This window comes from Acromyrmex echinatior, chromosome 3 (assembly GCF_024713525.1).
Source record: "Acromyrmex echinatior isolate Ae372 chromosome 3, ASM2471352v2, whole genome shotgun sequence".
NCBI classification, from domain to species: Eukaryota; Metazoa; Arthropoda; class Insecta; order Hymenoptera; family Formicidae; genus Acromyrmex; species Acromyrmex echinatior.
In genome coordinates, this window is record NC_141854.1 from 24007818 (window position 1) to 24065950 (window position 58133).

General features: G+C 29.8%; 3 protein-coding genes across 3 annotated transcripts; 1 reads left to right on the forward strand and 2 right to left on the reverse strand.

Moving 5' to 3' along the window:
* Window positions 1-569: 569 nt before the first annotated feature.
* Window positions 570-17685, forward strand: LOC105147126 (nose resistant to fluoxetine protein 6). The gene is given in 15 exon segments (XM_087404116.1): window positions 570-1418; window positions 3352-4061; window positions 6820-7064; window positions 10269-10462; window positions 10611-10708; window positions 11026-11250; window positions 11347-11554; window positions 11722-11887; window positions 12085-12164; window positions 12250-12345; window positions 12413-12542; window positions 15152-15326; window positions 16635-16777; window positions 16845-16971; window positions 16974-17685. Coding segments are annotated over 14 exon segments (2130 nt in total). The 5' UTR covers window positions 570-1418; window positions 3352-3844; the 3' UTR covers window positions 17000-17685.
* A 3802-nt stretch (window positions 17686-21487) lies between these two features.
* Window positions 21488-35419, reverse strand: LOC105148579 (nose resistant to fluoxetine protein 6). The gene is made up of 12 exons (XM_087404435.1): window positions 33746-35419; window positions 30851-31101; window positions 29266-29490; window positions 27005-27236; window positions 26701-26914; window positions 26375-26540; window positions 26099-26178; window positions 25918-26013; window positions 25719-25848; window positions 24689-24863; window positions 23863-24005; window positions 21488-21914 (listed from the first exon to the last, which is right to left on the reverse strand). The coding sequence occupies exons 2-12, from the start codon at window positions 31013-31015 to the stop codon at window positions 21879-21881; spliced, it is 1662 nt and encodes a 553-aa protein (XP_087260561.1). The 5' UTR covers window positions 31016-31101; window positions 33746-35419; the 3' UTR covers window positions 21488-21878.
* Window positions 35420-50502: 15083 nt separating this feature from the next.
* Window positions 50503-56616, reverse strand: LOC105153746 (nose resistant to fluoxetine protein 6; the record flags this gene model as incomplete). The annotated part of the gene is given in 13 exon segments (XM_087404606.1): window positions 50503-50585; window positions 50588-50714; window positions 50782-50924; window positions 52498-52672; window positions 54391-54520; window positions 54588-54683; window positions 54751-54830; window positions 55028-55097; window positions 55099-55188; window positions 55339-55546; window positions 55643-55867; window positions 56181-56278; window positions 56423-56616. Coding segments are annotated over 13 exon segments (1662 nt in total), but the record flags the coding sequence as incomplete, so codon positions are not given.
* Between the last annotated feature and the right edge of the window lie 1517 nt (window positions 56617-58133).

The following is a 58133-nucleotide window of genomic DNA, read 5'->3' on the forward strand; positions in this document are numbered from 1 at the left end:
AAATGCGAGAAAATTGTAAATGCTTAATACTTTTGCACATGGTTGTATATACAATGACATATATTCTAAGGTAAAATCATGCCGTGAGTTATAATTACGGCTTATATTTACTATATCGAGTGATTACAAAAAAATAGATAGCACCATAATCACGACAGATTTAGATTTCTTATCGAATTAATCATCAATTTCTTATAATCTATGTGGTCTATGAATCGAAAGATAAAATTAATTCTTATAAATCATGTGTGTATCAGGTTTGTTCTTACCGTTATTTGAATCCAAACTATTCAATCTTTTATAGTCTTCTGATCATCTCTTTCATCGATTTGAGTATTGGTACTTTATTTATGCTTTTTATGCCCAATGTTCGATTTAATACATTAGAACGTGTCACAATACGTGATAAAAATGAATATAATTTATATATTATTATTCGCAAAAATCTTTCCGGCAGTTCAGGTCTCAGCAAAACTGAATCTCCGGATCGTGCTAAGATTGCGCTAGAAAAACGCGTGCTAAGATTGCGCGAAAAGAGCGTAGAAAAACGCGGAAACTAATACTGCATAGCATAATTTTATCCTCTGTGACGTCACCAGACCGAATCCTGATTCTCTTATCGACGAACTGCTTAAGGTATTTCTCCGGCTTCAATCGCGCTAGAAAGTTAATCGCGTAAAATCTACAAATATGCCTCTTCGCGCGTATTCTCTGAAGAGAGAAACTTTTGAAACGAGCATACACATACGCATAAATGTGTCGTACCTGGGTGCACGAACACTACACGGACTTCAGTCCTCACTGAAGCAATTGAAATGTGACAACAGCGTGTCTCTTGCCGTTCGGCGTTCGAAAAGGAAAATTTTATTAAATTATAAATTTAAACTACTCTCTCTCTCTCTCTCTCTCTCTCTCTCTCTCTCTCTCTCTCTCTCTCTCTCTCTCTCTCTCTCTCTCTCTCTCTCTCTCTCTCTCTCTCTCTCTCTCTCTCTCTCTCTCTCTCTCTCTCTCTCTCTCTCTCTCTCTCTCTCTCTCTCTCTCTCTCTCTCATTCAGAAACTGCACCGCTAATCATCCCTATTTTTTTTTTAAGATTTTTTTAAGATTTTTTCTAAGATATTCTTATAATATTTCTACATTATATTTATTTAAAAAAAAAAATCTGTAGATTTTCGCCACAAAGTATTAAAACGTTACTTTGGCTAGTTTTTTAAATAATTTTTTACGCTGGAAAGTAAGAAAAATTGAAAAAAAATTTGGAATTTTTAGTAAGTAAATAAATATTTTCATTTTACAGCATTTAGTCTTCAACTCTTTATTGTAAGAAAAAGATGGCACAACTGCGCTTGGTAATCACGAGATAAAAAGCCAGATACTTACCGGTGTTTTCAAGCAAGTGGTAATGGAAGAGAACAACAGGTAACATAACAGTAAGATCAAAGATGCAAATTCAATGCATATATTAAAAATATGGTACTGACATTTCAATCCCAGTATTGGGTCTTCCTCAGTGTATAAAATATAATGAAGTTTTTTAGTGAAATTTTTTTTTATTTTTTTTATTAATTCATCAATATTTTCAAAAAATATATGCATTGGTTTACACACGAATATCTGGTATTGACTGACAATGCCATTTCCATCTACATCTATATATTTATTCTGTAATTTATTTAGAGAGTCTTTTTCTTATTATTTTATTTTTTATACACAATCAATACTGTCATCTTGACAAAGGCTATTTTAAAACAGATTTCGAGCAATATTTATGAATCCCGCCCCTATACCAAAACAGTGCAGAGACTCTGGTTCTTTTTAAATTTTTGAATTATGAAAACTATTCTTTCCCTTCGTTCCAGATTCTGATATCAAAAGCATTTTTATTAATATAAGGGTAGTGTAATCAGTTATTACAGGAAGATAATCAATTATTGGAGAAATATCATCGATACCGACATATCTTGTTTTTAGATAACCTTGTTTTTGGACAATATTTCTTGAACAAAAAGGTAAAAACAAAAATTCAAAAACAAGTACAAACTAAAAAATGTCTTCCATCAGACAGTATAAGCAATTTTTTTATACCGTTTGTAATTTTTGCAATGATTAGTTTTTTCATAAGGTAAGCAAAAATGAGCGTTTGACAAAATGGGGTTTAAAAAAGACACAGTGCTGAGACAGTAATACTACGTATTCCTAGTCTTTTTTTTCTTTTACAGAAATAATTTGAATAAAGTACCTACAAGTGAATGTTTATAAGAAGTTCCAGAATCTTTTCACTTCATTATAAAACATTTTCATTAAATTATGAATATTTACTTCCCTACTAAAAAAAAAATCACAACGTGAAATCATGTAACCAAAACATGTAAATCACGTAACGAATTGTTCCAAATAAATTTTTTTTTTAAATGACATAATTTATAAAATCACATGATATTAGAAATAATTTTATGCATTATGTGATTTTATGTCAAATTTTAAAGAATTGAATGATTGAAATGGAAGAAAAGAGAACATATCATGCGACTTTTAAATTATATAATTTTAAAGACTCACGTACTGATTTGGAACAATCTGTTATGTACATGATTTACGTTTTAATTACATGATTTCATGATTTTATGATTTCTACTGTGTGACGTGATTTTTTTCATTGGAGTTTACGCTGTTCTGCAAAATGCAAATATATAACGCGATAATTTTTTTAATTTTTTCCATATATAATTTTCGGCTCTAATGAAGCCATTTAACAACATTAAAGCACAACAGTAAAACAACATTACAAAGTTTAAGTTAGCTCATGATTTGTTTTACAGATAGGTGTGGCGGTTTATGCTGCACAATTTTAAATTTAAAATCGCATTATGAAAAAATTAAGAGAAAAAGTAATATAAATAAAACTAATTTAGGAAATTACAAACATTTAAAATGACATAATATTATCAATAATATGATCATTATTTATACTATTATTTAAACTACGCAATTTGCAAAAGAAAATCGTAAGAATTTTATTTTTGTATTCGTAGAATTCGTTTTTAGCTGATTTGATAGAAACAAGTCACAAATATACAAATTATGAGTTTGTACCTCTTTAATTAGTCAAAAAGATCATTATTTTATTAGTATTAATAAAGTACAGTAGTTGTACTAAAATATGTATAGTTAGTTTATGAAAAATAATGGCTTCAGAAGACATGTGTTAGTATCGGTTTCTCTTCATTTTTTCCTTTACATTGTCATATTACATAATTACAAGATCATAAGAGAATCTCTATCATAATCAAAGAACTATGGTACAAAAATTTATAAACTATTTTATTGATTTTTAAAAAAATGTTTTTATTAGATTGCTCTTTATTCAAGATGTTATGTTATCGAATGATGCAGTGCACATAAAGTGGAGGGGCTCCGCCAGGACGAAGAAGTCACGGGGAGGATGTTTCGTTTTACACTATATAAATCCTCTAACTTCTTTATATAAACTAGTCTTGTCGCAGTGGTCGAATCTCGCTGATCAAATTTAATCTGCATTATACAAATCAAATGGGAAATATTCTCTAATAAAACTCTAAAACATTACACTAACGTTTGCACGGACAAAGTTAATAAACAATCCATTTTTAATATATTACTCATTGGGATAAACGTGTCTTCTTTATCTCGGCGAAGAACATAATTCTAGATCTGCGCATTAATGAAATTCTTTACATGAGCAAAAAATTCTTTACACTTCATCCTATTGTATTTCTGAAATTGATCACTTCATGGTCGATATCGATATAGACCACAGTTTGCATTAACGGGAAAGTAAAAGTGATTCTAATTTTTGGATTCATAATATGCATTATGTCACGTTTATTTCGTATATCTGCCATTTCGCCACTTTATTCTGCGTTTCTGCACAATTTCGCAGTTCTAACGACAACAATATTATTCATTTATTACCCGCCTACGCCATTGCCTCGAGAGCTAGTCTTCTTGATTCGGCAACATGTGCAACGGAATTACGAGCTTTCCTAGACGCTGTCGATCAACGGATACTGTGGGGTTTAAAAAGTAAGTACAATTCGTTCTTAATCATGATTAATTTTTGATACCTATCGGATCGATAAAGTAAATGCAAAGTCAAGAAAGTCAATCACATGAACAATCTCGCATTTACTTCATGTTGAGTTGTTTCATTGTACCATTAGAGAATTAACTAAACTCCGAAACTAAATCGATTTGTTGTATAATTTTACCTTTGTTTATAAAATAAATAAATCAAAAGATTGTCAGTAATCATATCCCCAAATAACACATGAACGTCCATTGTACATTCACTGGACTTCCGATTCTGGACATTTTCTGTCCATAGGATGTACATTTGTAACAACTTTGTACGTCTGTAGAATATCCAAAACATATTTAATTTCGAACCTATTATAGATGTGTTATGTATTGATTTTGGATATCTTTCGTTTTTGAAGAGCTTGTTGCAATAGTAATTACTGTATGATAATAAGTGTTTATTGGAATATGCTATCATCCAATATATCCTCTGACAGTATTTTATTAATTTTCTCCGCTTTCACCAAATGTGAGTTGGCCTAATATTGCAGTAAGAGTCCAGATACCCATGATATAGCATATGGTGCAAACTAATGCATTGCATTGTTGTCACATACGTGTATTTTAATAGAAAAACATTGTAAAAGTAAAATCTAAATACGGATACATCTATTAAATGTTTTGAATATCCGTATAACCCCGATAAAAAATTTATTATGCATGAATATGTATAAATACGTATAAAAAAAAATATTTATAAACACATATAATTATATCATACATGAATTATGTCCATATGTATTCATACATTCTTTTTTCTTCTATAAAATTACTATTTAATGAAATAGAAATAATAATAGTAATGTGAAAACATAAAAAATAATTAACGTAACAATTTTCGCACTGTTTGTTTAAAAAAAAACAAGTTTGAAAAAATTTAAAAAGATTGCTCATACATAATTATGCATCATTTTATACATAATTATACATGTTTATAAATATTTATAATGTACAAATAGACTTCCTACATTTCGAATAACGAATCTGTGGAGAATGAGTAAATAATATAATACATAGAAAACATAACAATATAATTAATTTCTTTGCATAACAATATCATTAATCCAACCCAGGTTGGTGCACACTGCTCGGGCCGAATACGCTATAACAGTTATCTTTTATAATTAATAGTGATCCTGCTTTTAGCAATTAATAAAAGTCTTACTGATTAAGTAGCAATGAATAAGAAACACTATATACTCGTACTCTAGTCACTTGGCTTAGTAATGAAGAGACAAATTACAGCTATTTCCAACCAGAATATAGGGAAATGCTCATCCTCAGTCTTACATAAATTTAAAATTCAACATTTTCACAAGATTATTGTCAAGACGACTACGATAGTATTTATGGATTCGCTGATGATTGTTTCAAGAAAACCGAAACGTTCGAATAAGATAGTACTGACAATTATTGTATATTTATATTTATATTTTATTTAGATATTATTGGTCAATTATATTGAAATTATCACGCTGTGTTAATACTCTTATAATCTGATATATTTGATTATTTTTTATAACATATAGCTATATGTACAAGGACCAGTACGAATCGATGTCGTACACCGGACAAACAATATCATACGCACTCTGCATGCGCAGCCGATTCCGTAAACATGCAGATATTATTTAGAAATGAGTTCCGTCAAAAAATCGATTTGAATTTTCTGTTTTTGTTCATTTTTTACAAAATAAAATAGATGTTGATATACAATCTATTCAATGTTATTTCAATGTTGCAGCAACAATAATAATTAGTGTGGAAAAATCAATGAAAATTCAACTTGTGATCCAAATTTGTTCAATATAGTTTCAATGTTGTAGCAACATCAACAATCAATGTTGAAGGATCAATATACAACACTGAATAAAACATTAATACTTTAGCGTTGCAAAGCAACATTCTTTCAATGTTCTGTGCTATGAGTATTATACATCTCATGAGATTGCATGTCGTACGCGGTACACGTATCTGTAGTTTGAAGAACATTACAGATAAGAGTACACACTCTCGTACATACTCTCTTACGTAATTTAATTAAATAAATATATTCCTATACGTCGAGTTTTGAATATTTTTTAATACTATTATATTTATATTATCACGTTTATATTAAGAAGAGATCTGAGTAAAAGTTAATAATAAGTTACGAAACAGAGCGATTAAAAATTGTTTTTCGTACTATTACTTTAGTCACAAAAATATTTCATATTTGTTATTACAAAATCTAATTTATTTTAATTATATTTCTCCAAATTTTATTTGTAAAGTGTATAATAATAATGCACAAAATAATGTTGAAATTATATAATTATGTTTTGTAATAATCATTGAAACTATATTGAATCAAATCGATACAACGTAAAATTAATAAAATTAAAAAACACCTAAATAATGCGAGATATCTAATAGCGTTTTCAATCCAAGCGAGTTTACACCGATTTGGGTTGGGTAATATTGATTGATATCCTTGATTGACATTACACGTTAGGAGAGCATACAATATCATTAATCCAACCCAGGTTGGTGCACACCCACTTAGGCCGAATACGCTATAAGACTTGTCTTTTGTAATTAATAGTGATCCTGCTTTTAGCAATTAATAAAAGTCTTACTGATTAAGTAGTAATGAATAAGAAACACTATATACTAGAATGTTGTTACATAATTATAATAACAATTGTGTATTTTTGTTTTCCAGCATTGGATTCTAGTGGCGAACTCATACCAGGTTTCCTTTATGGAAATAATTTTTGGCTGGGCAGTCGTAGTCAATGCCTCGATATAATGAACAAGGCTCCCCTCGAGTTGGCAAAACAATACATATTAAATAACACGCGATACCGCGATCCGCAGGATGAGTTTCCACCTTTCCAATTGAATTATTTCGTTGCTTACATCAGACACAACAGTACTTTTCAGTATCACATCAATACGGTTATTGAAGTAAGTTTTTTCATTTTGAATTATTTAGACTATCTAGAGTATATCACATTTTTAATCAAGGGTTTTTTATTATAGATTTTTAATTTTGATTTCAAATCCAATTTTTTTACAATATATGTCGGGCAATCCTAAATCGAACATTTCATGCATCTTTCTATATTACGATTTAAATAAATCTTATTTATGTACTAACTTAACTTTTATTTATGATAAATAAATATTTAAATAAATATACAAATAGAAAAATGATAAATCAAATTAATGATCTTGTTTTAAAAAAATATACGTTTATTATTTATTAAATAATTAGTACTGTTCAAACAGATATTTATTAAAATTTAGTACATTTTTTCTCAATGCATTTTAAAACCAATGTGAACAAATTAAAATAATTTCGTCGTTAATATTTATTGCAAACGCGGGCTTAAACACGCTAAATTTAGTCTTTAAGTCATGTGGCATATGTAATGTCATAAATCGTAAAAAGAAAAAAAAGTTATGGGTTTTCTACAATAAGCCATTAGTCATAAATCAGAAGTCAGAAGCTAAAAATTGACGACTGTGATTCAATTTACATATTAAATATGTAAATTATGTATCTGATAATGCATCTAATAGTGCAAATACACATTCAATATGTTCTATGTACGTTATGTAATCTATGTATAAAAAAATCAGATATGCATTAATTATGCAACAATTATATTCAGTTCCTGATGTTCAAATGCCGTAAAATCAAAACCTTATCCTTGACGTACTATTCAATTTAAATTATTTTTTACTATTTAATTTAAATTTGTTTCACACATAAATGTACCGATTAGCATTAAAAATCCAAGCTTCACTGAAATAGCCTTTATTTGTTGATTGTTGTGTGTTCATATCGCGATCTTAAATTTGTTTTTCTTATAGATTCAGATAATAAACAAAAAGATCCGTTAAATAAAGTCGTTAAAGAAACATTTAATAAAAAAGATTACATAAGACGGAAATTAATTTTTGAATTTGAATTTAATCTCTGGTATCTTCATCGGCCGTGACTCTCATTAGCCTTAAAATTATTTTTGGTATTAAATATAATAAATAGAAAAATGATAAATCAAATTAATAGTTTTTGACCCTAAAAAAATATACATTTATTATTAAATAAATAATTAGTACTATTAAAATAAAATCATATATGCATTAATTGTACAATAATTACATTCATTTACTGATACATAGATATTCAAATATGTTATAAAATAAAAATTTACCTTTGACGTATTATTTAATTTAAATTATTTGTTACTATTTAACTTAAATTTGTTTCATATGGAAATATTTTGATCACTAAAAATCCTAGCTTGACTGAAATAAGCCTATTATTTCTTGTCTGTTGTTCATATCTTGTTAAATCTTGTTTATTCTTATATAATAGATTCAGATAATAACCGCGCACAAACTTGCAGAAACTTGCTCAAAATTGTCCATTTATAATTTTTTAAATGTATGTGGTGCTACTACGATACGTCATCTTATAATATATTAGGTAGTAAAAAGAAATACATTATTTTTCCAATAGATGGTTTTAGTAATCTGTATCACGCGTAGACGAGGAAAAAATCTATTGGAAAAATAATGGATTTCTTTTTACTACACCTAATATTACATTCTGTTAAATTTGTGTCAACACTACGTGTTTGTTATATATTTATGCATTTAAATATGCACGCTACAATAAACCTGCTACATATTACATACGTATTACATACATATTTTGACTTGGATATTTCACATCCATTGTTTAAATTACGTATTTAACACATTATATTTAATATAAAATGAAACAAAATGCAACATAGATACGCATTTAATATATATTTTCAATAAAAGGTGCTGTGCAAATATTTAGTAAATAATTAGTATTGTTCAAATAGATATTTATTAAAATTTAATACATTTTTTCTCAGTGTACTTTAAAATCAATGAAAAAAATTAGAGAAACGTTGTCGCTAACATATATTGTAAACGGGCTTAAATATATTAAAATTAGTCTTTAGGTCACGTGGCATGTGTAATGTCATAAATCGTAAAAAGAGAAAGTTAGACTAAAATTGACTTACAGCTCACATGGCACTTACGTGATCTCTCTAATGGATGAATATTCAAATTTTTCAATGTGAAATTATAAAAAATATGTAAAAATACTAATAATCAAATATTAAGTACTGGAACGTACTAGTGATAGCACAGAAGAATTTTTGTTTTTACAGGGTGTCTCAGATCACCCATCCACCCTTTTTATTTTCGCAGGATAAAATCCAATCAAAAATAAATTCAGAATTGTGAGGTTTATAAAAATCTATTTATTGATCCTGAGTTTGACCTTGGATGGCTTTGCCAAAATCACATCAAGATCACATCGATTTTTTAAAATGAAACATCCTTCTCATTCTGGAATCTAATAACCGATTTCAAGAGCTTTCCTATAATAATAAATCCTATAATAATGTATCTTTTGATTAAGTAAATCTCGAGTTATGAAGATTAAAAGTTACAGTACCGTCGACATTAGCATTACCGAAAGTGTACCGCGTGGACATTCCTTGGTTGGATTTACACCTTTTGTGTGTGTGTGTGTGTGTGTGTGTGTGTGCGCGCGCTCGCGCGCGCGTGCGTGCGTGTATTATTATTTTAAATAATTCAATTTTGAATAACTAATGTACACTATATATTTACCACATTGTAGTCTTTCTTTAGAACTGCGCGCCGAATTGTTTTCCGGAATATAAACGCAATTAAAACTAGTCTAGTAATCGCGAATTAAATTGATAAGTAATTTAACAATTTGATGTTACTATTCAGCATCATATTATAAAAAAGTTAATATGTTGAAAATATTAATAAATTTATTGCGAAAAATATTACCACGGCCCAGACTTGAATCCTGTTGTATTCCGTACGAGCGTCCTAAACCATTAGATCACCGAGGCATCTTTTTAATGTTATTCATAATTCTTAACATTTGTCAAGGCCGTAGTCTTTGAAAATTATTACTTTTATTTTTATTTTTACTATAAATATCTTCTAAATCTTTTTAAATTTTATAACTTTTACCTGAAATATTTTTTTTTATAAAACTTATATTCTTCAGGTATTCAGGAGTTTCTTTCAGGTACTTTTTATATACATTGTATATAAAAAATTTCATATATATTTTAGGATCTGATTACGCTCGGCCTCTGTTTGCCCGCATCCTGTTCCACGAATAATATAAGTTTCATTCTAGAAGGAATATTTCGAGATAGAATTCTTTTAATCAATGATCTCTATTTCGTGGACTTCAATCTGATCCAGATAAAAAACTTAAAGGATAATCACCAATGGTTGTTAAATGGTGCAATACCTTTCATATGGTATGTCGAAAAACATAAAGACAAAAAAAATTAATTTTTCCAATAAAATAATAATATAATTTTATTTTAATTAAATTTTTATGTCTCTTCCGAGAGTTTAAGAAAGCGATGGAAGAGATATCTGCAAATATTAATTTTATCATTTCAGTGTTGGTTTAGTGCTTACCTTTGCTTTGATGATAAGCGGTACAATATATGATATATTTATATATCAAAAATATTTAAAGGCAAAGAATAAAACTGTTAGTAAGTATATTTCTATAATAATTATAAAATTTTTTAAGCTTTTTCGGAGTATTCGTAATACTGTTTTTATTATATTCCTCGTACTAAAAAAAAAATCACACTCACGTTTTACACACTAAACAGTTTTACTAAATTGGAAATTATTTTAATAAAATTCCGAAATACAAAGAAGATATTTTTTCTCTCGTACAATATTATTTATTCCTATAGTGCAATATCTTTTTTTCTAAATATTTGCTTGTTGATAGTTTTCATGTATTTGCCGGCAAACATCGTTCGCAATTTTTAATGAATACACATTCCGAATTGTGATTTAGATGTAGAAAACGCAGTCGAGATGCAAATGACAGATTTGTCGTCTTCACGTGAGAAAAGTAGAATCGGGAATGTATTAATGTGTTTCTCCGTTTATACAAGTACGAAGATGATATTTAACACAAAATTGGGCACCGAAGAAATAACCGTCGTTCACGGTATAAGATTTTTGACCATGGTTTGGGTGATAATAATGCATAGCATATTTTTCTCGCCAGAATATTTAGGTAAGTGTACTGACACAAAAATTGCAGAACTGAGATTATGTACATCTGCTAATGAGTCGTTTTCCATGTATAATAAATGTTGTTTCATTTATGTAGATAATAAAATACAGACATTGAGATTCACCGAAAGTCTCCCAATTCAAATGTTCAGCAACGGATCCGTATCGGTTGACACTTATTTCTTTTTAAGCGGATTTTTATTGGCTTACGCGTATTTAAAGAATAAAATAGACAAGGAACAAATTAATCCGATTAAAGAAAAGATAAACAAATATTTTATCATCATAATGAAGAGATATATTCGGTACATTTCTAATGTTATCTTAAATTTACGCGAACATAAACAAAGACGACGCTGTAAGCATGACAGTATCAAATAACAGAAAATATATATTTATAAATACAATTTAACAATGAGCCAAATAATAATAGCTTTCTCTATAGTTTCTAAATGTATATATTTCTTTAAAGATTGACACCGGCTCATATAATGATAATAGGATTAACGCAATTGAGCTCAGCTTGGTACGACAAGAATTCGCAATTCTACGTTGAGGAGAGACCACACGAAATTTGCGCAAAATACTGGTGGAGAAATGTCTTGTACATAAATAATCTGTTTGGTTATAAAAAGATGGTACAAACGCCAATTTAGGCCTATGTTCCAAAATTTATTGCCAGGACTGAAAATCTATAGTGCCCGTTACGTAAACTATAGATTTTTAGTACCGACAGTAAATTTTGGAATACAGCTTTAATTATAATATCATTCTGGTACACACACTCCAGAGAGACTCGTTATTCCGAGTTATATTGAGAGAAATTTTTTTGTAGTGCTTGGTTTGGAGTTGGTATCTATCCAGCGATATGCAATTCTTTATAATTGGTCTGGCGCTTTTAATTCTATCAACTGTGTAAGTTAAACGATCGTTGATTGATCGTTGAAAGTTACATATTTTCAACACATGAATCTGAATAAATAAAAGCTATAAATTTCAGATATTTTTATGTGGCTGTTGTCATACTATGTACAATTTTGATAGCCTCGGTTATCTTAAGCGGTTATATCTCATACATTTATGAATATGTTCCGACGTAAGTTGCAAAGCATCTGAATAATTACGAATTATTTAAATAATTAAACACTTTTATATTATTACAGTTTCGATGAACAGTACAGACTTCTAGATGTCCTCTACTTCCCTCCATGGATTCGAATTGGTCCATATATTATTGGAATGATTACAGGTTACATTATAAGAAGATTTAACAAAAAAATAATCTTGAAAAAAGTAAAGTATACAATATTTATTTTTACATAAGAGAATTTGATGCAACCAATTGTTAGAGTTACAGAGTATGTAAGCTACCGATTAATAAAATTCAGGTGATAATTATTTCTAATTATGCAGATCACGGATTTCAAGTATCTATGTCTATAAATGGACTAATATCATATTTTACAAAAATTTTAAACGTAACTAATTTTAAATTATATTTGCAGTTATACACATACAAACACACCCACGGGTGCGCGCGCGTGGTGTGTTGTGTATATATGTGTATATATTATATATATATATATATATGTGTACATATATATATCAGAGCATATATACATTAGGTATACAACTTTGCTTCCAGTTTTTTTTCCGAAATTCCAGGCTTTATTGTAAAAAACTGGTTGTACTGGTTACACTGGTTATGATTCAAAGTATTGTCCATCACTGGTCACTCTCCCATCTTTCGGGCAGCGTACGAATCCCACGTCGAAAAAACTGATCATCTTTTGAGGCGATCCACGAATCGATTCAAATTTTTACTTCTTCATAAGACCCGAAGTGCTGGTCAGCCAAGCCGTGTGCCATTGAACGAAACAAGTGATAGTTAGAGAGAGCAACGTCTGGAGAATACGGTGAGGTAGGACTTCTCGTTTCAACGTTTCAAAGTATGTCTTGATCACTTTCGCAACATGGGGTCGAGCATTGTCATGCAGCAAAATCACTTTATCGTGTCTCTCGTTGTATTGCGGCCATTTATCTTTCAATGTTCGGCTCAAACGCATCAATTGCGTTCAATACTGATCGCCTGTGATTGTTTCAGTCGGATTTAACAGCTCATAATACACTACGTCGAGCTGATCCTACCAAATATAGAGCATGATCTTGGAGCCGTCAATATTCGATTTGGCTGTCGACGTGAAAACATGGCCGGGAACTCCCCATGATTTTCTGCGCTTGAGGTTATCGTAATGAACCCATTTTTCGTCCCCAGTCAATGCGATACAGAAGTCCCTTCCGTCTTTGCCTTTCAAGCAGCTGTTCATAAGCAAATAAACGTTCAACATCTCTCGGCTTCAACTCGTACAGCACCCAATTTCCTTGCTTCTGAATCATTCATGACTTTGAGGCGTTTTAAAATGACTTGTTGAGTCACTCCAAATGATCGTGCTAATTCTTCTTGATTTTGACACGAGTCTTGATCAAGCAATGCCTCCAATTCTGCATCTTCGAAAACCTTCTCTCTTCCACCGCTATGCCTGTCTTCGACGTCAAAATCACCGTTCTTGAAGCGTTAAAACCACTCACGACACGTTCTTTCTAATAGCGGCCTTACCATAAGTATATGAGAACATTAGATGAGCCTCAGCCGCAGATTTCTTCATATTGAAGCAAAAAATTAAAATCTCCCGCAAATGACGAGAATTTGGCTCGTAAACTGACATTTTCCATCGAGAATAACTTTATGATGCAGACACAAATCGACTAATGTTTCTATGAGGTTATGTTGACAGACGCCTAAGTTTGTTGTATAACGGCTATGATCTATTTATTTCGACCACTACTTACGCTAGAGCCATCTATAGGAAAACAGCGGAAATAAAGTTGTACACCTAATATATATATATATACAAGAGGTGTCCCAAAATTTTCCGAACTTTTGAAATAAAACAACAATGGTTTACTTTTTTTTTCAAATTCAAATTGTTTATTCAAAGTAGTCCCCGTCGGACTCAATACAACGTTTGGCACGATCTAAAAGCATTTCAAATGAGTGTTTTATGTCGTTCAAAGGCACGTCCTTCAGAATAGTGGTACAAGCCCTTTGGATGTCTTCTACGTCCACATACCGCTTTCCTTTCATGGACAAATGCATTTTCCCGAATAGGTAGAAGTCACAAGGTGCCATATCAGGCGAATACGGGGAATGGTTGATTGTTAAAATGTGATTTTTAGTCAAAAAATCAGTGACAAGTGTCGAACGGTGAGATGGCGCATTATCGTGTAACAAGCGCCAACTTCCTCCTTCGCGATATTCTGGCCGAATACGACGAATGCGGTGCACCAAACGCTTACATAGAATACAGCATTAACTGTTTGGCCTGCTGGAACGAATTCTTTGTGCACAATACCCTTGGAATCATAAAAACTTCGATGGAATTTTCGTTAATTGTCGATTTTGGGCGACCTGTATGTGCGTCGTCATTTATGTCCTCACGACCGTTCTTGAATCGCGTATACCACTCATAAACACTGGCACGGGCTACACAATTATCACCATAAACTTGTTTCATCAAATTATGGGTTTCGGTAAATGTTTTACCAAGTTTAAAACAAAACTTAATATTGGCTCTTTGTTCGAAGTTCATTCTCGTACCGATGTATACAACATACTGACACTTGAGACGCCATAACTTCGTTTCCACTGAACCAAATGTCATGAAATTTTTACTGGAAGTCAGCTAGGGATGTACCTTTCAAACGCGCAATCGAACACACGGATGGCGCCACCCGACCTATCCCTATTGAAAAAGTTCGGAAAATTTTGGGAAACACCTTGTATATATATACAATATGTATATACAATATACAATATTTTAAACAAAATATATAAATTTCAGAATATTGTAATTTTATGTTGGATTCTTGGTGCTGCTTGCAATATTTTGGTGTTATTTGGCCTTTACAAAAAACAAATATCCGTTCTGTCTGCTGCTATCTATGTTGCATTAAGTAGAACAGTTTGGGCCATAGGCATAGCATGGATTGTAATAATGTGTTTTACTGAGCATGGAGGTTAGTTGATTTAATAATAGTATTAAATAGATAAAGAATAAGCAAAATATTCTGACTTAAGAACTTTTAAAAATAAAGATTACTAGAAAGGAAAGGCTACGAGGCAAAACATGTTAAGTGCTAATTGTTAATCTATATTTAATATTTATCAGTTGATATAAATCATTAAATCATACAAATGTGTCAACTTCTTCATCAGATCCTTGGTGTAAAACATAATGATTAAGCTAATTGAAAGCAACGAACTATATTATACTACTATACTATTATTTTTTCTGGCTTGGTTTTTGAAAATATTCTGATTACGTTATTAGTATATTTACATAATTTCAATAGTTACGCAATCAAAACTGATTATATAATCAAAACTGCTAAACTCGCCAATTATTTTTCAATTGATATCATAGCTAAATCGCATGACCACGTTTCGCGTCATTTCTCAGATAATACTTTATTATTTTCAATTTTAAAAAAGATGTCTTTGTAGTTGCCACAGACATTGAAGCAATTAATAAAACCTGTAACGCTATTGCTAAATTTGAAAAGATTTCCAGAAAGTCACTGTTAACTAATTCATTTAAAAATCTTACCTTACCAATTAAGATAGAGCTTTGTATTTACAAGAGTAGCACTGGCTGTTAAAATTTTGCTCCCCTCCAAATTTTACGCTCTACTCTGGAGCGTACCTGCTCAGTGGCTCGTCACGCCTCCGGTCGCAATATAAATCGGTTACATATATTAGATAATTTCAGAATAACTTGATCATCATAAATATTAAATGTTGGTAAATTCGTGTTCTCTTTGGAAGAATTAAGAAAATATTGAACGAGATCATTAAAATTAAAAATTGACGTTACATATGTATGTTACATAAATTGTAAATGGTAATAGATCTTATTTTCCACTGCAATCTTCATTTGGAATAACATCTAACAAAAATCCTTTAACGTATGAACTTGCTCAATAAATCGACCCTGACTTTTGCAGTAATCATTATGTACACAAGTATCTCTATCCACATAATTGCAGTCGGTTCACAATTTTCCTTGTGGTACATTCTTTTTAAATTGTTGTCTGATAAATTAGTTATTTCAAACGTAATGCGAAGCAATGACATATTACATTTGAGATAACTAATTTATAAAACGACAATTTAAATTTCGAGATCTCGTAGTGATTTTTAGCGTCGATGAATGCAAGGCTTAATAAGCATTTTTGTAATAGACAATTATATATATAATAAATCATAACCATGCAACGTTATAATTTAGAACAAAAAATTTATTCTTATCAAACGCTTTATTACAGATATTGTTAAGAAGCCGTTATCATTCAAAATCTGGATTCCTTTTAGCAGACTTACATACTGTGCTTATCTTATAAATCCTTTTATCATACATTCGATTTATTTGCATAGAGAAACGTCTATTCATTTTGAATTCCTATCCATAGTAAGTACACAAACGATCAAAACTCCAACTTCGACAAATTAAATATACTTATTGTCACAATTTTCAGGGCGCTATAATGATAGGATGCTTGGTGATTAGTTATTTCTGTGCATATGCATTGTATTTAATGGCAGAGTCACCGTATATCCTATTAATGCGAATGTTCAGCCAATCTCATAACAGAAAAAGGAAAGAGATGAGATTATAATTTCGCATACCTGATTGCAATGGAAATACTGTAATAATAATTGTAAATAAAAAACAATAAAATCAATTTTAAATGTTTGTCCCTCTATAGATTTGTGTGAAATCATATTCGACTACGATGGAACTAAGGAATAAATTAGGTTCAATTCGTATAAACTATTTCGAAGGAACAATATTTAAAATAAGCATAAATTTAATAAATTGAATGATATTTTTAAAGTCAATTATTGCGTAGAATAGATTTCAATTTTAGGGATATAGAGCTATGTGCAAAAGTATTAGGCACTCACAATTTTCTCGCATTTTATGAAAAGTTAAATGTCTCGAAGAAAAGAAATCTCAAAGAGGTTTTCGATTACGCATTTTAAAGTGTAAAGAAAGGGCTTCAAATCTGCGTTTAAATCTTTTGTCTAGGATATTTTGTTTCTAAGTTATATAAACTTTAAAAATTATATTGTTGCAATATTTTGTTTTACTTTAAAGCGCTACAGTTCGATAAAATATTAGCAAACAAAATTTAATATAAAAGTAGGCTTCTTAAGTTTTAAAATATCTTTTAAAAAAATTTGTACGATAATTTTTCGTAAAGTATCGTAATTTTTATTATGTGAGATTATTGTGTAAAAACTTATTTTTTCTAACAAGTTTTTTCAATTTTGGAATTGAATAATATACGGAAAGAAGACAAAAGGAAAAACAAATTTTTTATAATATGCATAATTCGTATAAATTATTTCCAATTTTTTTAAAAATTTTATTTCGTCAATTTTATAAACGTTTCCAGTGGTTACTTGCGTAACTTACACATCAGTAAAGTCGGGTTGCCTATCTGAGCATTCCCATGAGCATGCCTATCTGAGCATAAATATTTAAAAATATATAATTATAAATATTTATAATTATAAAGCAAATGTTTTTGTCTTGAAATGTCTATATAATAAATATTTGCTATATAATTACAAATATTTATAATTATATATTTTTTTTCAATAAATATGTATTAAATGTCATTTATGTTAGATTAAGTCAGATATTTGTATTGTTAAATACACATTTTATATGATATTACTGAATTTAACACTATACCAAAATGAAATTCAATTTCTCTTGTCTCATTCTCCGCTGGACTCTCTTGCGATCTTATTCTGCATTACCAGTAGAGCGTACTCCTACCGATAGGCAGATAGGCAACCCGACTTACTGATGTGTAGATTACGAAAACACCCTGCACACAATAAGACTTAACATTATAAAAAAAAGCCGATATTTTTGCGATAAATTATCGTATAAATTTTTTTCAAAAGGCATTTTGAAGTTTTAGAAGTCTACTTTCAGTCTACTTTCATGTTAAATTTTGCTAATGTTTTATTGAAATTGCAGCACTTTAAAGTAAGACAAAAATATTGCAAAGATATAATTCTTCAATTTTATGTAACTTAGGAACAAAATGTTGAGACAAAAGATGCGAACGCACATTTAAGGCCCCACTTATACTTTATAATGTGTGGTCGATAATCTCTCTTAGATTACATTTCGTCGAAATACTTAACATTTCATAAAATGCGAGAAAATTGTAAGTGCCTAATACTTTTGCACATGGTTGTATTATATAATGACATATATTCTAAGCAAAGTAAAATTATGCCGTGAGTTATAATTACGGCTTATATTTACTATATCATGTGATTACAAAAAAATAGATTAGCACCATTATCACGACAGATTTAGATTTCTTATCGAATTAATCATCAATTTCTTATAATCTATGTGGTCTATGAATCGAAAGATAAAATTAATTCTTATAAATCATGCGTGTATCAGGTTTGTTCTTACCGTTATTTGAATCCAAACTATTCAATCTTTTATAGTCTTCTGATCATCTCTTTCATCGATTTGAGTATTGGTACTTTATTAAGCTTTTTATGCCCAATGTTCGATTTAATACATTAGAACGTGTCACAATACGTGATAAAAATGAATATAATTTATATATTATTATTCGCAAAAATCTTTCCGGCAGTTCAGGTCTCAGCAAAACTGAATCTCCGGATCGTGCTTAGGTACGCTAGAAAAGAGCGTAGAAAAAAGCGGAGGCTAGTACTGCAGGCATAATTTTATCCTCTTTGACGTCACCAGACCGAATCCTGATTCTCTTATCGACGAACTGCTTAAAGTATTTCTCCGGCTTTAATCGCGTAAAATTTACAAATTTGCCTCTTCGCGCGTCTTCTCTGAAGAGAGAAACTTTTGAAACGAGCATACACATACCCATAAATGTGTCGTACCTGGGTGCACGAACGCTACACGGACTTCAGTCCTCACTGAAGACAATTAAAATGTGACAACAGCGTGTCTCTTGCCGTTCGGCGTTCGAAAAGGAAAATTTTATTAAATTATAAATTTAAACTACTCTCTCTCTCTCTCTCTCTCTCTCTCTCTCTCTCTCTCTCTCTCTCTCTCTCTCTCTCTCTCTTTCTCTCTCTCATTCAGAAACAGTACCGCTAGTCATCCCTACTTTTTTTTCTAAGGTTTTTTAAGATTTTTTCTAAGATATTCTTATAATATTTCTACATTATATTTATTAAAAAAAAAAATCTGTAGATTTTCGCCACAAAGTATTAAAACGTTACTTTAGCTAGTTTTTAAATAATTTTTTACGCTGGAACGTAAGAAAAATTGAAAAAAAATTTGGAATTTTTAGTAAGTAAATAAATATTTTCATTTTACAGCATTTAGTCTTCAACTCTTTATTGTGAGAGACTGCACAACTGCGCTTGATAATCACGAGATAAAAAGCCAGATACTTACCGGTGTTTTCAAGCAAGTGGTAATGGAAGAGAACAACAGGTAACATAACAGTAAGATCAAAGATGCAAATTCAATGCGTATATTAAAAATATGGTACTGACATATCAATCCCAGTAGTTGGGTCTTCCTCAGTGTATAAAATATAATGAAGTTTTTTATTGAAGTTTTTTTTGTATTTTTTTTATTAATCCATCAATATTTTCAAAAAATATATGCATTGGTTTACACACGAAGATCTGGTGTTGGCTCACAATGCCATTTCCATCTACATTTATTCTGTAATTTATTTAGAGAGTCTTTTTCTTATTATTTTATTTTTTATACACAATCAATACTGTCATCTTGACAAAGGCTATTTTAAAACAGATTTCGAGCAATATTTATGAATCCCGCCCCTATATCAAAATAGTGTAGAGACTCTGGTTGTTTTTAAATTTTTGAATTATGAAAACTATTTTTTCCCTTCGTTTCAGATTCTGATATCAAAAGCATTTTTATTAATATAAGGATAGTGTAATCAGTTATTACAGGAAGATAATCAATTATTAGAGAAATATCATCGATACCGACGTACCTTGTTTTTAGATAACCTTGTTTTTAGACAATATTTCTTGAACAAAAAGGTAAAAATAAAAATTCAAAAACAAGTACAAACTAAAAAATGTCTTCCATCAGACAGTATAAGCAATTTTTTTATACTGTTTGCAATTTTTGTAATGATTAATTTTTTCATAAGGTAAGCAAAAATGAGCGTTTGGCAAAATGGGCTTTAAAAAAGACACAGTACTGAGACAGTAATACTACGTATTCCTAGTCTTTTTTTTCTTTTACAAGAATAATTTGAATAAAGTACCTACAAGTGAATGTATATAAGAAGTTCCAGAATCTTTTCACTTCATTGTAAAACATTTTCATTAAATTATGAATATTTACTTCCCTACTAAAAAAAATCACAACGTGAAATCATGTATCATGCTTCATTCGCTCGGCAGACATTAATGTTGTGATATTTTACGATATAGCATAATGATAAATGCCATTATTATCTATATTATTATGATCGAAAGGTGTATTGTAAAAAATACGTTATCTTTATTTTGGAAGGCAGCGTCATTCAAGTCTGCGAGTTGCGTGCGAGGTCGCCTTTCTTTTGATTCGCAATTGTTGACATTTCGCGTCTACTTAATCTTTACTTTGTGAAACGAATACGAAACTTCCATGTGCTGATAATAACATTCTGAAAACTACTCTTGTATCATTTATTGACGAATCCACAATGATATGTGAATTAGTAAAGAACAATGCTCGCATTATTTGTTTCAGGCTCATAGCAAAGATTTTATTAATATTAAAATATTAATACAATTGTATGATATATTTTTAATATAACATAATCGATAAAAATTTTTTGACTGTGGAGTTACTCAATACCATACAGCACCGAAAGTTTTCAGAAATAGCTCAGAATATTTTAACTGAAAAGTGAAACATTTGATAAAAATTGTGAAATATATGTCTGCAACACTTCTGATACAGTTCTGGAATAGAAAAATGTCCACAATACTTGCATATGAAACTTTGTTGAAAGATTGATGAAATGTTACAAGAAAAATCTGCAATCTCTCTTTTTGAAATATTACGGAAAAGATTTTAGCTATTTCTAGTACTACAAATATGATATTTAAATATACTTGATTGATACATAAATTATTTTTTATTTCCATTATTCATTACAATCTGTCACAACTAGAAACATTCAGTAATTTTTATGTAAAATTTGAAATAAAGACCCTGAAGGGTAAGAGTTCTTAGTAACTCTCCCATTAAGTGTACGGGAGTTACTCTAAGTCTTGTGGGATTGTGCGCTTAAGCCTTCGTAATCCGGATTATTAATTAGAGTTGCTAGATGATTAAGATGATCCTGTAGTCTAACTTTATGTTATGCAGCTGAATTTTTAATTTTTTCCTCGACAGTAAGTATACCAAAATCCGTGTGGAAGATTTCATTAGAAACAAGCCAGGGTGCATCTGTTATAGCTTGGAGGATTTTGTCTCATTCCCCGCCGGACTCTCTTGCGATCTAATCTCATTCTGCATTAACAGTACCTCTGCCGGAAGCATCCTGTAACGTTTTTAAAATTGATGATCAAATAAAATTTTTTAAAAAATGTGAAATAATTTATACGAATTATGCACATTATAACAAACTTTTTTTTTCTTTTGTTTTTTTCTATATATTGTTCAATTCCGAAATTGAAAAAACTTTTTAAAAAAAATAAGTTTTTACATAATATTGACAATTTCACATAATAAAAAATACGATATCTTTACAAAAAATTATCGTATAAATTTTTTTCAAAAGGCATTTTAAAGCTTAGGAAGCCTACTTTTATATTAAATTTTGTTTGCTGATGTTTTATCGAACTTAGTGCTTTAAAGTAAAATAAAATATTGCAATAATATCATTTTTAAAGTTTATATAACTTAGGAACAAAATATCGTAGACAAAAAATTCAAACGCAGGCTTTGAAACCCTATCTTTACGCTTTAAAGTGCGTGGTCAAAAACTACTTTGAAATTTCTTTTCTTCGAGACATTTAACTTTTCATAAAATGTGAAAAAATTGTTAGTGCCTAATACTTTTGCACATGGCTCTATATCTCTAAAATTGAAATCAATTCTACGCAATAGTTAACTTTAAAAATATAATTCAATTTATTAAAATTTATGCTTATTTTAGATTTATGCAAATTTATGCTTATTTTAGATCTTGTTCCTTTTAAATAGTTCGCAAATTGAACCTAGTTTAGCTCCATCGCAATCGAATGTGATTTCACACAAATGTGAGAGCCAAACATCTAAAATTCGATTTTATTTTATTGAATTTTATTTACAATTATTACAATATTACCGTATTTCTATCGCAATCATGTATGCAAAATTATAATCTCATGTTCCTTCTTCTGTTATAAGATTGGCTGAACATTTGCATATACAAGGTGCGTCCCAAAATTTTCCCAACTTTTGAAATAAAACAACAATGGTTTACTTTTTTTTTCAAATTCAAATTGTTTATTCAAAGTAGTCCCCGTCGGACTCAATACAACGTTTGGCACGATCTAAAAGCATTTCAAATGAGTGTTTTATGTCGTTCAAAGGCACGTCCTTCAGAATAGTGGTACAAGCCCTTTGGATGTCTTCTACGTCCACATACCGCTTTCCTTTCATGGACAAATGCATTTTCCCGAATAGGTAGAAGTCACAAGGTGCCATATCAGGCGAATACGGGGAATGGTTGATTGTTAAAATGTGATTTTTAGTCAAAAAATCAGTGACAAGTGTCGAACGGTGAGATGGCGCATTATCGTGTAACAAGCGCCAACTTCCTCCTTCGCGATATTCTGGCCGAATACGACGAATGCGGTGCACCAAACGCTTACATAGAATACAGCATTAACTGTTTGGCCTGCTGGAACGAATTCTTTGTGCACAATACTCTTGGAATCATAAAAACTTCGATGGAATTTTCGTTAATTGTTGATTTTGGGCGACCTGTATGTGCGTCGTCATTTATGTCTTCACGACCGTTCTTGAATCGCGTATACCACTCATAAACACTGGCACGGGCTACACAATTATCACCATAAACTTGTTTCATCAAATTATGGGTTTCGGTAAATGTTTTACCAAGTTTAAAACAAAACTTAATATTGGCTCTTTGTTCGAAGTTCATTCTCGTACCGATGTATACAACATACTGACACTTGAGACGCCATAACTTCGTTTCCACTGAACCAAATGTCATGAAATTTTTACTGGAAGTCAGCTAGGGATGTACCTTTCAAACGCGCAATCGAACACACGGATGGCGCCACCCGACCTATCCCTATTGAAAAAGTTTGGAAAATTTTGGGACGCACCTTGTATATAGTAACTCTGCCATTAAAGACAATGCATATGCACAGAAATAACTAATCACCAAGTATCCTATGATCATAGCGCTCTAAAAATTGTAACAATAAGTATATTTAATTTGTCGAGGTTGGAGTTTTGATTGTTCGTGTACTTACTATGGATAGCAATTCAAAATGAGCAGATGTTTCACTATGCGAACGAATCGAATGTATGATAAAAGGATTTAAAAGATAAGCGCAGTATGTAAGTCTGCTAAGAGGAATCCAGATTTTGCATGATAAGAGCTTCTTAACAATGTCTGTAATAAAGCGTTTGATAAGAATAAATTTTTTTTTCTAAATTATAACATTGTTATGATTTTTATATATAGATATAATTGTCTATTAGAAAAATGCTTATTAAGTCTTGTATCTATTGACGCTAAAAGTTACTCAGAGATCTCGGAATTTAAATTGTCATCTAATAAATTAGTTATATCAAACGTAATGTGTCATTGCTTCGCATTTAAGATAACTAATTTATCAGACGATAATTTAAAAAGAATGTACCACTAAGGAAAATTATGAACCTACTGCAATTATGTGGACAGAGAAACTTGTAGACTGTACATAGAGGTTACAGCAAAAATCGACATCGATTTACTGAGGCAAGTTCATACGACAATGGATTTTTGTTAAACGTTATTCCAAATGATTGTAGTGGAAAATAAGTTCTATTATCATTTACAATTTATGCTACATACGTAACGTTAATTTTTATTTTTAATTTACAATCTCGTACAATATTTTCTTAATTCTTTCATCGAAAGGTAATATGAATTTACAAACTCTTTTAATATTAATAACATCATAAACATTTTATACTTAAATTATTTAATATATGTAACCTTTCCTTTCTGGCAATCTTTATTTTTAAAAGTTCTTAAGTCAGAATATTTTGATTATTTTTTATCTATTTAATACTATTATTAAATCAACTAACCTCCATGCTCAGTAAAACACATTATTACAATCCATGCTATGCCTATGGCCCAAACTGTTCTATTTAATGCAACATAGATAGCAGCAGACAGAACGGATATTTGTTTTTTGTAAAGGCCAAATAACACCAAAATATTGCAAGCAGCACCAAGAGTCCAACATAAAATTACAATATTCTGAAATTTATATATTTTGTTTAAAATATTGTATATTAAAACAAGTCAACCGATACAGATCTCAACAATTTTCAGCGATTTCAGCGATTTTTTTCCAAGATATTGAGATTAATTTAGATGTGGATTAAATAATTCTTTTATACATTTTTATATAATATTTTTATATATTTCTACATTATATACTTCCTGTTTTCAGCTATATTGAATTGTAACGTGAGAAAAGTCGATGTCTTAACTTATAAATGATTCAGTATACATATATAGGGTAGGGAAGAGTATGGAAACCCTAAAGAACCTTGAAAGATATCAATTGTACAGAAAAATAGTTCGGGTAAAAGTTCTAAAGTTTCGAAAGATCTATTTATTGGTCTTATTAGTTTGTTCTTTGAAGGTTGCTCCTCCCTTTTCATTTTTAGTGTAAAAATTAATATGAAAGGAACAATCTTCGAAAGACCTGATCTTGACAAATGTTATCATGCTGAACAACATTTAGAAGATTTTAACCATCAGTTAGTTACCCATTACTTAGATAATGTTAATGATGGCGATATTGTAATTTTCAAGCTTTATAATAAAAAAAGTACTTAATAAAAAAATTTTATTACACTCTGTATATACATATATGTATGTATAACAGATATAATTTAAAAATTAGCTACTTTTAAAATTTTTGTAAAAATTATTCTAATATTAGTCCATGTATAATTATGGATACTTCCGTGTTCTGCATAATTAGAAATAATTATTTCTAATTATCTTCTGAATTTTATTAATCGGTAACTTACATACTCAGTAACTCTAACAATTGGTTACATTAAATTTTCTTATTTAAAATAGGTTTTAGGTATACTTTACCCTTTTCAAAGCTATTTTTTTGTTAAATCTTCTTGTAACGTAACCTGTAATCATTCCAATAATATATGGACCAATTCGAATCCATGGTGGGTAGTATAAGACATCTAGAAGTCTGTACAGTTCGTCCAAACTGTAATAATAAAAAAAGTATTTATTTACTAAATTAGTTTCACAATTAATAAGATGCTCTGTAACTTACGTCGGAACATATTCATAAATGTATGAGATGTAACCGCTTAAGATAACTGAGGCTATCAAAATTGTACTTAGTATGACAACAGCCACGTAAAAATATCTGAAATTTATAGTTTTTATTTATTCAGATGCACGTGTTAAAAATATGTAACTTTCCACGATCAGTCAACGATTGTTTAACTTACACAGTTGACAGAATTAAAAGTGCTAGACCGATTATATAGAATTGCATATCGTTGGATAGATACCAACTCCAGGACAAGCACTACAAGGAAATTCCATATAACTTTGAATAGAAAATTTCTCTTACATGAGTGTGTGATACCAAAATGATATTATAATTAAAGCTGTATTCCAAAATTTACTGTCAGTACTAAAAATCTATAATTTACGTAACATGCACTATAGATTTTCAGTCATGGCAATAAATTTTGGAACATAGCCTAAATTGGCGTTTGTACCATCGTTTTATAACCAAACAGATTATGTATGTACAAGACATTTCTCCACCAGTATTTTGCGCAAGTTTCGTGTGGTCTCTCCTCAACGTAGAATTGCGAATTCTTGTCGTACCAAGCTGAGCTCAATTGCGCTAATCCTATCATCATTATATAAGCCGGTGTCAATCTTAAAAGAAATATCAACATTTAGAAACTATAGAGAAAGCTATTATTATTTGGCTCATTGTTAAATTGAATTTATAAATATATATTTTCTGTTATTTGATACTGTCATGCGTCGTCTTTGTTTATGTTCGCGTAAATTTAAGATAATGTTAGAAACGTACCGGATATATCTCTTCATTATTCTGACAAAGAATTCGTTTAGTTTCTCTTTGTAATTAATTGGATTAATTTGTTCCTTATCTATTTTATTCTTTAAATACGTGTAAGCCAATAAAAATCCACTTAAAAAGAAATAAGTATCAACTGATACGAATGCGTTGCTTATCATTTGAAAGGGGATATCTTCGATTACTCTGAATGTCCATATTTTATTGTCTACATATGTGAAACGATTCGTTAAAATGAAAACGACATCAAGAGACGTAAATAATCTCAGTTCTGCAATTTTTGGATCAGTACACTTACCGCAATATTCCAACGTGTAAAATATGCTATGGAATATGATTATCCAAACCATGGACGGAAATTTTATACCGTGAACAACGGCTATTTCTTCGGTGTCCAATTTTGTGTTAAATATTATTTTCGTATTTGTATAAACGGAAAAACACATTAATACGTTCCCGATTCTACTTTTTTCACGTGAAGACGACAAATCTGTCATTGTCATTTCTTCGATCCATTTTCTACATCTAAATCACAATTTAGAATCTGTATTGATTAAAAATTGCGAATAATGTTTGCCGGCAAGACAAGAAAGTTATTAACAAGCAAATAATTGGAAAAAACGATATTGCATTATAAGAATAAATAATATTATACAAGAGAAAAAATATCTTTTTGCATTTTGGAATTTTTTAAAATAATGATTCCAATTTAAACGGTTTTAATGTGTAAAACGTGATTTTCTTTTGAAATACCAGGAATATAATAAAATCAGTTCATTATGAATAGTCTATTACTGAAGAAGCTTCAAAACTTTTACAATTAGTTAGACATATACTTACTAACAGTTTCAGTCTTTAAATATATTTGATATATAAATATATCGTATATTGTACCGCTTATCATCATGACAAAGGTAAGCACTAAAGCAAAACTAAAATTCTAAAATTAATAGAGTAACGGGTACGTGGGTAATATGTCAGTTGAGGGAATATGCCACTCGCGTTATGTTAAACAATGGTATCGATTAATAGCGCTTGCGTTAGTACTACAAAATTATTTACAATTGTATGCTTAATGTGTTGCATAAGTATCATAAATTTCCTGGTAACAGTATTGTTTTTATGAGATAAATATGATGGCATGGTATACGAAAATGTGTTTTCTTATAATATATGCTTTTATAATGCTTTATGTTAATTAATATTTAAACATTACATAATATTTGACTCGATTAGCTTGTTAATCTATTAATGTAGGTTAAAATAAAAATATTCAGTACATTATTGATTCATTTTCTTAATGGCCATATTGTACAGGCTCATATATCGTAAGATGAAATGGCGTCTTCGGGCAATATGCCACTACTTTTATTAGAGTAAAATGCCAATAGTCATTTTCTCTAATAATATATATAGTTGGTTAAGGTGCTATAAACAAACACTTTGCCGCATAATTCTGTTGTGACAGGATATTTGTATTGACCAATACTTAATGAATAAACATAAATGTTTATTTATTTGCTTATTATTGTATTATATTACAATAATTTACTGCTCAATTCAAAATTCTGAATAGAGAATACAGTTTTTAAATCCATTTTAATGGATTAAATTTTCTTGATTTTCTTGATTTTCTTGATTCTGGAAGTTAGACTACTTGTAACTAGTAAATATAACACTTGTAAATATAAAATAAAACAAATATTTATTTGTATGTCATACTTACACATTACATACTTTTACTTTCAAAAATGATTTAAAATGTAATAATATCTAAATAATTAAATGGATTATATCTAATTAAATTGGATAATATCTAATTGTTGCAGTAGATTTACAAGAACTGTTCGTAGAAAGATAGAAGATTTATGTTGTTAAAAACGTGTCTCAAAGTTTATTTTATATGTTGTATAACTTAATCTATCGAAGTTATCCTTGTATTGGTTATATTATCTATATTATGTTACAAATATTTATTTTCATCATAAAAATCATTAATAATATGTTCTTCCAATATAAAAGAAAACAAAATAAATATTGTATTTGGCATTTTTTTGTATGTGGCATATTACTCGCATGGTGGCATATTACTCATTTTTTCAGCACTTTCATAATAATAAAAAATGAAATTAATAAATGAAATGAATTTAATAATAAAAAATGAAAATATTTGATTCCAAACATATTCAAATAATAGATAAAAAATGGAAGAAAAAAATCAATATGTAAAATTATTTTAGATTTTTAAATTGAACAAATAATTACTCAAAAATCTCATTTTGTTTAAGTGTGGCATATTCATCTCACATGCCCTATATAGTGAAACCTCTATAAAAGTAACTTGTCGATACCGACCAAAAGTAAACAAAAGCGCATGCGCGAGCATATGTGCTCGGGTACTATATGAGAAATTAAGACATGACTTTTACGGAGGTTAAAACAAAAACGGAGGTTAACTTTACGGAGGTTTGACTGCAAATATTTCTTCCATTGCTTTCTCATATTCTCGGAAGAGATATGAAAATTTAACGTATATTATTATTTTATTTGTATAATTAATTTTTTATTGTTTTTATATTTTTCGACATACCATATAAAAGGTATCGCACCACTTAACAGCCATTGGTGATCATCCTTTAAGTTTTTTACCTGGATCAGATTGAGGTCCACGGAATAGAGATCATTAATTAAAAGAACTCTATCTCGAAATATTCTTTTTAGAATGAAACTTATATTGTTCGTGGAACAAGATGCGGGCAAACAGAGACCGAGCGTAATCAGATCCTAAAATATATATATAATTTTTTATGTATAAGGTATATAAAAAGTACCGAAACTCCCGAATATTTTGAAAATATAAGTTTTATAAATTTTATAAAAAAAAATATTTCAGACAAAAGTTGTAAAGTTTAAAAAGATTTACATCAAAAATAAAAATAAAAGTAACTTTCAAAGGCTACGGTCTTGGCAAATGTTATCAAGGTCATAACGCTGAACAACATTTTAAAAGTTTTACATCAGTTTTAGACATCTAGATAATAGGTACTAATGCTAACAGTATAGTAACTTTCAAGTCACAGAACTCAACTCAAAATATATTCCAAGAAAAAATGTTTTAATTGTTATAGTGTTTTGAAGAGCTTTCGAGATAAGCTAAGAATATGCAACAGAAAATGAGGGTTTCCATTTTAAAAAATTGATGTGATTTTGATCTGATTTTGATAACGCCACCCAAGGCCAAATAAGATCATTGAAGACCTTTTTAACTCCTACAACTTTTATTGAAACATTTTTTTTATATAACTTATATTTTTTGAAATATCTAGGGTTCCGGTACTTACTTTTTATTTGTTTGTTAATATTTTTACATGTTTTTTATAATCACATTTTACATTAAAAAATTTCAATATTTATCCATTAACGAGATCACACATAAATATATATATATCAAATGAGCTGTAAATCAATTATAGTGTAATGGCCTTGTATAATAAGCTATTAATCATAAATCAACAGTTAGAAGTTCAAAATTGACGACTGTGACTCGTCAATTTTGAGCTTCTGATTTAGACCCATAACTTTTGTCTATTTTTATGATTTATGATATATTGACATTTTGACGATTTATGATTATATGCTGCATGACCTAAAAATTAAATTTAACATGTTTAAGCCCGTTTGCAATAAATAGCGACAAAATTACTTTAATTTGTTCACATTAATTTTAAAGTGCACTGAAAAAAAATGTACTAAATTTTAATAAATATCTGTTTGAACAGTACTAATTATTTACTAAATAATAAATGTATATTTTTTTAAAACACGAATCATTAATTTGATTTATTATTTTTTTATTTAGTATATTTATTTAAATATTTATTTATCATAAATAAAAGTCAAGTTAGTACTATTCAAATAAATAATTAATAAAATTTATTACTTTAATATTTTTTCCCATGTAAGTAAGATTTATTTAGATCGTAATATAAAAAGATACATAAAATGTGATTTAGGATTGTCTGATATATATTGTTAAAAAATTGGGCTTTGAATAAAAATTTAAAATCTATTATATAATAAAAAATCCTTTATTAAAAACGTATACTTTAGATAATCTAGATAAGCTCAAGAAGAAAGAACTTACTTCAGTTAACATATTGATGTGATACTGAAGAGTACTGTTGTGTCTGATATAAGCAACGAAGTAATTCAATTGGAAAGGTGGAAACTCATCCTGCGGATCGCGGTATCGCGTGTTATTTAATACAAGTATGTATCGTTTTGCCAACTCGAAAGGAGCCTTGTTCATTACATCGAGGCATTGACTACGACTGCCTAGCCAAAAATCATTTCCATAAAGGAAACCTGATTTGAGTTCGCCATTAGAATCCAATGCTTGAAGACAAAAATGCACAATTGTTATTATAATTATGTAACATTCTAGTATATAGTGTTTCTTATTCATTGCTACTTAATCAGTGAGACTTTTATTAATTGCTAAAAGCAGGATCACTATTAATTACAAAAGACAAGTCTTATAGCTTATTCGGCCCGAACGGATGTGCACTAACCTGGATTAGATTAATGATGTTGTATGCTTTCCTAATGTGTAACGTCAATCAATAGGAGAACATTATCCAACTCAAATCGTTACAAACTCGCTTGGTTCGAAAATGCTATTAGATATCTCGCATTATTTAGATGTTAAATTTTATTTAACATTAATTTAACATTGTTGCGATTTAATTCAATATAATTTTAATGATTATCAAAACATAATTATATAATTTGAAGATTATTTTGTGCATTATTATTATGCGCTTTACACAAATAAAATTTGGAGAAATATTATAAAAAATAATAATTAGATTTTGTAATGACAAGTATGAAATATTTTTGTGACTAAAGTAATCCTACGAAAAATAATTTTTAATTGTTCCGTTTCGTAACTTATTATTAACTTTCACGCAGATCGCTTCTTAAACGATAGTGTTTCAAAAAAATATTCAAAACTTGATGTATATATACATACATATATTTAAAGTAATATTATTTAACATAAACGGTCTTGTTTCCAATCTTATTGCATATATATATATATATATATATATATATATATGTCGTGTTGAACTCGACGAAATTCGAAGTCTTGTAATAGCAAAGTGATGGAAACATGTTAGCATGAATATCTTCGATGACCATTCAAAAATGTGTAACATTTCATATTGTCAGCATTTTGTTAGCAACGAGTTGCAATTATAAAACTTTGTAGCTTGAAGACATATTTGCAACTATCGATGGAAATCATTATATATCTTTGCTGTATCATGTTTTCATCATGATGCTCAAGATTTTTCGAATTATTCGTTGCTAACATATTGCTGTCATGTTGCAGACAATATAATGTATCATCATTGCTCTAGAAATTTCGACATCTGATATAAGCAGTAACGTTGTTGTATTTCGTAATGTGTCTTATTTTAATGTCAACAAATGTACAGCAAATATCCCTTATGGAAATGAACTATTGAAAAGCTAATAATTACTATTGGCTTACAATAATGCTTATTCATTTTCTAATAGTGATGATGTAGCATCTAATAATAAAGAGTATTTGCAATAATCATTCTCCAATAGTTTCTGAATGAGTAATTATTGATTTCATAATCAGATTATTTGCAATAATCATTCCCCAATAATTCTTTTATGAAATGATTATTGATTTCATCAGATTATTTACAATAATCACTGCTCAATAGTTTTCAACTGTAGTGATTATTGATGCCAAATTAGATTTTAGTTGCAATAATCATTCCCCAACAGTTCTTCTATTGAATGATTATTGATTCCATTAATGAGATTATTTGCAATAATCGCTATAGCACACTACTTTTAATAGTTATATAAATGATTATTAGCTTTCAATAATTGACTATTGAATAAATGTTGAGCTTTTTGACAATATCTATTATCTATGACCAGATATGTCACAATTATACATCTATAAACATTCGGGATTCGGGGATCATTAAGGGGAAGCAGTTTTCAATTGCAAAGGTCAAGCAACACTAGAGAAGATACAGCTTTGGATGGGTGACGGCTAGAAAGCACGTGAAATTAGATTCCGATTTTAGGAGGAAACCTTTTTTTTTTTGTTATAATTTTTCTCATACATTTTGAAATATGATGCTAAACACCAACATTTATTTTAGCGGTAATACTGAATTAATTAATTTTTTCAATAATAATCCGAATAATTCTCCCAATGATCTAATAGTAGCTCTTCTCAATGGTTCGCGAAGAAACTACGACTGAATAATCAAATAGTTTCATTAATAGTCCATTTCCGCAAGGCATATAACAACATATTCAATGTATAATATATGTACGCTATATATATGTACGCTTGACTATCTGAACTCTGCAATATTGGGTTAACTCACATTTGGTGAAAGCAGAGAAAATTAATAAGATACTGTCAGAGAATATATTGGATGATAGCATATTCCAATATATTCCACTTATTATCATACAGTAATTACTATTGCAACAAGCTCTTCAAAAACAAAAGATATCCAAAATCAATACATAACACGTTCGTAATAGTCCAAACTTATGTTTTGGATATTCTATGGACATCCATAAGACATTCGATGGACATAATTTTCCTGATAGATAGCTGACATCAAAATGACGTCATTTGACGTCAAAATGACGACAAAATGATGCAGTTTGCTACCTATGTTGGACTTCCTATGGACATCGCAATGTTCAGAATTAGAAATCCAGTAGACGTCCATATGCTATTTGGGTATATAATTACTGACAATCCTCTGATTTATTTATTTTATAAACAAAGATAAAATTAAGATCGATTCAGTTTCGGAGTTTAGTTAATTCTCTAATGGTACAATAAAATAACTCAACATGAAGTAAATGCAAGATTGTTCATGTGATTAACTTTCTTGATTTTGCATTTTACTTTATCGATCCGGTAAATATCAAAAATTAATCATGATTAAGAACGAATTTTACTTACTTCTTAAACCCCACAGTATCCGTTGATCGACAGCGTCTAGGAAATCTCGTAATTCCGTTGCACATGTTGCCGAATCGAGAAGACTAGCTCTCGAGGCGATGGCGTAGGCGGGTAATAAATGAATAATATTGTTCTCTTAGAACCGCGAAATTGTGCAGAAACGCAGAGTAACGTGGCGAAATGGCAGATATACGAAATAAACGTGACATAATGCATATTTTGAATCCAAAAATTACAATCACTTTTACTTCTAAACTGTGATCTATATTGACCATGAAGTGATCAATTTCAGAAGTACAATAGAATGAAGTGTAAAGAATTTTTTGCTCATGTAAAGAATTTCATTAATGCACAGATCTAGAATTATTTTCTTCGCTGAGAGAAAGAAAATATGTTTATCCCGATGAATAATATATTAAAAATGCGTTGTTATTAACTTCGTCTGTGCAAACGTTAGTGTAATGTTTTAGAGTTTTGTGAGAGAATATTCCATTTGATTTGTATAATACAGATTAATATTGGTCAGCAAGATTCGACGACCGGGATAAGACTGGTTTATATAGGAAGCAGTTAGCGGATTTATAGTGGAAAACGAAATGTCCTCGATCCCGCGACAACTTTTTTTTCGACAGAGTCACGTGCCACTACATTACGTGCATCACTGCATCATTTGAATATGTCTACATTTTGAATATAGCAATCTAATAAAAAACATTTTTTTTAATGAAAAACCAATAAAATATTTTATAAATTTTTGTACTATAGTTTTATAATTTTTTTATGATTGTATTAGGTGTTTAAGAATTAATTCGTAGCGTTTTTTAATGAAAGAATGTTATTTATTTCACATGAGCATTAAAAAATACATTAATGAAAGTACTTCCCATCACTTGTAAAACGCTACGAATTAATTCCAACACCTAATAATAAGCCAATCACAGATTATACTTAAGCCAATCTTAAATGTAATAACTGATTATTATTTTTATAATAAAATATTTATTATATTCAAAATGATTTTGATATCAAAAATGAAACAAAGGAAAAATATTTTTCGTAATTCAGAGATTTAAAAAGATTCATTTTTTAGATTTGCTATGCTTTCAGTATAAGGGCGGAATCCCGCCCTAGATAGATGTTGCTTAAAATCTGTTTTAAAGTAATCTTTATCAAGATGACAGATGTATTGATAGTGTATAAAAAATAAAAAATTTGAAAGTGATTTGATAACATAAAAGACATCAGTTGAGAAAATTAACAGTGGCTCAGCAGAAAAAGCAATTTTACAATTGTTATAAAATTCTGTAATATGATAGATTTTATTCTTTAGTTTTTCACTGGAATTAAATGTGTTTTCATTCATTATATAACTAAGATAGACAGAAGCAACGCCCATAAGAGCGCGTTACTTTATTCTATCTTAGTTATATCACAAACAAACAAAAAAGATAAAATGTTGTTTACAGCGTGAGCGGCCAAAGCGGATGTATCTACGATTATTATATATTCCATAGGTAGGCTGGGATTGATAGTTGCAACATATACGGGTACTAAGGTTTCTGACTTGGAAGATCTAAGCCGTCCAAAGTATCGAAATTTCAATCAGTGCAATTAAGTGCAATATAGTCTTTTTCTTGCAAAGAATTCGAGATTTCAAGAACAGCTAGCTAATTCGTCAAAGTAAGTCGTAAGAAATGATATTTTGTGTACATATTAGGCCTTTCTTCTCTTCAGAAGGAAAGAAGAGGAAGAAAGATAAATGGATAAAAATAATGTCAGTTTTTCTGTTTTAAACTTTGATGCTTTATTTTATTAAATATATAATAACTTAGGTTATATTTGTGTCCATATTAATAAATATCATTTTAAATCGCAGATTCCGCTCTACTTATTTATGTTTTTAGTAACGATTTTTATTTCGATTTAATAAAGTATGCTACAAGCTGAAATATTATTTAAAGCTGAAGATTAAAAACCGACATTATTTTTGCATCAACCTAATAGATTAAGAATATAGTTACTATAGGTATAATTATATTTATATAAGAAAATATTTATATACGCGCTGCCATGATTGATGCGTACGTTCTATATACAGGGTATCCCATAATAATTAATTAATATTTCAGGGAATGAACGAGGATGAAATTTTGAACTAAAAGTTCCTTTGCCAATTTTGGCTCAAACTTGATTTATTGATTGATTTATTTATTTATTTATTTATCTGTTAATATGAAAAATTAGAATAATTTTTAATTGATTAGAATAAATTTTAATTGAGATAATGCATAACAAGCGTGAGGAGTTCCATGGCATATGGCGTGCTACCTAATTGCGATCAATTTTAATCGTTAATAACTCGATAGGTTTGAGTTAACCAAAATTAGCAAAGGAACTTTTAGTTCAAAATTTCATCCTCTTTCACCTAAAATATTAATTAATTGTCATGGAACACCCTGTATACATATTGATTAATGCGAAGAATATTACTCAATCGTCAGTAGTTAAGATTAAATATACCCGACTAAAGATCGAGAAATCTGGGTTGAATCCTGAAAGTAATACTTGTCGCAATAAGTTTTTTACATTTTATACATAAGATGTTAGTAGCAAATTAACAATCAAAAATTAATTTGTGAGATTATCATTATTTCAAACGTTACGAAATAAAATATATGTTATGTGAAATATATAAAAGAGTAGAAATATATTTATCCCAACATCTAACTTTGATCGCTTATAAGAGCTTCTTGTACTTAAATGAGAAAATATATGATAATGTATAGGAAAATGTATATTTTGTATTGCATCATTGCATTATCCTATTTTATTTTACCTGCGTATAATATTATTATACTATTTTATTTGCAAAAATATTTCCAAAAACGTTGGGTAATTTATTATAGAATAATATTATCGCTAATAATTGTATTAAAATATTTATATAAATATTTATATAAATTTCTTCAAAATGTTCATTCTTGTATATGTTGTTTTATATGACAATAACAGTTTACATGAGTATATATTGTGCTTCACTGGAAAATAAAATTATAATAAAACTTTCCAGCTAACCAAAATTGATAATAAGTTACCGAAGAATTTCTATATAGATAGGATAGTTAATGTTCCCACTTCTGTTAACTTATTAGGTATTGATAACTATAAGATATCTTTTAATCAATGTCCATAACTTAACAAAGAAGTGGAACATTAATCGTATAGAAATTGACTATTCGATAATTTGTCAATTTTATTAGGTGTTGGAATTAATTCGTAGCGTTTTACAAGTGATGGGAAGTACTTTCATTAATGTATTTTTTAATGCTCATGTGAAATAAATAACATTCTTTCATTAAAAAACGCTACGAATTAATTCCAACACCTAATAGTTAACTGGATTAATAATAGTCGATTATTTTCGAGACAATAATCGACTATTAGTAGACTATTAGTTGCTATTCAGATTTGATTAAAAAGTCGACTCTTGACTTCTCCAGTCTACTTACAATCGACTTTCAGTCGATTTTTAATCGACTATTTTTGAAACATTCGTCAAGTATTAATCGACTATAACTCAAGTATTAGTTGACTATTCGTCGACATTCGGGCTGACTTTGAAATCGACTCTTGACTTCTCCAGTTTATAGTCGACTTTTACTCGACTTCGTGTTGTTCGGGTTGTGCGAAAAACAATTTGTGTATGTAGCTGTATGTTCTTTATTATGCAAATTCTTTCGACAGTTTTTAGACTGTTTTTCTGAGTAATTTTTAGGCTATATCAGTTCTTTGGCATAAATTCGCTGCATCAATAAACATTCGGCGCTGCAACCGAGCACAGCACGCGACACAGGAGGCCCGTATCAGTCACTGGCTGAACAAAAATCAAAAAGACAACATCTTTTCCAGGAGGATTCCCTGTGTGGTTCCGGAATAGGTGATTACATAATGTAAGTCGCAAAAAAAAAACCCTTTAATTATAGTGTAAACTTATTCCGAAATTTAAATGCGTTTTTCTCGAAATCACGTTTTTAAAATCTGTACCATAAATATCTCGAGAACTACTCAATCGATTCCCTCTCTTTTTTTTTGTCTGAAAGGTTATAAAATTTTCTAGTATTTGATCTATGATTATTTTGATATCTTAATTTTTTATATTTTTTTAGATACTTAAAAAATGAAATTTATACGTGAAAAAAAATGATATCTTGAATTTGAATATCCACCATTTTGTTTTAAATTTGAAATTTAAAAAAAGCATGGGTCAAATACGAGTAAATTTAATAAACTTCAAAATGCAATTTTAAATTTTTATTTCAGATGAGCAGTCAAGGACTAATTCATATGGTATCGCAATTTAAGTTCCGTTCGAGCACGGCCAATTTCGAGGAATTGAAGGGGAATAAAGGGGGGGGGGGGATATTTTACTTCAATAAAATTTGATTTATAAGTCTAAAGTATGTTCTTTAATAAAAAAAAAACCAACTCGTATTATGTCTTTTCTTTCTTGGGGGAAAAAAAAAATAAACATGAACTATTTTTGAAGCCGAAAAAGATATGTGCCTCTTTAATAATTTTTAAGCATTAAAAAAATGATATTTAAATATATGTTTAATTGATACTCTTAAACACCGTTTAAATTTATTATGTCATAATAAATTTAAATATTATTTAAGTATCAATCAAGTATATATTTAAATATCATTTTTGTAGTATTAGAAATAGCTGAAATCTTTTTGGTAATATTTCAAAAAGACTGCAGATTCTTTCTGTAACATTTCATGAACCTTTCAACAAGTTTCATGCAAGACATTTTTCTATTTCAGAGCTGTTTCAGAAATGTTGCAGACATATACAGTAGAACCTCAATCATCCGAACCTCGATTTTCCAATATTTCGCTTACGTACTTCATTTATTCGATATCGATTATTCCGATACGCGCACAACTTTGAATGGTTATGCATTTAATTATGTCCCCGTTGACATATGTCACGTATGTGTCACGCATATTATACCTACATAATCTAAAAAGCAAGTTGAAGGGATTTAATCCTCGCCATCCAGCTAGGCTTAGCAGAAACCCCAGGATATAAATGTAATTTGACTGTTTATGTCTATATTTATATGTGTATATATTACGGGTGATGTCAATGTACAATACATGTTTGTTCCACAGACAGCTAATTAGACACGAGCAATGTCCGAAAAACACAATAAAGTTTGTGTTTCAATTGAAACGAAACTTAAAGCTCTTTGACGTATTGATTTTTCTGACAAATTCTTTTTTTATAAAAAAAAAACGCTTCGAATAAGCCTAAAAATCCCGCACTAATCCTACATGAAATTGGGTCTCGGTGAAATCAAATGGTTTTCTCATATATTATAGCTAATGGTCTCCTAAACAAAACATATAAGATCTAGTGCAAAAAAATGAACAGTTTTCGTGTTCGATCCACCTACAATCACTGACTCTCATCATAAAATATTCAATAACTTCTAAATGGTCGACCTAAAATAGACAAAATGAATAGTGTTTTAAAAAGGTCTCAACAAAGACTATAAGAAAATGAAAGAAAAAGTGGGGGTCTTACTTAAAAAATTCAAGTTGACTTGACCCTACCTTAGCGACGTCACTCAAAGTCAAAATGATAAAGTCAGTGATTAGGTCTTTTAAACTCTACAACTTTTATCTAAAACATCTTTTTTATAAAACTTATAGTTTTTCAGATATTTTGCCGTCTCAGAACATTTTATGTTCCTCATATGATTATATATGATGCCACATATAATTATATCTTACATATAATTACATATTATCATATATAATGTTCAAAATATGTACACAGATATCGGTATGAAAAGAAAGAAATTGAGATAAATAGCATCTGATAGCCTATTTGGGAGAATTATCCAATAAGGTAATTATACTCTTATATTGTCATACAGAATTGTCTTACATTGTATACAGAAAAATTAATTTTATCTCTCGATTCATTGACCACATAAATTATAAGAAATTGATGATTAATTCGATAAGAAATCTAAATCTTTCGTGATTACGGTACTAAGATATTCTTTTATAATTACTCGATATAGTAAATATAAGCCATAATTATAACTCACAGCATGATTTTACTTTGCTTAGAATATATGTAATATCATTATATAATACAACCATGTGCAAAAGTATTAGGCACTTACAATTTTCTCGGATTTTATGAAATGTTAAGTATTTCGGTGAAAAGTAATCTTAGAAAGATTTTCAACACATTTTAAAGTGTAAGTAGGGCCTTAAATGTGCGTTCGAATTTTTTGTCTACAATATTTTATTCCTAAGTTACACAAAATTGAAGAATTATATCTTTGCAATATTTTTGTCTTACTTTAAAGCGCTACAGTTTGCAATGAAACATCAGTAAACAAAATTTAATATGAAAGTGACTGAAAGTAAACTTCCAAAGATTTAAAATGCCTTCTGAAAAAAATTTATACGATAATTTTTCGCAAAAATATCGGTTTTTTTTATTATATGAAATCTTATTGTGTACAGAGTGTTTCCATAATCTACACATCAGTAACTCGGGTTGCCTATTTGCCTATTGGCAGGGATACGCTCTACTGATAATGCAGAATGAGATTAGATCGCAAGAAAGTCCAGCGAAGTGTGAGACAAGAGAAATTGAATTTTATTCTGGTATAGTGTAAAATTCAGTAATATTATATAAAATATGTATTTAAGGGGATGCTGGAGCGAAGGCCGAACTTGATCAAGGTCGATATTACAGGTTTTCATTTCCAATGTATAATCTGCTTACGCCCTCTGAAGTTAATATGATCATGCAGGAAATTCGATCGATTAATTATCGATATTTTTATTCCGTTTCCTACATTACCATCTTAACAGGGACGTGTATTAGGATCGGTCCCACAATGTAAGATTTATTTTGGAAAATTTTCCAATTTTAGAATTGAAAAAAAAATAAACATAATTGAAGTTAATCTTATATTTGTAGAATCGGATCTTAGAAATTTAGTTGCATTATATACATATTTAGTTGTATTATATACACATGCAATGTAGGCCGTGTTCTAATATATATCATCAGTACTAAAAGTCTGTAATATATATAAAATACAGATTTTTAATTAAATTAGATATATCGATACGAAACCGTAATAGCACTTTTTTCTTACATCCAATGCCATTTTAGGTTACGATAATATATTATCATAAATGAATATCATAATATATATATATATAGATATTTATGCAGATATTCTCTATGTCCATTTTTGCAATATTAAAATTTTATATTATAATATGTATAATGATATATAAAATGTAATTCTAATGTTGTATATAAAAGACATTCATGAATACGAATTACAATTACATTTTATGTGTATTATAATATATGTGTATATACACAATAACACAAAAAATATTATTGACATATTAGTGAAGACATAAACATGTTAATGAATTAATGATATATGCAATATTAAAATTATATTTTGTACATTATTGTGTATATGTACATTATAATACATATAAAATATAATTATAATTTATATTCACTAATAATGTTTTGTTATATGTTACAACAATGTTAGAATTATCATAGTATAATGTACATACAATTTTCTATATTAGATATATAGTCGACATATTAGTAATGTATAAGTACTATAAGTATCTATCTCTTTTTATTAGACAGAGTAAAAAGAGTTACATTATGTATGTGCAATGTCGTATTCATTTATATATATATATATATATATATATATATATATATGAAACACGTGTCCATATATTGACAGTAATATATGTTACATCTTGACTAAACTCTAAATGATAGGAAAAATCATAGGAAAAAGTGATACTACAACTGTATTTCGATATTCACTGCGAGTACTGAAAATACGTAACTATAGATTTTCAGTATTGACAGTGTACATTGACACATGGGCCTATATAATAGCATTTTTCCTGTCGTACAATGTCATTTTAGGTCAGGATGTGATATGTATTAGCTATATATAGATATATTACACATATAATATACATAGCTATACCATTTTTTGCTATGTTTAATAAAAATATGTAGAAGTTAATCATGTTAAAATATTAGTGATGTACTTAAATATAATACACACATAGGCAATATTGTACAATATTGCATATATGTACTATAATGTGTGAATATACATACGTTGCAGATAGAAATTATCAATGCTAAGCTGTTTATGCATTCTCTGTGTTTAAATGTGAAATATTAAAATTGTATACATATATAAAATATATATATATAATGCATGTATATATATATATATATATATATATATATATATTATATATATACATACACACACATAAAATGAGGATTTATCAGAGGATTCGTAATTTGATTATTTTTTTTAAGATGTTACGTCTGATGTTCGTTGTATATTCTGATATTGAAATATAAAAGTATATATCACTAATATTTGATCCTAAAAAAATATATCTCTTTTTATTAAACGTAGAAAAAAGAAGACATCAGTACATCTTTTTGTTATACGTAACAAAAAGAGATGAAGTAGCTACACACATATGTGAATATGAATTAGAAATATATTTTATAATGTGTGTACACATCATAATGCACATAAAATATAATTCTAATATTCACTAATAGACTGTGTCTATATTATATCTGCATGAAAAGCTAAGTATGAGTAACTTCTATCTCTTTTTATTATGGGCCTTCTACAATAACACATTAGTTACAAATCAGAAGTCAGAAGCTAAAAATTGATCAATCACAGCCAATTTTTAGCGTTTGACTTCTTATTTATGGCTGATTTATGGCTTATAATTGTAAAAGGCCCATTAAACATAATAAAAGAGATGGAATAGTTACATATGTATGTGCAATGTATTTACGTACTGACATGTTACATCCTAAGTTAAAATGACATTGGGAATAAAGGAAAAAGTGCTATTACATTACACGTGTATACATGTATTTCAAATACATGGTTGCATCCGAAAATATATCTAAGTCACAGTCAGAGTGTTCATTTAGTAAAAATATACTTATTGTAACTTGCTGTTAGTCAACGTACATTGACCTGTAAGTGTATATATTTGCTAAAACACTTTGAATATGATATACTTACATACATTTCATAAACGTACAGCATCGTACAAAAATTATGCATGTGACTATTGACTGTGTAATGTATGTTGTATATATATATATATACATATATATATATATATATATACACATACATATATGTATAACATATATATTATATAGGGTGTCCAAAAAGACTCCGGATTTAGGAGCTGAATATAAAGATGACTATCGTAAAGGAATGTGAACGTGTATCGGCATGCATAGTACGCCAAAATATAATGCGTTGCCCTATGATTCACGTTCTACGATTCAATTACGACAATCCTTGTGCTAAGGCTATTACATAACGTTTTTAGAAAAAACGTTTCAGACAAAAGTTGTAAGGTTTCAAAGAAACTATTTACTGATATTCAGTTTTTTTTCTTCATTAGTTTCTTTGTTTCGGTTATGTCAAGCAATTAGCTTTTGATTCCATCATGACAATGCATCTATTTGCATTTCTTTAATTGCAGACGCAAAATTCTATAAATTGATTCCGTAATTGTATTTCACCAAATTTAATAATCGAAATGCTTCTGCCAATAAATTAAAAATAGTCAGTACATATTATATATAAACGCCTTTGACATTTATTTGTAACTAGCCAAAGCACGATTTACGGCTGTGGCATTTTGTTATAACTAGCCAGCTCACAATTAATGCCTCTGGCAGTAAATTAAAAATAGTCAGCCCACGATGAACGCCTCTGACATTTGTCTATAACTAGCCAAAATATGATTTATGGCTGTGACATTTTATTATAGCTAGCCAGCTCACGATTAACGCCTCTGGCAGTAAATTAAAAATAGTCAGCCCACGATGAACGCCTCTGACATTTGTCTATAACTAGCCAAAATATGATTTATGGCTGTGACATTTTATTATAGCTAGCCAGCTCACGATTAACGCCTCTGGCAGTAAATTAAAAATAGTCAGCCCACGATGAACGCCTCTGACATTTGTCTATAACTAGCCAAAATATGATTTATGGCTGTGACATTTTATTATAGCTAGCCAGCTCACGATTAACGCCTCTGGCAGTAAATTAAAAATAGTCAGCCCACGATGAACGCCTCTGACATTGGATCATAATTAGGCAAAGCGCAATTTATTGTTATAACAATAAATTTAATCATATCACTTGTATGATAAATAAAAGTGATATTTTTACGAATAACATAAAGATGCTAACCTTTCTCATTCTGGCTTTATAGGGTGCCAACAAAAAACACACATCACAATAACCAATTTTGGTCTTCTAGAGTGCTTTCCAACAAAAGACACAGTGTGACACGGTGCATTATTACAATCTTGTATATTACGATAATACAAGGATGAGATATTGTACTGAGTCGCTTGTTATAAAGCACCCATAACCTTCTCTTATCAAAGGCAGACAATATTCTGCTACTATTTTTTCTATTTTGTGAACAAAAAATACTATATAAATATATATATATATACATATACACACATATATACATACACATACACACACACACACACACACACACACATATATATATATATGGTGTGTGTAGAACACTACTACACTACACTACATTGATAGTACTGTTGCGGCAATGATACTGTGAACGCGGGTCATACTGGTTACAGCTGATTGACTCGTATAATGCCGTTGTTTTCTACACATACAGTGTCACGCAAAATGATATATGTATGCATATATATATATATATATATATATATATATATAATACACATACATACAAAAATTGTTATTTATCACTCTAAGAAAAAAGATACATAATCGATATCATGATCACATTATCTTTTCCTTAGCGACTAATTAAGAAAAGGCATTCACCGTATCTAAATTCACGTTATTGTAAAAAGACTCTCTATTATCTTTGAAGTTCTATTATTGATACGTCACTTAAATGTATTCTCCAGGTTTATTCCACTAAAAAAAAGTACAAATAGATGACCAGATGTATGATGCGGTAAAGTAAAATTTTATATTACATTCTGTGGCATAAAAACGTGATCAGTAACTCTTTGAAACTGAATGTATCATAAAAATAATAAAGTAATATTTTAAAAGTACATTACATTTAGTAAAATGCATTAAGTTATTAATATGATGTTCAATCACCATTATTAAGAAAATACAATATTATGTAGGAAGGAAAATATTTTCATGACAATTTGCTGGAAGGTATGGTCGCAGCATGTTTCTTATACTATGACACTTTTGAGATACACGTCCACGCGTGAGCGGTTCGGCCGTCAAGCGTCGAGCGATTGTGAAGGAAAAGTAGGCAGCATTTCAGAAATCGGCTCGAAATGCGCAACTAATTTCGAGCACATTGAAGTATACGTATATAATTTTTGAAATTTTATAAAAAGTATATTTGGAGTAATATGTTTATTAATAAAATTTAATAAATAAAATGTTATTTATTAAATAAAAATTAAAAAAGGAAAAAGCAGAATCGAACATAAGATCTCCAATATTCTGATCTCGGGCACCCAACGCCCGAGACCACGCGTTCTTGCAGATCACCTCGACGAACGCGATACATATAGTGTATGGAAAGTCGTAAACTATTGTATATCTCATCAATGTTTACGTTTTGAAATCATTTTTGCATTTGCATTTTTGCTACGTTAATGAGAAAGATATATGATTAATATAATTTAATAAAAAGAAAATGAAAGAATTTTAATTCGACAAAAATTGGAGATTTTCACATCTGCTGGAGTATTGAATATTAGTCCAAGAAACCGAAGTCTGTCAAAAAAAAAACGGAGAACTGGCAACCGTGTTCGTGATTTAAAATTCTTTCAATTTTTGTTATTTCGATAGAGCGAGACAGAGAAAAAACAAACGGATAGAAGCTCCGATTGTAATCGGTGAGTCTCCGCGCGGACACGCCGAACTCGGCCCGCTAGCAAAACAATGAGTCATCTGTCTCTGTCCTTCTCTCTGTGGTCGCTTGTTTCTAGCGACCGAAAATATTTTCTCGATGATCTCGACCGCTTGGCGTGTATCATAAGGAGGAAAGAGACATTCTAGACAATACTTAATTTTTATTAAATTATATTAATCCTTTGCCCTACGATTTAAGTTACGATGGCGCGTGCCATAATTAATAGCCTGGAACATATTGTTTATGTTTGGCTCGATTTCTTTACCACGAGTCTCACATGATATTAGTGAAAGAGTTAATCATATACCTTTCTCATTAATATATAATAGCAAAAATGATTTCAAAACGTGATAGTTAACGAGATATAGTTTACGATTTTCCGTGTATTTTATGTACCACGTTCATAGAGGCGGTTTGTAAAAACTCAGCGTGGTCTCGGGCGATAGATGCAAGATCAGAATGTTGAGGATCCTATGTTCAATCCTGCTTTTTCCTTTTTTTCTTAATTTTTTTTTAAAATAAATAACGTTATTAATGACAACATATTACTCCAAATATATTTTATAAAATTATAGAAATTATATGTGTACTTTAGTGTGCTCAGAACTAGTTACACATTTCGAGCCAATTTCTGAGGTGCTGCCTATTTTTCCTTTACAACCGCTCAACAGTCGACGGCTGAACCGCTGGATCGCGTGCGGACATGCATCTCAGGAGCGTCACAGTATAAGAAACATGCTGTTATCATACCTTCCAACATGAAAATTATCATGACAACATTTTAGCATGAAAATTATTATAAAAATATTTTCCTTCTTACATAATTGTTATTTTCTTAATAATAGTGATTGAACATCATATTAATAAGTATATACATTTTATTAAATATTATGTACTTTTAAAATATTTACTTTATTATTTTTATACATTACATTGATTCATTCGGTTTTCTTTCAAAGAGCTACTGACTACGCTTATGTGCCACAAAATGTAATATCTTTTAATATAGAATACTGATATTATCAATTTAAGACTAATAAGAGTCGATACAGAACGAGATGCGTAATTTTAAACTGGAATGATTCAACTTCAATAACTCCGTGATGTCTTCTTTATTCAACATGTGAATAAAGAAGGCATGTTGAATAAAGAAGACATCACAGAAGACTAAGGAAAGTAAAGGATTGATAATTTGCTAGAAGATACGGAGCATATTTCTTAGTGCAACGCTCCTGAAATACACATCCGCGCGTGATCCGGTGCAGCTCAGCCGTCGAGCATTGAGCGGCGGCGGCGGGGGGAAAGAAGGCGACCCAAAAGTGCCTCAAAAGTCGACCCAAAATTTAATGTATTCCAATAACTATAGGAAGAATACCGAATCACTTTAATAGATAAATAAAAAATTATTTGTATGTTGCATATAAAGGCACATATAAAGGCTTTTTGATTTGTTAATTATAAAATTATATTGACATCATCCTTATAATTATATTAATCATCCTTATAATTATATTAATCGCACTTTTGTGATTTGATTGATTATCAGAATTTTCTTTCGGATGATAATTATAAAAAAAACATTTCACAGAAAGTACTGATCGACGTTACATTATTACAGAAACATAATTTTTTTTTGGATTTTTTCTAAAGGTAAATTAAAACGTTTAGAAATACACATATAATTTCAATAATTAAATAAAAATATATTTAGCCTGTAATATATGTTTGTTAACAATGTCTTCAATCACTTATTTAAAAAAAAAAATTATGAAAAAAGAAAAAAGGAATTGATCATGAGATCTCTAACATTCAGATCTCGTATCTTACGCGTGAGACCACGCCGAGGTCTTGCAAATCTTTTCTATGAACGTGGTATATAAGGCTCATGGAAAATCATAGAAATATCCCGTAAATTCGTGTTTTGAAATTATTTTTGCTATTATACATAAATTGGAGGGATATAGGATTAGCATAATTTATTAAAACTTATATTTTATCTATAATGTTCCTTCTCCTCTTAATTATACACATTGAGCGGCCGAAATTTTCCAGAAAGCATTTTCGGTCGCTAGAAACAAGCGACCGTAGAGAGATGGGGGGGGGAGGAGAGGAGAGGAGAGGAGAGGAGAGGAGAGGAGAGGAGAGAGAGAGAGAGAGAGAGAGAGAGAGAGAGAGAGAGACACTCTGAAGGATAGACTCGCTGTTTCGTTCGACGAGCCCAGCTCGGCATGCGAAGTCTCACCGATTACAATCGGAGTTTCTATCCTTTTTTGTTTTTTCTCTGTCTCACTCTGTCGTACTTCTGTTTCAATAATTCGTTCTGCAATTCAAGAATGTGATTTCTATCGATTCTGGCATCATCGTCGATGCAGCAAGGACGCACGATTCCTTCTCTAAACAACGATCCTGATATATATTTCTATATATACAAAAATATATAATATTATGGCGTTTCTGGCTGATAATATATTGCTGGTTTATTTACAATGGTTCAATCCATTTCTATAGTTGAATAGCAATACTACTTCGTTTGCGCGCGACCGATAGGAGGAATGGCGCTTCTTACTAAGACTCGACATCCGAGTCAAAAATGTGCTGTATACAATAATTTCAGACCTTGCATAAGTAGCTGGCGATTTACAGAAAACCTCAAAGAACAATACTATGCTTGCAGAAACGAGTTACGAGCTTTAGTATAAGAACAAAGTGTATTCGAAAATTTCATTTATATGCTACGTCTGTTACGAGATTGCCGCTTGTCGTTCCGACATCCGAGCAGAAAGAAAGCTCAACCGAAACACATCACGTTCCGAACCTTGATATGCATGTGTAAATAATTCAGTAAATAAAGTTTAAACATGTGTTGTATATATGTACACGCACACACACGCGCGCGCGCGCACACGCATACATACGCACACGCGTATGTATGTATGCTATTATATATGCATATATATATATATATATATATACACATATATACACATACATACATATACATACATATATATATATATATGTATATGTTATTTTATATATATGCATCAATAATTTACTAAATAAAATGTATGTAAAAGACAGAACAGTATAATTAAAATAATTATCTTCATTTGTATTCATATGTAAATAATATGATATGTTTCTTGTTTAGGAAGAAATTATTTCAACAAAATTGAAATAAGTAATATCATATTTATTTTATTATTTTTCCTCTCAAAAGAAAAAACTTTGACCAGGGCACGTTTTGATTGATATGGGCCTGAGTAGGTCGATAATTCAGATCATTTCTATGGTTCAGCGACGCACTTTTCATGACAGCGCCGCTGTCGGAATATCGCGGAACTAAAATACTGCTCAGTTTCATGGCTTCACGTCAATTTCACTCGTAATATACAAACGAAATTTTTGGATGCACCTTTCTCTTAAACTAAAACTCCTACCGCGTTTCTAAAAGCATGGGATTGTTCGTTTAGGTTTTCTACAATACGCTAGCTACTTTTCATGAACGTGCAAGATCTGAAACTCTTATATGCAACACATATTGTGATGTGTTGACTACAGAAGCCGATAACAAAACTGTAAGTCTTTAATTTTTTTTCGTTTTTCGTATTCAAATGTAGCTGGCGCTTTGCGTTGCTGTCGATACTTTAATTGTGGAGAAGGATTTTTCAGTCCATAAACACAGTTATGAGAAAGGTGCTTTTAAAATTTAATGATAAAACAGGACACTCCAGCATCCCCTTAATAATACAAATAATATCTGACTTAATCTAACATAAATGACATTTAATATTTATTGTAAAAAAAATATATAATCATAAATATTTGTAATTATAAGCAAATATTTATTATATAGACATTTCAAAACAAAAATATTTGTTTTATAATTATAAATATTTATAATTATATATTTTTAAATATTTATGCCCATGGGCAGACAGGCAACCCTTTATTGATGTGTAAGTTACGGAACCAATTATTATAAACGTTTTTAAAATTGATGAACAATAAAATTTTTTAAAAAATTTGAAATAATTTATACGAATTATGTATATTATAAAAAATTTTTTTTTCCTATTGTCTTCTTTCCGTATATTATTCAATTCCAAAATTGAAAAAACTTGTTAGAAAAAGTAAGTTTTTACACAATAATCTCACATAATAAAAATTACGATACTTTACGAAAAATTATCGTACAAATTTTTTTAAAAGATATTTTAAAACTTAAGAAGCCTACTTTTATATTAAATTTTGTTTGCTAATATTTTATCGAACTGTAGCGCTTTAAAGTAAAACAAAATATTGCAACAATATAATTTTTAAAGTTTATATAACTTAGAAACAAAATATCCTAAACAAAAGATTTAAACGCAGATTTGAAGCCCTTTCTTTACACTTTAAAATGCGTAATCGAAAACCTCTTTGAGATTTCTTTTCTTCGAGACATTTAACTTTTCATAAAATGCGAGAAAATTGTTAGTGCCTAATACTTTTGCACATAGCTCTATATCTCTAAAATTGAAATCTATTCTACGCAATAATTGACTTTAAAAATATCATTCAATTTATTAAATTTATGCTTATTATAAATATTGTTCCTTCGAAATAATTTATACGAATTGAACCTAATTTATTCCTTAGTTCCATCGTAGTCGAATATGATTTCACACAAATCTATAGAGGGACAAACATTTAAAATTGATTTTATTTTATTGTTTTTTATTTACAATTATTATTACAGTATTTCCATTGCAATCAGGTATGCGAAATTATAATCTCATCTCTTTCTTTTTTCTGTTATGAGATTGGCTGAACATTCGCATTAATAGGATATACGGTGACTCTGCCATTAAATACAATGCATATGCATAGAAATAACTAATCACCAAGCATCCTATCATTATAGCGCCCTGAAAATTGTGACAATAAGTATATTTAATTTGTCGAAGTTAGAGTTTTGATCGTTTGTGTACTTACTATGGATAGGAATTCAAAATGAATAGATGTTTCTCTATGCAAATAAATCGAATGTACGATAAAAGGATGTATAAGATAAGCACAGTATGTAAGTCTGCTAAAAGGAATCCAGATTTTGCATGATAATAGCTTCTTAACAATATCTGTAATAAAGCGTTTGATAAGAATAAATTTTTTGTTCTAAATTATAACGTTGCATGGTTATGATTTATTATATATATAATTGTCTATTACAAAAATGCTTATTAAGCCTTGCATTCATCGGCGCTAAAAATCACTCCGAGATCTCGAAATTTAAATTGTCGATTTATAAATTAGTTATCTCAAATGTAATATGTCATTGCTTCGCATTACGTTTGAAATAACTAATTTATCAGACAACAATTTAAAAAGAATGTACCACAAGGAAAATTGTGAACCGACTGCAATTATGTGGATAGAGATACTTGTGTACATAATGATTACTGCAAAAGTCAGGGTCGATTTATTGAGCAAGTTCATACGTTAAAGGATTTTTGTTAGATGTTATTCCAAATGAAGATTGCAGTGGAAAATAAGATCTATTACCATTTACAATATATGTAACATACATATGTAACGTCAATTTTTAATTTTAATGATCTCGTTCAATATTTTCTTAATTCTTCCAAAGAGAACACGAATTTACCAACATTTAATATTTATGATGATCAAGTTATTCTGAAATTATCTAATATATGTAACCGATTTATATTGCGACCGGAGGCGTGACGAGCCACTGAGCAGGTACGCTCCAGAGTAGAGCGTAAAATTTGGAGGGGAGCAAAATTTTAACAGCCAGTGCTACTCTTGTAAATACAAAGCTCTATCTTAATTGGTAAGGTAAAATTTTTAAATGAATTAGTTAACAGTGACTTTCTGGAAATCTTTTCAAATTTAGCAATAGCGTTACAGGTTTTATTAATTGCTTCAATGTCTGTGGCAACTACAAAGGCATCTTTTTTAAAATTGAAAATAATAAAGTATTATCTGAAAAATGACGCGAAACGTGGTCATGCGATTTAGCTATGATATCAATTGAAAAATAATTGGCGAGTTTAGCAGTTTTGATTATATAATCAGTTTTGATTGCGTAACTATTGAAATTACGTAAACATATTAATAACGTAATCAGAATATTTTCAAAAACCAAGCCAGAAAAAATAATAGTATAGTAGTATAATATAGTTCGTTGCATTAATATAGTTCGTTGCGTCACAATATTAATACAAAAAAAAATGAAATTTATTGTATTCGTATCCCTATATTATGCAAATTAATGGAAATTCCTTTTTTTTTTTAGTTGTTAGTTAATTGTCGTTAGTGGTGGATCAGAGACTCAGTTGGTGATTCAGAGATTCAGAAAACCTTGTGATGGGAAGTAAAAGCAAATTCCAGCGTAGGACATCAAAAGCGGTCGTAACGCATTCGATTGCTCTTTTATATTTATTTTTATTGTTATTTTCAATTAGCTTAATCATTATGTTTTACACCAAGGATCTGATGAAGAAGTTGACACATTTGTATGATTTAATGTTTATATCAACTGATAAATATTAAATATAGATTAATCATTAGCACTTAACATGTTTTGTCTCGTAGCCTTTCCTTTCTAGTAATCTTTATTTTTAAAAGTTCTTAAGTCAGAATATTTTGCTTATTCTTTATCTATTTAATACTATTATTAAATCAACTAACCTCCATACTCAGTAAAACACATTATTACAATCCATGCTATGCCTATGGCCCAAACTGTTCTACTTAATGCGACATAGATAGCAGCAGACAGAACGGATATTTGTTTTTTGTAAAGGCCAAATAACACCAAAATATTGCAAGCAGCACCAATAATCCAACATAAAATTACAATATTCTGAAATTTATATATTTTGTTTAAAATATTGTATATTGTATATATATATATTGTATATATATATATATATATATATATATATATATATATATTAGGTGTACAACTTTGTTTCCGCTGTTTTCCTATAGGCTCTAGCGTAAGTGGTGGTCGAAATAAATACATCATAGCCGTCATACAACAAACTTAGGCATCTGTCAACATAACCCCATAGAAACATTAATCGATTTGTGTCTGCATCATAAAGTTATTCTCAATTGAAAATGTCAGTTTACGAGCCAAATTCTCGTCCTTTGCGGGAGATTTTAATTTTCTGCTTCAATATGAAGAAATCTGCGGCTGAGGCTCATCTAATGTTCTCAAATACTTATGGTAAGGCCGCTATTAGTGAAAGAACGTGTCGTGAGTGGTTTTAATGCTTCAAGAACGGTGATTTTGACGTCGAAGACCGGCATAGCGGTGGAAGAGAGAAGGTTTTCGAAGCTGCAGAATTGGAGGCATTGCTTGATCAAGACTTGTGTCAAAATCAAGAAGAATTAGCACGATCATTGGGAGTGACTCAACAAGTCATTTTAAAACGCCTCAAAGTCATGAATGATTCAGAAGCAAGGAAATTGGATGCCGTACGAGTTGAAGCCGAGAGATGTTGAACGGCGTTTATTTGCTTGTGAACAGCTGCTTGAAAGGCAAAGACGGAAGGGATTTCTGCATCGCATTGACTGGGGACGAAAAATGGGTTCATTACGATAACCCCAAGCGCAGAAAATCATGGGGAGTTCCCGGCCATGTTTTCACGTCGACAGCCAAACCGAATATTGACGGCTCCAAGGTCATGCTCTATATTTGGTAGGACCAGCTCGACGTAGTGTATTATGAGCTGTTAAATCCGACTGAAACAATCACAGGCGATCAGTATTGAACGCAATTGATGCGTTTGAGCCGAACATTGAAAGACAAATGGCCACAATACAACGAGAGACACGATAAAGTGCTTTTGCTGCATGACAATGCTCGACCCCATGTTGCGAAAGTGGTCAAGACATACTTTGAAACGTTGAAACGGGAAGTTCTACCTCACCGTATTCTCCAGACGTTGCTCCCTCTATCACTTGTTTCGTTCAATGGCACACGGCTTGGCTGACCAGCACTTCCGGTCTTAAGAAGAAGTAAAAAGTTGAATCAATTCGTGGATCGCCTCAAAAGATGATCAGTTTTTTCGACGTGGGATTCGTACGCTGCCCGAAAGATGGGAGAGTGACCAGCGATGGACTATACTTTGAATCATAACCAGTGTAACCAATATAACCAGTTTTTTACAATAAAGCCTCGAATTTCGGAAAAAAAACTGGAAGCAAAGTTGTACACCTAATATATATATATATATATATATATATATATATATATACTCTGATATATATATATATATATATACATATACACACATATATACACAACACACCACGCGCGCGCACGCGTGGGTGTGTTTGGGTGTGTATAACTGCAAATATAATTTAAACTTAGTTACGTTTAAAATTTTTGTAAAATCTGATATTAGTCCATTTATAGCATAGATACTTGAAATTGACGCGATCTGCATAATTAGAAATAACTATTTCTAATTATCATCTGAATTTTATTAATCGGTAGCTTACATACTCTGTGATTCCAACAATTGGTTGCATCAAATTCTCTTATGTAAAAATAAATATTGTATACTTTACCTTTTTCAAGATTATTTTTTTGTTAAATCTTCTTATAATGTAACCCGTAATCATTCCAATAATATATGGACCAATTCGAATCCATGGAGGGAAGTAGAGGACATCTTTAAGTCTGTACTGTTCATCCAAACTGTAATAATATAAAAGTGTTTAATTATTTAAATAATTCGTAATTAATCAGATGCTTTGCAACTTACGTCGGAACATATTCATAAATGTATGAGATATAACCGCTTAAGATAACCGAGGCTATCAAAATTGTACATAGTATGACAACAGCCACATAAAAATATCTGAAATTTATAGCTTTTATTTATTCAGATTCATGTGTTGAAAATATGTAACTTTCGTTTAACTTACACAATTGATAGAATTAAAAGCGCCAGACCAATTATAAAGAATTACATATCGCTGGATAGATACCAACTCCAAACCAAGCACTACAAAAAAATTTCTCTCAATATAACTCGGAATAACGAGTCTCTCTGGAGTGTGTGTACCAGAATGATATTATAATTAAAGCTGTATTCCAAAATTTACTGTCGGTACTAAAAATCTATAGTTTACGTAACGGGCACTATAGATTTTCAGTCCTGGCAATAAATTTTGGAACATAGGCCTAAATTGGCGTTTGTACCATCTTTTTATAACCAAACAGATTATTTATGTACAAGACATTTCTCCACCAGTATTTTGCGCAAATTTCATCTCTCCTCAACGTAGAATTGCGAATTCTTGTCGTACCAAGCTGAGCTCAATTGCGCTAATCCTATTGTCATTATATGAGCCGGTGTCAATCTTTAAAGAAATATCTACATTTAGAAACTATAGAGAAAGCTATTATTATTTTATTTATAAATATATATTTTCTGTTATTTGATACTGTCATGCTTACAGCGTCGTCTTTGTTTATGTTCACGTAAATTTAAGATAACATTAGAAATGTACCGAATATATCTCTTCATTATGATGACAAAATATTTGTTTATCTGTTCTTTAATCGGATTAATTTGTTCCTTGTCTATTTTATTCTTTAAATACGTGTAAGCCAATAAAAATCCGCTTAAAAAGAAATAAGTGTCAACCGATACGGATCCGTTGCTGAACATTTGAATTGGGAGACTTTCGGAGAATCTCAATGTCTGTATTTTATTATCTACATAAATGAAACAACATTTATTATACATGGAAAACGACTCATTAGCAGATGTACATAATCTCAGTTCTGCAATTTTTGTGTCAGTACACTTACCTAAATATTGTAGCGAGAAAAATATGCTATGAAATATTATCAGCCAAACCATGGTCAAAAATCTTATACCGTGAAAGACGGTTATTTCTTCGGTGCCCAATTTTGTGTTAAATATCATCTTCGTACTTGTATAAACGGAGAAACACATTAATACATTCCCGATTCTACTTTTCTCACGTGAAGACGACAAATCTGTCATTTGCATCTGGACCGCGTTTTCTACATCTAAATCACAATTCGGAATGTGTATTAAAAATTGCGAACGATGTTTGCCGACAAATACATGAAAACTATTAACAAGCAAATATTTAGAAAAAAGATATTTCACAATAGGAATAAATAATATTGTACGAGAGAAAAAATATCTTCTTTGTATTTCGGAATTTTATTATAATAAAATAACTTCCAATTTAGTAAAACTGTTTAGTATGTAAAACGTGAGCGTGATTTTTTTTTTTAGTAGGAGGAATATAATAAAAGCAGTATTACGAATACTCCGAAAAAGCTTAAAAAATTTTATAATTAAACATATACTTACTAACAGTTTTATTCATTGCCTTTAAATATTTTTGATATATGAATATATCATATATTGTACCGTTTATCATCAAAGCAAAGGTAAGCACTAAACCAACACTGAAATGATAAAATTAATATTTGCAGATATCTCTTTCATCGCTTTCTTAAACTCTCGGAAGAGACATAAAAATTTAATTAAAATAAAATTATATTATTATTGGTAAAAATTAATTTTTTTTGTCTTTATGTTTTTCGACATACCATATGAAAGGTATTGCACCATTTAACAACCATTGATGATTATCCTTTAAGTTTTTTATCTGGATCAGATTGAAGTCCACGAAATAGAGATCATTGATTAAAAGAATTCTATCTCGAAATATTCCTTCTAGAATGAAATTTATATTATTCGTGGAACAGGATGCGGGCAAACAGAGGCCGAGCGTAATCAGATCCTAAAATATATATGAAATTTTTTATATACAATGTATATAAAAAGTACCTGAAAGAAACTCCTGAATACCTGAAGAATATAAGTTTATAAAAAAAATATTTCAGGTAAAAGTTATAAAATTTAGAAAGAATTTATTTATAGTAAAAATAAAATAAAAGTAACAACTTTCAAAGACTACGGCCTTGACAAATGTTAAAATCATGAATAACATTAAAAAGATGCCTCGATGGGCTAATGGCTTAGGACTCTCGTACGGAAACGTAAACGGGGGCAAGTCGGGATGGAGGTGGGGTAATAAGCGTTGTTACGAAGATAACGAGTTATAAAGTTCAAAAATAACTACATCCCGGGGTTATGATGCTAATGTAAAAATCAAATATTTAAATTGATCATCAATTTAATAGCGATGAGAAAGTAGTTGTAATTTGCGTTTATAGTCAGGATTTAATAATTTTTCTTAATATAAAGTAAGATTATAGAGTATTTAGATCGTAATAAGAAAGTTGCCGTGAAATGTTCGATTAGGAGTTACCTACACTAGAATGTAAACAATGGACTGAAATCAAAATAAAAGCTATAATAAGAACCGTGATTAAAAATGGGGTATACTCAGACAGCGAGATACAACCGCAAAACAAAGAAAAAGAAAGAAATTACGTAATCAAACCTATTGATGTGCACACTGAAGAGTAATGTTGGGTCTGAGTAGCAAACCGAAATACTTCAGGGGAAAGGGGGATAAGACTGAGCATTGCGGACGAGGGATCGGTTTAGTAATACAGGTATGTCTTGGTGAACGCGTAGGGAGTCGTGTTCATATAGCGATGCATTGACTACGACTGCCCAGCCAAAACCTTTTCCATGAATTAGGAAACCTGATTCGAGTTCGACCTAGAAGCCATGATGGAAGACAAACATACAAAATTGTTATTATAATTAGGTAACAACGTTTCAGAATAGTGTTTCGTATTCAATGGCTACTTAAGCAGTAGAACTTGTAGGAAATGTTGCGTAAAAGCACGATCACCTATAATTAAAAAAGACAAGTATTAAGCGTCTCGGCAGGTTGCACCAACCTGGGTTGGATAAGGTTATGTTTGCAAAAGAATTAACTATAGTAGTGTTTGTGTAGGTTAGTATCCCTTATAACGATCGGTATTCCAAAGGAGGAATCTATTTGTACAGTATACGATTATAAACATGTATAAGTAGTAAAGTGATGCCTCATTAGTCGATGAGCACAGATCCTTAAATTTTTTATACCGGGTTTTTTTAAAACAAAACATGCGATCATGACTTCCATTATTTTTTATGTCTGCACAGTACTAATATTCTCTTCCTTAAAGAAGTATTTGATCGAAGAAGAGGAAGATGAATATCTAGGACATAATCGATGATCATGGTTCAATATTTTCATAGGATTGTACATCATAACCAATCTTTCACCGGTTATTCAAAATATAACGTTCATATTTAGATTTCACTTGACAATGGTCTATTAACACACATATGTCATAA

Coding starts and splice junctions, on each gene's coding strand:
- LOC105148579 (XM_087404435.1), bottom strand. CDS start 31,015: ATGAACAAGGCTCCTTTCGAGTTGGCAAAACGATACATACTTGTATTA. Junction 26,014..26,098: donor CTTTTAATTCTGTCAACTGT/GTAAGTTAAACA, acceptor TATAAATTTCAG/ATATTTTTACGTGGCTGTTG. Junction 24,864..25,718: donor AAAAAATAGCTTTGAAAAGG/GTAAAGTATACC, acceptor TATAAATTTCAG/AATATTGTAATTTTATGTTG.